At 39.2% G+C, this 72089-nt stretch overlaps 1 protein-coding gene and 1 pseudogene across 1 annotated transcript; one reads left to right on the top strand and one right to left on the bottom strand.

Moving 5' to 3' along the window:
• Window positions 1-11686: 11686 nt before the first annotated feature.
• LOC107829153 (acetyl-coenzyme A synthetase, chloroplastic/glyoxysomal-like) lies at window positions 11687-38358 on the bottom strand (annotated as a pseudogene).
• A 737-nt stretch (window positions 38359-39095) lies between these two features.
• On the top strand, window positions 39096-41692 carry LOC107813012 (uncharacterized). The gene is made up of 3 exons (XM_016638213.2): window positions 39096-39308; window positions 39481-41061; window positions 41195-41692. The coding sequence occupies exons 2-3, from the start codon at window positions 39535-39537 to the stop codon at window positions 41690-41692; spliced, it is 2025 nt and encodes a 674-aa protein (XP_016493699.2). The 5' UTR covers window positions 39096-39308; window positions 39481-39534.
• Window positions 41693-72089: the final 30397 nt, after the last annotated feature.

Raw genomic sequence — 72089 nt, 5'->3', positions numbered from 1 at the left:
TATTTTTCCCTCAAGGGAAGCTCAGTATTCCCGATGTATCCGGCCATTTCTTCCAAAGTCGGGGTGAGTTCAAAATCAGAGAAATGGAAAACATTGTGCGCCGGGTCCCAATAGGTAATCAAAGCTCTTATGATATCTCCCCGGGGCTGGACTTCCAACAGATCCACAAGACCTTTCAGATATTTCTTAACCTCATTTTGTCCTTCAACACCTAGATCATTCCACCATAGCCGTAACTTGACAGGGATTTTGGTCATTATTGAAAAATGTTCATTTTGCATCGTGCTCATCCTGCACATTTATTAAGGTGATTTTAACAAAACGACTGACTAAAAAAAAAATTTTACAGAGGGGATCAAGTTTTGAACACGGCCTTTAAACACTTCGGGGATGAAGATTTTAAGGTTGTGTGGGTCAACTGGACTAAACCTTAAAAATGACCCAAAGGTGGTTGTTTATGCAAAGTTAGCCTTCCGGCGTCCCTTTCGGGAACATTCGGCTATTTATGACAAAACAGCATCACCTGACTTATTTATGACTCTTTAAAAATTTGAAACATATTTTTTTTGATTTTGGCTATTTTAGCTAAAATGGGGGTTGAACCCGACGAGGGTTGCCTACGTATCTCACACCCGGTGAGAATCAAACCGGCGTAGTTCGGGCTATCGTAAAATAGGAAAAAATCGAATAAACCTAGAAATCAGGAATGCGTATTTTTTACATTTTTTTTGAAAAGAGATAAAGATTAAAGAAACTATTTATTTTTTATTTATTTTTTTTTAGGAAAAATTTGGACTATTAGTCCGAATTCATAAAAGGGGTACTACGAAAGAAACAACACATTTTTTGAATTATGAATTTTCCATTTTTATTATTATTCTTTTTTTTTTAAAGTAAATACCTTTCTCTTTTTTTTTTGATTTCGGACATGAATTTTTTTTTTTTTTAATAATTCAAACTAAAAAGACCAATTTTTGATTCTTTTTTTTTTTAGAAAAAAAAAAAAAATTCCGGCGAGGTTTTGACAATACTTGGACATTGGTTTTATTTTCCAAAAATAAGTAATTATCTCCCCTACGCTGCTATTTTCCCCTTTTTTTTTAGGAACCGGTCGACATGCGGAACCGAAGCAAATAAATGCACAACACAGATAGGAATGCAGCATGATGGTCTTTTCCATTTCAGGTTGTCTGTCCTAGACGGACCCAACCCCTGTGTTGAGTCCCCTAAGTCAAATGCAATATGATGCAAATAAGCGTTCCTACTAGGGATCCGGCATGAAGTTTAGTTATTCTAGGTTCGTAACCTGGGTATTTGTTCTAGACTGTGTACCCGAGCGGACAACTCGAGTCGAGGAAGGAGCTACGTACCGGGGACCCGCGAGATCGTCCGGCTTTGTAACTTGTCCGACCTCTTTCTTATTTAAGGTATTGACACTAACAGAATAGGGAGTCTCGACCAGCGAGCTTCTCCCCGGAGGTAAGAAAAGAAGGGTTTCGGCACAGTTTATATACAGTTCAGATAATATCAAAGCGGTAAAAACAACATTTAGCACGTTATGCACAACACGTAATAAAGATCAGATAATAAAGCCAAGTATAACAATTATTCTAAGCTCGAATTCTTGAACCCTGAACCAGTGGTTCTGGGTTCTCTTTCCCCAGCAGAGTCGCCAGAGCTGTCACACCTCCTTTTTGCGCGCCCGGCCCCGAAGGGTTAAATGCGCCGGTGGAGTTTTTCCAATTTAAGTGACAATATTCGAAATGGGATTATTTATTTAATTCAGAGTCGCCACTTGGGAAAGGTTTGGCTTTTGGTGTCCCAAGTCACCGGTTTATCTTGAATCCCAAATCGAGGAATTTTAGACTTTTCCAAATGAAGTCTGCGAACCAGAAATTCTAAGTAAGGAATTCTGTTGACCCGAGGGAAGGTGTTAGGCACCCTCGAATCCCGTGGTTCTAGCACGGTCGCTTAAATTGTTATAATGGCTAAATATCTGATTCAAGTACATGTTATGACTATATGTGCTTTTATTAAGTTTAAAACCGCTTTTATCATTATCATTTATTTTTATAGAATTGCAACGTCGTGAAAATGCATCTCGAACCACGTCACAATCAATGCACCCGTAGTTGTTAACACATTTCGACTTCGTTGAGATTTGAATTTGGGTCACATCAATGTGCACCCGAATTTAAGAATATAATTTACTTAAACCGTGCCTGAAGAGTCTAGCGCGTTATTATTTAGTGGAGGACCGTGAGATTCGCTAAACGGCCTAGCCTGAATTCTAAAATATTTATTATGGTTATTTATCGAGGGCCCCGCAATTTGCATTTTTTATTTGGCGAGGCTCGTCTCTTTATTTTAGAAAGGTATCCTACAGTGACGACATTTCTACTATGTGTGTCTCTAAAAGAAAGATGATACCGAACTTACTTATTTGAACAAATACAGACTGAATCTTTATTATGTTTGCCGAACCTAAGTTTGTTTGATTACCTGATTGAATATTTATGAGGTGAGAGTCACCTCATGCTTTGTCTTCATCGAGTGAACGCGCTTATTAATTTGCTAAATGAGATTGCAAGCAAACTAACAACATATACTGAGTTATATTTAACGACCTCCAAGTTCTGTTTTTTAACTCTAACCTATTTGAAATTGATAAACGAAATTGGCTGTTTTATTAGGAAAATTACGACTAATTGACCTCAAAACGACTACTAGTTTCCCTCAACAATCATCACATGATTTCGAAACAAGGAATCTATACCGAGACCCGACATCGAACTTATATTGGAGCACATAATCTGACAGGAAAGCTGGCCTTCATAGCCAAACTCTTAATGTGGCTGCATGAGAGTTTGTTTGGGATACATTTATCCCGGACCTAGTACCACAGATTTGTCAATTCAGTGGTCTAGGCAAAATACATACAAGTGCTTACCATGACTCTATGTTATAGAGTCATAACTAAACCAAACAAGTGTTATACTGAACTGAATGTATACTAAATCAAACATGCTGTCTATGTCATACTGTCATTACTGTTGAGCCATGCTATCTAACAGTTCATCTTAAACAGAATGTATGCTAGTTTATACAGAATATTTGCAGTTTGCAGTAAATATACAGGCCCAACTAACATTCGAACTATCTTTTTACACCAATGCTATAACATAAACTGATGTTCATTTCTTTATTTCTGCTTCAACTTCAAACTTTCAACAATACATGGTTCAAAGGTTGTGTACCTGGGAATATTTGCAATTGAAGAAGAGGGCAATCAGTAGAGTAACAATGAACAAATGCAGCAGCAGTAACAGCACTAACAGTAGCAGCAGGGCAGTATAGCAACAGCAACAAGAAACAGAAGAGTAGCAACCACAACTCACAAAACAATTGGAGTGAGATCAACCCCAACTAAACCAAACTTTCAAGTAGAACAAACAACAAACAAGCAGACTCAGTTGTGAGAAATCAGTGTTGCACAGAACAGGTCCGGATTTAGTGAAGTCAGAAACAAAAGGAAAGGAAGCAACTTCTGGTTTTGTCTGTCTGAGTTATCAGACGAAAATTCTTTTCCAGTTTTCTGTTTCCAAAAAATTTGAACTCTCAGATGTTCCCTCTTAGTATCTCTCCCTATCTCTGTGTGCTCTGTCTGTGTGTCTCTATCAGTGTGTATTCCAGCTCTCTCTTTCAAAGAATTCCTCACAGTCTATCTATTTTTCTTTTTCCCCTCTAATCCTCTCTATATCCTCTGATTCTATCTCCCCTATATCTCTCAATGTGCCCCTCTTATAAGCCTTCATATTACCCCTTTTACAGCCTGATAGATTATCACCAATACCCCTCCCATGTGCCTCCCATTTTCCATCCCAACTTTAGCTAATTAGGTATTAAAACCCCATCCTTCCCTGGCAGATTTAACTTTTCCATTTTATTAACTAAAAGCAAGTATGGGCAGTAGAATATGTCTGACAGCATATGCTGTCAAACCATTTTAAAATTAAAAGCCCTTTTATGCAGGAAAACAGGCTGTGCACAAAACACATGAGGTGCACCAATACACATGCTGCGCACAAGTGCACATGCCCTCTGATTCAGAATTTAAGCACTACTGATCCAATTCAACAGCTATAAGTAAACAAAACTGGTTCTTAATTGATTCAACAAATGTTCAACAGAAGCAAATCGATTTACTTTGCTCAGACAGTTGAAACTAATTGACGACACATGTCGACTCGACTATATTAGCATTAACATACACAATCGTAGCCAAAAATCAGACATTCAAAAGTATAGGACACATGACTCGACTTATACTGATTAAACAGAATTATACTTCGAGGAATCAGTTAGTCAGTACAAATTTGGAATACAACCAATACACAGGCCTTATCAGAATAGGAGGGGGGATTCAGACAAACACAGAGGTTCAAGCAAAGTGGACAAACAAAAGTCGATAAAATTTAAAACAAATATGAACAGACTCTTAAAACAAATCACACGGACTGAAACAAATAAAGGAAAGAAAGCAGACTCACCTTAAACTTGAAAAGTTAAAAGTTTGAACCCGGATTTGGACAGACCTCTCTTAAGGCTGAATGGACTTTAATTGAAGTGTTTCTCAGATGAGAAACACTTCGATTAAGGTCCATTAGACCTTAATCTCTTAGGCTCGGGCGGACATGGGCCAGTGATGAAGAGCTACAAAGTTCCAAAACTCAGATCCGGGATTCATGTTTCCCTCGTTAGATTCGGACCAAACCAAGTATGGTTTGGTCACGAGGGGGTCTGGGAAGTGTCTGGTGTGAAGCTGGGGTTAAACTGTGTAGATCGAGTTTTGACTCGAATCTTCAAATGAAGATTCGAGAAGGTGGGGAGGGATTCGAACTACAGGGTTAACAGATTCATGTTCAGGAAGGCAAGGGGATTCTAGGGTGTTAAGGGGAAGGTCACCGGCGTTCATGCCGCCGGTTTTCATGGTGGGGGATACAGGGGCGGCTCTAGGGTTTGAAGGGGATGAGGTTGAAGACGAAGGCTGGGGTTCGGATAGGGGGGGCAGGGTAGGATTATGGGCTTATATAGTTAGTGGGTGGACGGATCTCGACCGTTAGATCAATTTAGATCTACGGTCTGGATCTGATGGTTAAGTGGAACGGTGTCGTTTCAAGTGTTGAGGGTTTGGGTTCAGTCCGGGTGTAAACGGGTCGGGTTCCTCAGTGGGTTGTGGGGAAGTGATCTTGGCCGTTGATCAATCTGAGATCAACGGCCCAGATCACACTGGACCAAAACGTCGTCGTTTGGACGTCCTGGGTATCAGGTGGTGTTGGACCTGGGCAGGCTTGGGTTTTGGGCTGTTTGTTTGGGCCAATTTTGTTAAAATTGGCCCAAGTCCGGAAGAAGAAAGGGACCTTTTATTTTCTTCTTTTCTTTCTTTTTTTTATTTCTTTTCCTTATTTATTTTAAAAACAAAACTAAACAAAAAATCAAAATTAAATACACACTCAATACAATTATTCGCACACACACTAAAATATTTCAAAACAAGTAAAATCAAACAAAACAAAATCACGGACAAAGATGCCTGTTTATGCCTTTCTATTTAAACCATGTTACGGTTCAGATTATGCATGACACGTACACATTTTTTTTTAATTTTGTTTTAATAAAGTAAATAAATAAAAATGGGCCAAAGTCACAAATAAATCAACAAAGTGCCGCACAAAAAAATCCAAAAATTGTACAGCAGGACCAATTTTTTATTCTTTTGGAGCGATTGTCGCGCAAAAACAAAAATCACGTGCTCACAGGTACCATCAGTTAAGAATCATAGAAGAAGATATATCTAAAACAGCCTTTAGAACTCGCTAAGGGCACTATGAATTTCTAGTGATGTCCTTCGGGTTGACAAATGCTTCAGTTGCATTCATGGACCTCATGAATAGAGTTTTTAAGCCATTCCTGGATACCTTTATTATTGTTTTATAGACGATATTTTGGTGTACTCTAAGAGCAAGGAAGATCATGCAGAACACCTCAGAATAGCCTTGCAGACCATGAAGGAGAATGAGCTTTATGCCAAATTTTCAAAATGCGAGTTCTGGTTGCAGTCAGTGGCATTCTTAGGCCACATGGTATCTAGTGAAGGCATAAAAGTAGACCCTCAGAAGACAGAAGCAGTCAAAAACTGGCCAAGGCCGACAACTCCAACCAAAATCAGAAGTTTCTTGGGGTTAGCTGGCTACCATAGAAGGTTTGTAGAGGGGTTTTCTTCACTTGTAGCTCCATTAACTAAGTTGACCCAGAAATCAGTTAAGTTCTGGTGGTCACACGCTTGTGAGCAGAATGTTCAAAAGTTAAAGAAGAGGTTGACCACTGCACCTGTATTAACCTTGCTGACAGGTTCGGGTGGGTTCACAGTGTATTATGATGCTTTCAGAGTTGGTCTCGGTTGTGTTCTTATGCAAAATGGAAAAGTTATTGCTTATGCTTCCAAGAAGTTGAAGAATCATGAAAAGAACTATCCCACACACGACTTGGAACTTGCAGCATTGGTGTTTGCATTAAAAATATGGTGACACTACCTTTATGGCGAGCATTCTGAAGTGTTTACAGATCACAAAAGCCTCTAGTATATTTTCAAGCAAAAAGAATTAAATTTGAAATAGAGAAGGTGGCTCGAGCTACTGAAAGATTATGGCATCAATATCCTTTATCACTAGGGCAAAGCTAATGTGGTAGCAGATGCACTTAGTAGGAAGTCAATGGGTGTCTTGGCCCATCTTGCAGTACAAAGGCGATATTTGGGTCGAGAAATTCAAAAACTAGCAAATGATGGAATAGATTGGATGAGACCGAAGAAGGAGGTATAACTACTTATGCCTTAGCGCAACCCTCCCTTGTTGCGCATGTTAGGGCTAAGCAGGACGAAGATCTACACTTAGTGAAATTAAAAGAAGGAGTCAGAAACAAAGAAATCACTGCTTTCACTCTAGGAAGTGACAGAGTTTTGAAGTTGAATGATCGGTTATGTGTGCCTGATGTAAATGGTCTTAGGAAGGCCATAATGGAGGAAGCTCACAGTTCGAGATACTCTATCCACCTAGGTGCTATCAAAATGTATCTAGATTTGAAAGAGTTGTATTGGTGGAAAGACATGAAGAAACAAGTAGCAGATTATGTGCCTAAATGTTTGAATTGCCAGCAAGTCAAAGCCGAGCATCAGAGGCCTGGTGGCCTAGCTCAAGATATAGAGATACCACAATGGAAGTAGGATATGATTAATATGGATTTCGTAGTAGGTCTACCTCGTACATACCGTAAGCATGATTTAATTTGGGTTATTATAGACCGACTAACAAAGTCCGCGCATTTCCTACCAATAAAGACGACAGATTCCGCAGAGCAGTATGCGCAGTCGTACATCAAAGAAATAATCCGATTGCATGGTACTCCAATTTCAATCATATATGACAGAGGCCTTCAGTTCACGATGCATTTTTGGCAGGCATTTCAGAAAAGATTAGGTACCAAGGTAAATTTGAGCACCGCTTTCCATCCTCAGATCGATAGCCAGGCAGAAAGGACCATTCAGACTCTCGAAGATATGCTGCGAGCATGTGTTATAGATTTTGGAGGTAATTGGGATGATCACTTGCCACTTATAGAATTTGCTCACAATAACAACTATCAGGCTAGCAGCTGTATGTCTCCTTATGAAGCATTGTATGGACGAAGATATAGCTCTCCAGTGGGTTGGTTTGAACCAGTGGAGGTGTCGTTGATTGGTCCAGAGTTTGTTTGTGAGGCCTTAGAAAAAGTCCAGCTAATTGGAGAAAGATTGAAAGCGGCTCAGAGTCGTCAAAAGTCCTATTCTAACAAGAGACATCGTGACTTAGAGTTCATGGTTGGTGACAAGGTATTTTTGAAAGCTTCACCAATGAAATGAGTTATGAGGTTTGGTAAGAAGGGAAAACTTAGTCCTAGATTTATTGGACCTTATGAGATTATAGAAAAGAAGGGAAGTGGTTTACGAGTTAGCGTTGCCCGTTGAATTGTCCTCTGTGCATCCTGTCTTTCATGTGTCTATGCTTAGAAAGTACATTCATGATGAGTCGCATATAATAATTGCCGATACCATAGAAATTAAAGAAGGCTTGACTTATGAAGAGGTACCTATAGAAATTCTCGATAGGCAAGTAAGAAAGTTGAGAACAAAGGATATAGCATCAGTAAAAGTTTTGTGGAGTAATCATGATTCAAAAGAAGCTAAGTGGGAGGTCGAGGAAGATATGAGAAAGAAATATCCATATTTATTTGAGGAAAAAGGTATGTTAACCTAAGCTGATTTGACATTTATACTTCATTTATTAAATACAAGTTAGCAAGTGTTTATGTCCTTTCTAGATTATACTTAGTTGTTGTAGTAATTTAGTTTACTCCGTAGTATATTTAATTCATTAAAGTGATTTACGTATGCTAAAGTTGTTGTGCTTTAGATTCTTGTTAGTTATTGTGGTACCTCCTTGCCGGAGTGTGAGTAATTAATTTATGAGCTATGTATGGTGCCTATGAATGGCCTGTTATGGTATATTTGGTTGTTGTTGGTGTAGTTGTGGTATTTGTGACAGAGATATTTTTTTGAATAGTCTAATTTACAAGGGAAACTCTGCTGAAATTTTTGAAAATTTAGGAAGTTAGTCAAAATTTTGAGTCCCTTGGAAGAGTTAGTAGTGCTAAGAAAATTTAAGAGGTTCAAGGACCTAAGGAATGATTGTTAGCTTAAGAATAAGGCCCTAGCAACATTCGAGGATGACTGTTTTTAAGGAGAGAAGATTGTAACACTCCTCAAATCTATAAAAGTTTAAGACCGACTAAATATGGAATTTAATTTTTTATAATCTTAAATTATACTCCTATTACGGATTAAAACTCTTGTGATTGATTTTGAGTTACTTCTCTATTTATAAATAATTGGATATACAATTAGGAGAATATTAATAATTTTAATCTTTTATATTATTAATAGTGGATATAGTTAACTACTAGTTAAGTCAAAAAAAAAAACAAAAAAAACAAAGACACCTAAAATTGGGCCTAAGGCCCATAGAGTAGTCTGGACGTGAGGGAAGTAAAAGCTTAAGCCTTGGACTAAAGGAAAATAAAAGGCTCAAAAAGCCTTAGACAAGTCAGGCACAAAACAGAAGGCTTAAACTTCTGCCATTCACGTAACAATAAGAAATAGAGGCAGCAAGTTTGTTTACGCAGACAAGGAAATTATAAGGTTCTTTGCAAATCACTAATTCTTGAACTCAAGTATATAAAATTTTCTATTTTCAATTATCCTAAAATAGTAGTAGGTAAGAATTGAATAGTCAATTCCCTTCTTTCTCTATATCAACAGTAAAGTTCCGTGTTTACGTGTGAAATTTTAAAATTAATTAAAATGCACTGGTTGTTGTAGAATCAATTATTTGACTAGTGTCAATTGGACTGGGGCCTACGTATTGACTTGAAAAGTTTTGAGGTGAGTTGATAGAACTCTTTAAAGTGGTTTAACTCACAAAAGCACGCATACAAGGTGTTTGATGAATTGCTTAAAAGAGTTTATATTTACTTAATTGGAGCGAGTGAGTACCTATTAACTTAGAATTGTTCTAGCAAAAGTTTAGATGATTTATTATGATATATATGCATAAATTTTCAGATTTTTTGTGTTATTCTTATATGTTATTTTCATGTTGAAATTTATGAAGTAGCAAGAATCTTTAGAAATACTTTTACATGTTTATTTCATTCTTATGTCATGCTTTACATTTAAGGATACCAGCATGAGCATGTACATGATGTTCTATAAAGAAAAGATTTAGACTTGAAAAGTCACAAGAAGATTTTTGGGAGTATCCTTTATTCTGAGAAGGGGTCATCGTCCAGGCCGAGGGTTCTGACCAAGGCGTTGACTTCCTGAAACTATTTGTGCCAAAGTAGGGAGCACACGAGCCGAGGGTCTCGTTGTTGAGAATTTACTTAGCCATGCTAAGGTATGATTCATGAGCGCTGATAACCATGAAGCGATTGGTACCTCGTGGATTGGGCCTATTCGATCAGGTTGGGATCGAACCCGTGCCGATCACACGGTGACGGAGATAGAATTAAGTCAGGATAGTTGGAACTCCCAAAGTATAAAGTAAAGTATTTTTTTATAAGAAAGAAAAAGAAAAGAATTTCTTTTAGAATATTCATAAACTGCGATTATGCAATTATTTTAGAATTATTCTTATAAGCTTTATGTTTTACATGCATTAGAACCTTTGCCCGTAACGTATATGTTATTAAAGTTCCGCCCCCTGTTGTTGAGACTCACTGAGTACAATGGATGGTACTGACATTCTCTTTTGAGAACCTACGTTGGTCTGCGGTACAATGTAGGAACCGGTTTTGTAGGTGAACAGACTACGAGTTAGGACTTTCTTCTCTTCCAGTGCTATTGGTAAGCTCCGCTTTTGTTCATGGAGTATTCCTTAGAGTCATCTTTATTTAGTTATTTCTTTGTTTACTTAGAGAACTGGCCAGAAAATCCCATGTCCCGAGCAGTGCATCAGTTTATCAGTAGAGACTTCATATATATAGTCGTTGGGTTAAGATTAAGATGTTTTTGATAATAACTTAGCAGTAATTCAGTAGTTACTACGAATAAAGTTTTGTAGTTGATTTCATTAAATATTTAAACTAATCAAAAGTATTTGGTTAGAGTATTGCCTTGTTGCATATAAAGTTTGGAGTTATAATAGAATTGATAAGCAGAGATGGTTCACTCGGTCATGTTTAGTGATCGAGTGCCGGTCCTGGCTTGTTCAGAAAATGGGTCGTGACAGGGCATGGAGTTTAAGAAAAAAGAGAAGACTTTTGAACTTGTGGTGTAAAATGAGGCATAAATAGTTTGTGTGACTATAAATTATTACATAAAGGTAAATTGTTTTCAAACAAGGAAAGGGGTCATTCTTTTTTATACGGACTAAAAAGGAAATAGGTTCACATAAATTGACACGGAGGGAGTATTATTTTATTTATATATCCTACATTCATATTAAAATTTGTTATTATTGGAATAATCCAAATATGGTAACATTAATATAAATACTATATTATAGGAGTTGTGTGGTGTAAGAACCTCAATTTATTTAACAATTTCAACTCACGTTCAAAGTGGCTTTCCGGCCATTATTTTTCTATAAAATATATGTATGAACTTGAGAGACTTTTGGGATAAAAAAATAAAAGATAAATAGTAGTTTCGCTAAGTTGGAATTAACTCATTGCCTACTTGTATCATTGTTGAATTATCTTTGCTTGATTTTTACGTCATTGGATTGTTTTCAATATTCTACAACACCAACCCTTTGAATCGAGCTTGTCCTCGAGGCTGGGATGGAACATAGGAAATGAAAAGTTGATGAAGTGTCAATTTGTATATTAATTCTCTTTCTTGATTCTCTTATGTCAATAGAAGAAGACTACGTGAGTTCTCACAATTATATAGCAACATTGATGTTGCAAGGATGACTTTGATTTAGAAAGATACTCAAGTTAAAATACATAGATGTTAATGTTCCATAGGAAGAAAAAATAACCATTCGCTGCTTTTAGTAGAAAAAATTAAATAGGCAATTTCTAACATTCAGCAATCAACAAGTGCAATAAGCTGATCAACCACACTAGGATCTGCTAATTTACTTGTATCCCCAAGCTCATCTAAGCTCTTGGAAGCAATTTTCCTCAATATTCTTCTCATTATTTTCCTACTTCTTGTCTTTGGAAGTCCCGGCGCCCAATGGATCTTGCAGCAAAAGCTCCAATCTGACATGTGAAATTTAAGCTATATTAATAGTGCTCAGTTCGGCGATTGAATTTTGGATCTGCCTCTGAGCTCGTATCTGTATCTAACATGTTTAACAAGAGCACTATACAAAATCATACCTTATCTCTCACAACCTTTACAAAGGCTTTTTCTTAGTTCCTACTATATGGAACACATTCGGCCAAAGTAACAAATGCGTATATCCCTTGTCCTTTAACCTGACATAACATTTTCAACAACAGTATTAGACTTCTGGAAAAATTGTGATACTCAGTCCTTATGTAGCACATAAAGAATGAGGGTACCTCGTGTTCCACACCAACTATAGCAGCTTCAACACACTGAGGATGTGAAACTAGAGCTGATTCTACTTCAACTGTGCCAATTCTGTGTCCACTGTTGCAATGCATTTGAATATACTTCAATTATTGGGCAAACTGAAAAAATGCCTAGTCACAAGGTTCTTGAATGAATTAAGTAATTTTTTTATTACCCCTTTTCTCGTACAAAAAGATTGTTTTTTTTTGTGCTTCGTTCCAAACTTCCCTAAATTGGATCTAATTCTCTATAGTATAATGTTATCTTCAGTACTCTTAGTTCTCCTACTAGGTAACATTGAAACAAATACATTGGATAAGGAATTAGAAGACGAGAAATAAAATATGAAAAGTACATACATAGATATAAAGTGAAGGGGAATGTATACATGACGTTAATAACATCTTCTACCCTGCCAGTGAGCCAGTAGTAACCATCTTTGTCCCTAAATCAAGAGTTTATACATGAATATGATCACTGATTCCAAGTTATACAGCAAACATGGAATTAATTTTACTGTAAAGTTCCAAAATGTTCAAAATATTGACACGACCAGGACTCTAGCAGACATAAATTACCCGGTAAAATAATATCCAGGAAAGCACTAAAGTATGTGGTCTGATATCTTTTATGATCCCTATAGAGTGTTCTGAATACCGAAGGCCATGAGCTTTTCACACATAAATATCCACTGCACTCACCTTCTAGCTCAACACCCTTCTCGTCCACTATTACCGGCTGCAATCATAATTTTACAAGATGGGGGAAAAGGCAATGACCATTGATTTAAAAGTGGTCTTTTCATTTTTAGAAAATTCAGGGGGAAAAAAGACAATCATTTCGGAATAAGAAAATGTAACAACCCGACCGGTCGTTCAACGGTTTGAGGTCCTGAGTAGCTTCACTTCAGGTATTATAACTTGCATGCGTGGTTGGAATTGGATTTCGGGAAATTCGAAGTTGATTTGGAAAGAAAATTCTCATTTCTGATGCCTTAACTTGGAAGAATTGACTAAAGTGTGATTGTTGAGTAAACGATCTCGGAATTGGGATTTGAAGGTTCCAACAGGTTCGTATGATGATTTTGGACTTGGGCGTATGTCCGGATCAGATTTTGGATGACTCGGAGTGTTTCGGCGCCTATTGTGGAAGTTGGCATTTTGGAAGAATTTCATAAATTTGGGTTGAGGTGTATTTCAATGTCCATTTGGGATTATGAGTCTGGAAATAGCTCCTTATGGTGATTCTGGTATTGAAGAGCGCGTTCAGAAGTGGATTTGGAGGTCTGTAGGTCATTTCGGGGTCATTTGGAGAAAGTTATATATTTGAAGGTTTTTTAGAAGTTTGACCGGGAGTGGACTTTTTGAAATCTGGGTCAGATTCTGATTCTGGAAGTTGGAGTAGGTCCGTAATGTCGAATGTGACTTGTGTGCAAAATTTGATGTCAATCGGACGTGATTTGATAGGTTTCGGCATCGAATGTAGAAATTGAAATTTCTTAGCTTCATTAAACTCGAATTGGGGTGTGATTCGTGTTTTTAGCGTTGTTTGATATGTTTTGAGGCCTTGACTAAGTCCGTGATATGTTTTGAGACTTGTTGGTATGTTCGGATGGGGTCCCGAGGGGCTCGAGTGAGTTTCGGGGTGGTTTCGGATCATTTCTTTCACGACCCCAAAACCAACCCGGTCGTGATGGTGCCAATCATGAAACTAGGCTATCCGACACAAACTCAAAACCAATCAATATCTTTATTCTTAGGATAAAATCAAAGCTATTTAACAATAAGCCTTTAAAAGCGCTTAGAACAAATCAACAGTGCGGAAAAAAAACCCGACATCAGGGTGTCACTAGTCATGAGCATCTACTACAACTGTCTCACAACACCAAGACTAACACAACCAGGAAAATCACTGAATACACTAAGGAAGAATAAGGAGGGAGAAAAGCAGGGCTGCAATCGCCAGATAGCTACCTTGCTAACTCCGATGAACCTGCCACTGAGTAATCAACACCCGTCATCGGGTTCAGAAATACCTGAATCTGCACACAATATGCAGGGAGTAATGTGAATATGCCAACTCAGTGAGTAATAAGAGTAAATAAAGACTGAACAGTAAGAAAATACATAATCCACGTCATAACACCACAACAAGTACAGTGTGCTTCCAACGTAGTATATAAATCAAACCCTTTCGTCAAAAAATCAGTTTTTTTTTGGTGGAAATCATTTGAAGATGTGTAAAAATCCATTTAAGATATCTTTCAGCAGTTTTCAAAACAAGTGATGAAATAGTGAGTAAAAATGGTAAAAAAAACATAGTTGGCCCTTCGGGCAAAACTCACTCGTATACAGCCTCTAGGCAATATAAATCATAAATAGTCCCTCGGGCAACATAAGTCATAAAAAGCCCCTCGGGAAATTATCACTATCTCTCATATACATCTCATAACATAAAAATCTCAGTGAAAATAACAAAGCCAAATCCGTAATTAAATTCCGAATATCACATAAAAATTCCAGTTTCAATGAAAGTTGTTCAAAATATTTGTTCAATATTTTCAATAGAGGCTCAGTATAGAGAGGAGTGAAAATAGTAATTTCATAAAAACAAGCCCCTCGGGCAACGTATCACTCATATGTATATATCTAGCCCCTCGGGCAAGCCTCTCAGTCATTCGTGACTCAACTCCCATCAATCAGCGCTCACACTCAGCACTCACGCTCAATAAGTACCTTGTAATAATCGCTGCAGCGTGCAGCCCGATCCATAAATATATAGTCGACTGCGCTCACTGGGGGTGTGCAGACTCCGGAGGGGCTCCTACAACCCAAGCGCTATATCGCTGCAGCGTGCAGCCCGATCCAACATATCGCTGCGGCGTGCAACTCGATCCATATAAGTATCGTTGCATGCAGCTCGATATATATATATATATATATATATATATATATATATATATATATATATATATATATATATATATATATATATATATATGTATGTATGTATGTATGTATATATATATATGTATGTATATATATGTGTATATATATATATATATATGTATGTATGTATGTATGTGTATATATGTATGTATGTATGTATGTATGTATGTGTATATATGTATGTATATATATATGTATGTATATATATGTATGTATGTATGTATATATGTATGTATGTATATATATATGTATGTATGTATATATATATGTGTATGTATGTATATATATATGTATGTATGTATATATATATATATATATATATATATATATATATATATATATATATATGTATGTGTATATATGTATGTATATATATATGTATGTATATATATATGTATATATATGTATGTATATATATATATATATGTATGTATGTATATATATGTATGTATGTATGTATGTATGTATGTATATATATATATATATATATATATATATATATATATATATATATATATATATATATCTGCGGCGTGCAGCCCGATCCATAAATATATAATCCTCGCGTGCAGCCCGATCCATAAATATATAATCCTCACAATCATGCCCTCGACCTCTCTCAGTCATCAACCTCACAATCATGCCCTCGGCCTCTCTCAGTCATCAACCTCACAAGCCACTCGGGCTATCAGTAATACAGGGTGCTCAACCCAAAATATTATTTTATGCATCAAGGAATAATAAATACTGAGTTATGAAATCAATAAAAATATAACATGACTGAGTACAGATATTAAGTCAAAATAGTGAGGAAATAATAAGGAAAAGCCCCTCAGGGTCCAACAACTTGGCACGAGGCCCAAATATGGCATTCGGCCCAAAACATAGTAATATTTTCCAAAACACAAGAATATCAAATAGTTTTCAGTCAGATACGCAACTTAAGAGTCGCTACGGGACATACCAAGTCACAATCCCCAAAGGTGCATGCCCCCACGCTCGTCATCTAGCGTGTGCGTCACCTCAATATAGTGAAACAAAGTGAAATCCGGGGTTTCATACCCTTAGGACAAGATTTACAATCATTACTTACCTCAATCCGAGCAAAATCCTACTCCAAAATGCCTTTGTCCCTCGAATCGGCCTCCAACCGACCCAAATCTAGCCACAGTTAATTCAATTCAGTCAATCCTAATTATAGGAATTAATTCCATATGAAATTCTACATTTTCCATTGAAAATCCAAAATTGCACTAAAAATTCTCTCGTGGGGCCCACGTCTCGGAACCTGACAAAAATTACGGAATATGAACCCCCATCCAACTACGAGTCCAACTATAAAAATTTTACTCAAATCCGACTCCGGATCGATGTTCAAATCTCGAAAATTCATCTTTATGGAATTTTAGTAAATTTCTCCATTTCCCTTCAAAAATCAATAATCTAACGCCAAATATGAAGATTTATTCATGGAATATAATCACAAGGGAATCAAAAACACTTATCCCAAGTTTTGTGGTGAACTTTGCCTCTGAAAATCGTCCAAACCGAGCTTGGAAGTCCAAAAATGGAGAAAACTCGGACTGCTCATTATGCACTGTACAAAATTTTTTTGCGGTACTGTTCGTGAGTGTTACTGTTCACGCTACTGTACATGGCTACTATTCACTACTACTGTACACATCTACTGTTGATGAATACTGTTCATGCTGCTGTGAAAAAAATGCAGCAGCTTTTCTTCAAGTCTAAATCGATCTGTTAACCTTCCGAAATTCACCCGAGGCCCTTGGGACCTCAACAAAATACATCAACCAGTCCTAAAACATCATACGAACTTAGTCAAAACCTCAAATTACATCAAATAATGCCAAAACCATAAATCACAACCCAATTCAAGCCTACTGAAACTAGGAATGTCTAACTTCTATATTCGATGCAAAAATCTATCAAATCAAGTCCAATTGACTTCAAATGTTGCACACAAGTCATAAATGACATAACGAAGATATGAAAATTTTCAAAACTAGATTCTAACCCCGATATCAAAAAGTCAACCCTTGGTCAAACTTTCCAAAAATCTTCTATTTTCCAACTTTTGCCAAAATGCGCTAAATTATCCTACAGACTTCCAAATCCAAATCCGAACATGCGCCTATGTCCAAAATTACCATATGAAGCTATTGGAATCATCAAAATTCCAATCCGGGATCGTTTGCTCAAAAGTCAAATTTTCGGTCAAACTTAAGAAATCTTTAGCCTTAGATTTCTAGATTCCGTTAAATAGCGATAATTTGAGCTAGGGACCTCCGAATTTGATTTCGGGCATATAACCAAGTCCCAAATCACGATACGGAACTACCAGAATAGTCAAAGCTCAGATCCGGGTCCGTTTGCTCAAAATGTTGATCGAAGTCAACTCAGTTGAGTTTTAAAGCTCTAATTCACAATTTTCACATAAAAACCTTCCGAAAAATTATACGGACTACACACACAAGTCGAGTAATTATTGATAGCGCTTTCAAGGTCTTAAAACACTGAGATGATTATTTAATTTAAAGATGACATTTTGGGTCATCACAATTTCTAGGCCATTTTTAGCTGCTAGTTTTTGGCTACAATAGTGTGCAACACGATCGCAGGGAAATGGTCGCGATCGCAATGAGTAAAATGGGAGAAATTGGCCAGTGATTCGTGATTGCGGAAAGCCTTTTGCGATTGCGTAGAGGAAAGTTTTTGCTGCACTGACCCGACTTTAGAAGCTTGTATCCTGCAATCTATAAGGAATTTGGAGAAGATCCAAAACAACAATTGTAGCTCTTTGTGTCTAGTTTTCAGAAAATCAAACCATTTGGCATTTGGAGTTATGTATAAAAAGTTATGAGTGTTACACTACAGCCTATCCGGGAAGAGTTTAGAAATCGCGAAGAAGAAATTTGTGTTGCACATGGCTGACTTTGGAAGCTTATATCTCGTAATCTATAAATAACTGAGAGATGAGAAAAGCACAAAAGTGGTATTCCTTAGAGTCAAGTTTTCAAAAAGTTAAACCATTTGTAATTTAGAGCTTTGTACAAAAAGTTATGACCATTATACTAGAGGCTATCTGGAAGAGTTGGGCATTTGTTCTACGCGACTGCGAAGGGAAAATTTTGGGCTGACGCGATCTCAAAGAGTAAATACCTAGGCAGAAGCTATATTTCAAGGTTTCGGCTATTTTTAACATATTTGGAGCTATGAAGCTCGGATTGAAGCGATTTTTAAGGCAATTTTCACCATATAGATTGGGGTAAGTGTTCTATATCTGAAAGTAATTATACTTCATGATTCTATGATTATATTCATCATTTATTTTGGATTTAAATGGAAGAAGTCAAGATTTTTGCAAAACTTTTTAAGAACAAAAATTTAAGATTCGGAGGTCAAGTTGTTATCGGAATTTGATAAAATTGGTATGGTTAAACTCGTATCGGAATGGGTTGTCGGATTTTGTGAGTTTTATCGGGTTTTGAGATGTGGGCCTAACTGCCAAATTTTCGAACGGAGTTGGAAATTATTATAAATTAAATTATTATGAGTATTTGGGTATATATTTATGGGTTTGCATAATAATTGGCTAGTTTTGGAGCGTTGGCATCGGTTTGAGTTGTCGGAAGGGCTTGGGAGCCGATTATGGAATTTCGGAGCGAGGTAAGTCTCCTTTCTAACCTTGTAAGAGGAAATTAATCTCATAGGTGAACTAAATTAATACATGCTTTTATTTGTGGGGGTTGCATACGCACGAAGTGACGAGAGTCCATGCATTGCTACTATTATACTTAAGTCCGGGTAGTCTAGGACCCAAAAACATACTATACTTGCGATATTTGTAACCTTTTTGTCAATTTAAATTGCTTTAATCATATCGAACTTTCTTGACCTTTAAAAGAAGATTGCCATTTCCTTGGATAATTGATCCTTGATGAATTCTTGATTGATTGTGTTTTCCTTTATGGAACGGGCCGAACGCCTTGGCAGATTTAAATAGATGCATCTATGGTTCACGTCGTTCGACCCTCTAGCGGTGCATAGTTTAAATATTATATTGGATCGGGTCGTATGACCTCGACATGATTTGCACATGACTTAATAGACTATTTTGAAATTATTGATAATTGATGTAGCTTCATTGGCCAGAGATATAAATGTTAAAAGATGAAAATAAATTTGGAAATCTCCTATTAACAAAAGAATTATTTACCTGCTTCATGTTATTGAGTTTACGATTGTCTTATAAAAATTCATGATTAATCATATTATCGGTATATCATTGTTGGTCATAGTAAGTATCAGAGTCGACCTCTCGTCACTACTTCTTCAAGATTAGACTGGATACTTACTGGGCACGCGTTATTTTTGTACTCATACTACACTTGCTGTACATTATGTTGTAGAGGCACATATATGGCTAGTGGCCTAGTGGGCGTGGTGGCATGGTTGACACAGGGACTTAGGTGGGCTGCATTCCACATTACGACCCGCAACCAGCAGAGTCTCCTTCAGAGTATTTACATTTTCTCTCCTGTCCAAATTTGTACTCCGGACAGTTGTTGTATTTTATTTTATTTCCTAGTAGATGCTCATGGACTTGTGACAACGGGTTCTAAGATGATTATGGGTTATTCAATATTGAGATCATGAAAAATATTATTATTTACTCTGATTTTTTCCACCTTCTACTATTTAATTGAGGTAATACTATGGTTTCAACAATATTAAAAAGAGACCTAAATTAAGTATTTAATTATTAGCTTGCCTGACAGCGGTGTCCAGCGCCATCACGACCTTTAATGGATTTTGGATCGTGACATTGAACAATTATCATTTTCATCCTTTTATGTCTTACCCTTGACATTTTCAACTCTTTAATTAACGTTAACGTGAAGTGTAAATAGATAAATTTTGACAATTTAGTATGAACTACCTCTATTTTACCCCATTATATTTTTATTACTTGCATTGTATAATTTATAAAAATTTCACTCTATTTTACTCTCAACTTTGTAAATAGATTGAGTTTTGATTGCTATTAATAAAATTACTGATACAAGTAAATTATTTATTGTAATTTTTTATTTTTCTCATTTATGTCACTATTGAACATCATTAACTTATATGTTTGACTATTACTTCTCACTTTTTTTTGCTTCCAAAAAGTTTTTTCTTAAATTTGTCCACAGGTAATTCAAAAACATAATTTAAAATAAAAAGTATCATTATATTAAAGAAATAAAAATTGTAGAGGGTAAAATAGGCATTTTAAGAAGTCACATATCATTTGAGGAGTAGAATGATTGTCACGACCCGGATTTTCCACCATCGGGAGTCGTGATGGCGCCTACTAATGTGAGCTAGGCAAGCCAATCCTTAACAACTTACTTCATTAACAAATCACATCTTTTAACGATTATCAGTGATAGCAAGAAAACAACGGAATTTAATAAATGTACGGAAGACTTAAATTAAAGAAACTGAACAATAATACGGAAATCAACATATGCCCCTACCCAAGATCTGGTGTCACATTACTCACGAACTTCTAAGAGAAATAAGGCAACTATCACTTTCAGTTTCATCTTGTTGCAGGTGTGCAACCCGATCCCATTTCTCATATCTTGTGGTAGGCGTACCACCCGCTCCCATTTCAGCATATCTTATCGTAGGCATACCACCCGCTCCCATTTCATTATATCTTGTGGTAGGCGTATCACCCGCTCCCATTTTATTATATCTTGTGGTAGGAGTACCACCCGCTCCCATTTAATTATATCTCGCAGTAGGCGTACCACCCGCTCCCATTTTATTATATCTTATGGTAGGCGTACCACCCGCTCCCATTTTATTATATCTTGTGGTAGGCATACCACCCGCTCCCATTTCATTATATCTTGTGGTAGGCGTACCACCCGCTCCCATATCATTATATCTTGTGGTAGGCGTACCACCCGCTCCCTTTTACATTTCATCACACAATCACAAGAAATCCCGGCAAGGGAACATAAATAATATAATAACTTCCCGGCAAGGGAACACAACAATATTATAATTTTCCCGGCAAGGGAAATCAACTATAACCAACCTCAACTCAACTTGTACTCAGTTCAATTATTGAAAATGCTCAATCATAGAAGATCATTAAGTAAAGCACCCAAGTGTCATTTAAGAACACAACAACTTTCAATTTAAGACTCACGGTCATGCTTGACACCAACGTATAGATACTCGTCACCATGCCTATACGTCGTACTAAACAAGAAGCAAGTAGCAAGTATGACTCAACTCCTAATCCCTCAAGCTAGGGTTAGACCAAACACTTACCTCGATGCCTTAATCACCATCAAGTCTCAACTATAGCTTTACCCCTTGATTCCACAACCAATATGCTCGAATCTAGTCACAAGTTACTTAATTACATCAATAAGTGCTAAATGAATCAACCCCAATGCATGAAAATGAGTTTTCTAAAGTTTTACCCAAAAGTCAGAAATTACCCCTCGGGCTCACGTGGTCGAAACCCGAGGTTTGGACCATAACCCAATTACCCATTCCCCCAAGAATCCAAATATATAATTTATTTTGAAATCGGACCTCAAATTGAGGTCCAAATCCCCGATTTTACAAAACCTAGGTTCTACCCAAAACACCCAATTTCCCCTATGAAAATCTTTGATTTGAAGTTGAAATCATGTTAAAAGATGTTAAGGAGTGAAGAAATGAGTTAGAAATCACTTACCAACGTTTTGGAGAAGAAAGGTTGTTCGAAAAATCGCCTCTTATGTTTTGGGGTTTTGAAAAAGTAAAAAATAACTGAAATTTCCGTTTATTTATACCCCTCTCAGACCCCTAGTGCAGACCGCATCAAATGGACCGCGGTCGCACAGCCTGCACCGCGGACCGCACAAGGGCGACCGCGGCCGCACTGGCCCCTCCCTGAAGACCTGCAGTTCAGCACCCTAGGTGGACCGCACAAAGGCGACTGCGGCTGCACAGCCTCCACCGCGGACCGCACAAAGGCGACCGCGACTGCGCTGGCCCCTCCACGGTCGCACATGAGTTCTCACGGACCGCACTAGAGGGTTCAGAGACTGCAACTTCCTGAACTTGCAACATCTGACTTTCTAAGCCTAAGGCATTCCGGAGCCCACTCGAAACTCACCCGGGCCCTCGAAACTCCAACCCAGGTATACACACAACCTCAAAAACATCTTACGGACATATTCGCGTACTCAAATGACCAAAATAACATCACGAGCAACGAATTAAACCTCGAGATCAATAAAATTTCTCAAAACTCTTTTAAACATCCAATTTTCTCAATTAAGGTCCGGATCATGTCAAACGACATCCGTTTTTCACCAAATTTCATAGGAATGACTCAAGTCATATATAAGACCTGTACCGGGCACCGAAACCAAAATACGGGCCCGATACCATTGCTTTCTAATCAGTTTTCACTTCAAATTTCCTTAAATATTTTCTAAAAACAATTTCACTTAAAAGTTCATTTCTCGGGCTAGGGACCTCAGATTCCGATTCCGGGATACGCCCAAGTCCCATATTTTCCTACGGACCCTCCGGGACCGTCAAATCACGGGTCCGGGTCCGTTTACCCAAAATGTTGACCGAAGTCAAATTTATTCATTTTAAAGTCAAGACTTAGCCTTTTTCACAGAATTTCATATTTAAGTTTTCCGACTATGCGCCCGGACTGCGCACGCAAATCGAAGCGACTCTAAATGAGGTTTTCAAGGTCTCAAAAGCACATAATGGGTAAGAAAATAGGTGATGACCCTTTGGGTCGTCACATTCTCCACATCTAAAACAACCGTTCGTCCTTGAACGGATAGAAGAAGGAAGTATCTGAGTCGGGGAATAAATGAGGATAACGGCTCCGCATATCAAACTCGGACTCCCAAGTCGATGCCTTAGGAGGCTAACCTTTCCACTGAACACGAACCGAAGGAAAACTCTTCGATCTCAACTGACGGACTTGCCGGTCTAGAATAGCCACCGGCTCCTCCTCATAAGACAAGTCCTTGTCCAACTGGACAGTACTGAAATCTAACACGTGGGATGGATCGTCGTGATACTTCCGAAGCATGGACACATGAAATACGGGATGCACGGCTGATAAGCTAGGCGGCAATGCAAGTCTATAAGCCACCTCTCCTACTCGATCAAGAATCTCAAATGGACCAATGAACCTAGGGATAAGCTTGACCTTCTTCCCAAATCTCATCACGCCCTTCATAGGCGACACTCGGAGCAATACCCGCTCACCAACCATAAAATCTACATCTTGAACTTTGCGGTCTACATAACTCTTTTGCCTGGACTGAGCCGTACGAAGCCTCTTTTGAATGATCCTGACCTTGTCCAAGGCCTCCTGAACCAGATCCATACCCAACAACCGAGCCTCCCCCGGCTCAAACCATCCAACCGGAGATCGATATCGCCTACCATACAAAGCCTCATAAGGAGCCATTTAGATACTCGACTGGTGGTTGTTGTTGTAGGCAAACTCTGCTAAAGGCAAAAACTGATCCTACGAACCTCCAAAATCAATGACACAAGCTCGGAGCATATCCTCCAGAATCTGAATAGTCTGCTCGGACTGACCGTCCAACTGGGGATGAAAGGCTGTACTCAACTCCACCTGAGTGCCCACCTCTCGCTGAACTGCTCTCCAGAAATGCGAGGTAAACTACGTACCTCGGTCCGAAATGATAGACACAGGCACACCATGAAGGCGAACAATCTTCTGGATATAGATCTCAGCTAACCTCTCGGATGAATAGGAGACTGCCACAGGAATGAAATGCGCTGACTTGGTCATCCTATCAACAATGACCCAAACTGCGTCGAACTTCTTCCGAGTTAGCGGAAGTCCAGTAACGAAGTCCATAGTGATCCGCTCCCACTTCCACTCGGGAAGCTCAATCCTCTGAAATAATCCACCAGGCCTCTAATGCTCATACTTAACCTGCTGACAATTCAAACATCGAGCCACATATGCAACAATATCCTTTTCATTCTACACCACCAATAATGCTACCACAAATCCTGATACATCTTCGCGGTGCCTGGATGAATAGAGTACCGGGAACTATGGGCCTCCTCTAAAATCAACTCTCGAAGCCCATCCACGTTAGGCACACAAACTCGCCCCTACAATCTCAAAACTCCATCATCACCTAATGTAACCTGCTTGGCACCTCCACGCTGCACCGTGTCTCTAAGGACACACAAATGAGGATCATCAAACTGTTGATCACGGATACGCTCCAATAATGAAAATCGAGTGACCGTGCAAGCTAATACTTAGCTAGTCTCAGAGATATCCAATCTCACAAATCAATTGGCCAAAGCCTGAACATCCAACGCAAGCGGCCTTTCACCGACCGGAATATAAGCAAGACTGCCCATGCTGGCTGACTTCCTACTCAGAGCATCAGCCACCACGTTGGCCTTTCCCGGGTGATATAAGATAGTGATATCATAATCCTTCAACAACTCCAACCATCTCCTCTGCCTCAAATTCAACTCCTTTTGCTTGAACAAATACTGAAAACTCTTGTGATCAGTGAACACCTACTAATAATGCCTCAAAATCTTCAATGCGTGAACAATGGCTGCCAACTCTAAATCGTGGACCGGATAGTTCTTCTCATGAATCTTCAACTGCATCAAAGCATAGGCAATAGCCTTGCCATCCTGCATCAACACTGCACCAAGACCAATATGGGAAGCATCGCAATAAACTATGTAAGGCCCTAAACCCATGGGCAATACTAACACTGGTGCCGTAGTCAGAGCTATCTTGAGCCTCTGAAAGCTTGCCTCACACTCGTCCGACCATCTGAACTGGGCACCCTTCTGGGTCAACCTGGTCATCGGGGCTGCGATAGATGAGAACCCCTCCACGAACCGATGATAGTAGCCTGCCAATCCCAAGAAACTCCGAATCTCTGTAGCTGATGTTGGTCTAGGCCAGTTCTTGACTGCTTCAATCTTCTTTGGGTCAACCTGAATACCCTCTGCTGACACAATATGACCCAGGAATGCAACTGAACTCAACCAGAACTCACACTTCAAGAATTTAGCATATAACTGACTATCCCTCAAGGTCCGAAGAATCACTCTAAGATGTTGCTCGTGCTCCTCCTGGCTGCGGGAATATATCAGAATATCATCAATGAAGACTATCACGAATGAGTCCAAATAAGGCTTGAACACTCGGTTCATCAAATCCATAAAAGCTGCTGGGGCATTTGTCAACCCGAATAACATAACCAAGAACTCATAATGCCCGTACCAAGTGTGGAAAGCTGTCTTAGGGACATCAGATGCCCTAATCCTCAACTGATGGTAGCCAGATCTCAAGTCAATCTTTGAAAATACCTTGGCACCCTGAAGCTGATCGAACAAATCATCAATCCTCGGCAGTGGATACTTATTCTTGATGGTGACCTTGTTCAACTGCCGGTAATCAATGCACATTCTTATCAAACCATCCTTTTTCTTGACAAACAACACAGGCAGACCCCAAGGAGAAACACTAGGTCTAATGAAACCCTTCTCAAGAAAGTCTTGCAACTGCTGCTTCAACTCTTTCAACTCTGGCGGGGCCATGCGATACGGTGAAATAGAAATGGGCTGAGTGCCCGGAGCCAAATCAATACAAAAGTTAATATCCCTGTCGCGCAGCATACTCGGCAGGTCTGAAGGGAATACCTCAGGAAATGCATGAACCACAGGCATAAAATCAATAGAGGAAACCTCCGCACTAGAATCACGAACATAAGCTAAATAGGCCAAGCACCCCTTCTCGATCATACGCCGAGCCTTCATATAAGAAATGACGCTACGGGTAGAATGACCAAGTGTCCCTCTCCACTATAAACGAGGAATACCCGGTAAATCTAAGGTCATAGTCTTGGCATGACAGTCCAAGATAGCGTGGTAAGGTGATAGACAGTCCATCCCCAATATGACATCGAAATCGACCATGTCTAGAAGCAAAAAATCCACACGAGTCTCAAGACCCCCAATCACAACTACACAAGAGCGATAGACTCGATCTACCACAATAGAATCATCCACCGGCGTAGACACATAAATAGGAATACTCAACGAATCACTAGGCATGACCAAATACGGTGCAAAATAAGATGACATATACGAGTATGTAGACCCTGGATCAAATAACACTGAAGTATCTCTATCACAAACTAGAACTGTACCTGTAATAACTGCATCTGAAGCCTCAGCCTCGGGCCTGGCTGGGAGAGCATAACATTGAGGCTGAGCCCCACCACCCTGAACTACCTCTCTAGGATGGCCTGCTGCTAGCTGGCCTCCACTTCTGACGGCCAGAGCTCCACCTCTAGGACCTCTACCTCCACCTCTAGCACCTCTACCCCCACCTCTAACTGGCTGGGCGGGCTGTGGAACATTTGGTGCCTGAACCATAGCATGGGAACCCTGATGGGGAGAGCTGCTCGAAGCCCGAGGGCAATACCTAGCAATGTGCCTCGTGTCTCCACAAGTAAAACAAGCCCTCGGTTGTTGGGACTAACGACCCTGAAAACTCTGAAGCGGCGGTGCACTGATAGGTGTTGGTGGTGTACTGAAGGACTGCTGATCAGAATACTGAATCGAGGACCACGGCCACCTGAAGCACCATGAAAAGCCTAAAGGGCTGACTGAAAGGGCCTAGGAGGATGGCCTCTACCATATAAATCTCTACCTCCAGACGAGGTACCATAGAATCTGCCTGAATGATGGGGCCTCTTATCTGACACCTGACCACCTCCTTGTGACAGAACCATCTCAACTCTGTGGGCCACATTGGCCGCCTCCTAAAAGTGATCTCACTCCCGACTTCCTTGGCTATCTGAAGACGAATCAGCAGAATAAGACCATCAATAAACCTCCTCACCCTCTCTCTCTCTCTCTCTCTATAGGAAGTATGACAAGAGCATGGCAAGCTAAGTCGATGAACCTGGTCTCAAACTGGGTGACCGTCATGGAACCTTGCTGGAGGGGTCGAACTGCCTCCGATAGGCCTCTCTCTGAGTAACGGGGAGAAACTTCTCCAGAAATAATATTGTAAACTGCTCCCAAGTCAAAGATGGCGACCCGGCTGGCCTAGCTAAGAAATAATCCCTCCATCAAGTCTTGGCGGATCCAGACAAGCAGAATGTAGCAAAATCAACCCCATTGGTCTCAACTATACCCATGTTCCTAAGAACCTCGTGAAAGCTATATAGAAAATCTCGTGGATCCTCTGAAGAAGCACCGCTGAAAGTAGTAGTGAAGAGCTTGGTGAACCTATCCAGCCTCCACAAAGCATCGGCAGACATAGCCGCTCCATTACCGGTTTGAGCTACTACATCCGGCTGAACAGCTCCAACTGGCTAAATCGCTGGAGTCTGAATCTGAGGAGCTACCTGCTCTAGAATGCGTGTAGTAGGAGTTTGAGCCCCTCCTCCAGCCTGAGAAGTGGTTGGGGCTACAAGAAGCAAACCTGCTTGGGTGACACTCTCCATGAGGCCCACCAATAGGATCAAAGCGTCCTGAAGAACTGGGGTAGCAATAAACCCCTCTGAGACCTGAGCTGGGCCCACCGGAACTGCTGGGGCCGGAACCTCCTCCTCAAAATCAACATGAGGCTCCACCACTGGTGTTGCTGCTCGTGGCTGAACTCTGCCCCTACCTCGACCTCTAGCATGACCTCGGCCTCTGCCCCTAGTGGGAGCTGCTACTAGGGGCTCGTGCTGCTAAGCGATAGATGAGGAAGCGCGTGTTCTCGCCATCTGCGAAAGAACAGAGTAGAAATCCAATTAGCATTTGAGGAACAAATCCGCACGACAAGAAAGAACAAATGTGAGATTTTCCTAACTCTATAGCCTCTGGGGGATAAATACAGACGTCTCCTACCGATCCCTCAGACTCTACTGAGCTTGTCCGTGAGTTGTGAGACCTATGTAACCTAGAGTTCTGATACCAACTTGTCACGACCTGGATTTCCCACCCTCGAGAGTCGTGATGGAGCCTACTAATGTGATCTAGGCAAGCCAATCCTTAACAGCTTACTTCATTAACAAATCACTTCTTTTAACGATTATCAGTGATAGCAAGAAAACAACGAAATTTAATAAATGTATGGAAGACTTAAATTAAAGAAACTGAACAATAATATGGAAATCAACATATGTCTCTACCCAAGATCTGGTGTCACATTACTCACGAACTTCTAAGAGTACTAAATACAACCGTTTGAAAGAAAAATATAAACTGTTTGTCTCGAATACATGAGATAACAGACTGAAATAAAGATAGAGGAGATGCCGGGCCTGCGGACGCTTGTAAGGCTACCTCAGTGTCTCACTGGACTGAAAGTTGGCTCATGCGCTACTACTGTTGTCCAAGACCTGGATCTGTGCAAAAGAGCACAGAGTGTAGTATCAGCACAACCGACCCCATATGCTGGTAAGTGTTTGGCCTAACCCCGACGAGGTAGTGACGAGGCTAGGACCAGACTCTAGATAAACCTGTGCAGTTATATACTATATGGCGGAAAAGTAAACAGGTAATAAGCAATCAAAGCTAGGAAATGGGAAACATGCTCCGGGGATATCAGATAAAACAGAATACCAATGAATAGTAAGGAAACTACAATTTAACTTCTAACACGGATAAAGAGAAATAAGGCAACTTTCACTTTCAGTTTCATCTTGTTGCAGGTGTGCAATCTGATCCCATTTCTCGTATCTTGTGGTAGACGTACCACCCGCTCCCATTTCAGCATATCTTGTCGTAGGCATACCACCCGCTCCCATTTCATTATATCTTGTGGTAGGCGTACTACCCGCTCCCATTTCATTATATCTTGTGGTAGGCGTACCACCCACTCCCATTTCATTATATCTTGTGGTAGGCGTACCACCCACTCCCATTTTATTATATCTTGTGGTAGGCATACCACCCGCTCCCATTTTATTATATCTTATAGTAGGCATACCACCCGCTCCCATTTCATTATATCTTGTGGTAGGCGTACCACCCGCTCCCTTTTACATTTCATCACACAATCACAAGAAATCCCGGCAAGGGAACATAAATAATATAATAACTTTCCAGCAAGGGAACAACAATATTGAATTAGTCATCCCGACAAGGGAGAATCAGCTATAACCAACTTCAACTCAACTTGTACTCAGTTCAATTATTGAAAGTGCTCAATCATAGAAGATCATTAAGTAAAGCACCCAAATGTCATTTAAGAACACAAAAACTTTCAATTTAAGACTCACGGTCATGCTTGACACCAACGTATAGATACTCGTCACCATGCCTATACGTCATACTCAACACAAAACAAGTAGCAAGTATGACTCAACTCCTAATACCTCAAGCTAGGGTTAGACAAAACACTTATCTCGATGCCTTGATCACCACTCAAGTCTCAACTATAGCTTTACCCCTTGATTCCACTACCAATCCGCTCGAATCTAGTTACAAGTTACTTAATTACATCAATAAGTGCTAAATGAATCAACCCCAATGCATGAAATGAGTTTTCTAAAGTTTTACCCAAAAGTCAGAAATCACCCCCATGCCTACGTGGTCGAAACTCGAGGTTCGGACCAAAACTTGATTATCCATTCCCCCACGAATCCAAATATATAATTTGTTTTGAAATCGGACCTCAAATTGAGGTCCAAATCCCCGATTTTAGAAAACCTAGGTTATACCCAAAACACTCAATTTCCCCCATGAAAATCTTTGATTTGAAGTTGAAATTATGTTAAAAGATGTTAAGGAGTGAAGAAAATGAGTTAGAAATTACTTACCAATGTTTTGGAGAAGAAAGGTTGTTTGAAAAATCGCCTCTTATGTTTTGGGGTTTTGAAAAAGTAAAAAATAACTGAAATTCCCACTTATTTATACCCCTCTCAGACCCTAGTGCGGACCGCATCAAATGGACCGTGCCCGCACAGCCTCCACCGCGGACCGCATAAAGGCGACCGCGGCCGCGCTGGCCCCTCCCTGAAGACCTACAGTTCAGCACTTTGGGTGGACCGCACAAAGGCGACTGCGGCCGCACAGCCTCCACCGTGGACCACACAAAGGCAACCGCGGCCGCGCTGGCCCCTCTGCGGTCGCATGCGATTTCTCGCGGACTGCACTAGAGGGTTCAAAGACTGCTACTTCCTTAACCTGCAACATCTGACTTTCTAAGCCTAAGGCATTCCAGATCCCATTCGAAACTCACCCGAGCCCTCGAAACTCCAACCCAATTATACACACAACCTCAAAAACATCCTACGGACATATTCGTGTACTCAAATGACCAAAATAACATCATGAGCATCGGACTAAACCTCGAGATCAATAAAATTTCTCAAAACTCTTTTAAACATCCAATTTTCTCAATTAAGGTCCGGATCACGTCAAATGACGTCCGTTTTAAACCAAATTTCACAAGAATGACTCAAGTCATATATAAGACCTGTACCGGGCGCCGGAACCAAAATACGGGCCCGATACCATTGCTTTCTAATCAATTTTCACTTCAAATTTCCTTAAATAATTTCTGAAAACAATTTCACTTAAAAATTCATTTCTTGGGCTATGGACCTCAGATTCCGATTCCGGGCATACACCCAAGTCCCATATTTATCTACGAATGTCGACCTGTGAAACGACCTCAGATTTAAATTTTTATGGTACCGTTAGCTCCGTTAGGTGATTTTGGACTTAAGAGTGCATTCAGAATGTGATTTGGAGGTCCGTAGTAGAATTTGGCTTGAATTGGCGAAAAGTTGAAATTTTGGCGAATTTAGCCAGCGGACGAAATTTTGATACGAGTTCGGATTGGATTTCCGGAGGTTGTATTAGGTTCGTAGTGTCATTTCTGACTTGTGTATAAAATTTGAGGTCATTCAGACGAGATTTGATATGTTTCAAGTCGCTTGTAAAATTTAGAAATTTCAAAGTTCATTAGGCTTGAATCAGTGTGTAATTCGTGTTTTTGATGTTGTTTGAAGGCTCTACTTAGTTCTTATGGTGTTTTAGGATTTTGTTGGTATGTTTGGTTAAGGTCCAGACGGGCCGCGGGTGAGTTTCAGGTGCTTAACAGGTGAAAATTTGGACATAGAAGAATTTCTGATGTTGCTGGTTTCTGGTGTTTCGCACCTTCGGTGCGGGAACCGCAATTGCGGTGCCATATATGCGGATGATCAAGCACAGAAGCGAATTTGGAAGGAGTGGTCTGGGGTCGCAGGTGCGAGGTGAGTCCACATCTGCGATGCCCGCAGATGCACGTGAGGGATCGCAGGAGCAGTCTGGGACCGCAGAAGTGGACATAGGTCCGTAGGTGCGCACACGCAGGTGCGAACTTTTGATCGCAGAAGCGAACGATGAGTTTTAAGTGAAAATCCAGACATGCGATGGTAATCCCACAGGTGTGGGATCGCAAATGCGGTTTTGGGTTCGTGTAAGCAAAATCGCAGGGCAGAAAAGGGGAAATATTGAGGGTTTGGTCTCATTTTCATTTTGGGAGTTGGAGAGCTCGGATTTACGCAAAAGTTTGAAGGATTTTCAGAGGAATTTATTGGATAAAGATTCCTAACTCGATTTTGATTATATCTCATTAATCTATTGTTGTATTCTTCATCTAATTAATGAATTTGAGTGAGGAAGTTGGAAAAATGGAGGAAAAGTTCCCCAACCGAATTTCTGAATTTTGAGCAGGATTTAGGCGTTGTATTTGGATAATTTTTGTACGAGTGAACTCATGAGTGAATGGGTGTTCGTATTTTCTAACTTTGACCTGAGTCCGAGACGTGGGCCCGGGAAGGCTTTTTGAGCAATTTTCCAATTTCTTGCATTAACTTTGATTCCATTTACTAGATTAGTTTCTTGTAGTTATATTTATGTTATGTAATTAGTTTTGGCTAGATTTGGCCCATTCGGAGTCGGATATTCATGAAAGAGCATTATTTGAGATTGATTTGAGCTTGGTTTGAGGTAAGTGGCTTGCCTAATCTTGTGTGTGGGAACTCCCCTTAGGATTGGTAATATTGTTGTTATATGAGCGTCGTTGTCACACCCCAAAACCAAGGAGCGCGACCGGCTCTCAACCGAGTAAACCCGACTGAGCAAGCCTGTTAGATTTCATTCTACCCCAAACTAATTCATGAATAAAGAGGAGATGAACTCTATCTATCATAGTTTGTAAATATTTCACTAACAACTTCGATTTTGTTGCCGTTAGCATTTTCAACCATAATATCCAAAATATTACAATTTTTATAGAAATGAAGAAAAACATATTTGTCAAATACCAATATTTTTAATTTAATCTCCAATACCAAACACCCACAACCTGTCTACGGAGCCTCTAAATACAACTGAAGAGTAATATGGAAATACCGGCAACAAGGCTCCGGCTACATCTCGAAATACAAAGTACATGATAAACAATGATACAGGACCCCGAAGTGAAGTAGGGCTCACCAAGTCGGCTGAAAAGAGGATGCGCCACTAGCTGCGACCAACATTGTATGCTATGGAACTACCTATATCCATTTAAAGATGTAGCCCCTCCGGAAAAAAAGGGCGCTAGTACTGTCGAATAGTACTAGTATGTAAGGCAAACACAAATCTTAATAGAATGAATAGTGAAAACAAATAAAAGGCAGTTAAAATAATCAATAAGTACTTTACAGGATTACAAGGAAACCCTATATAAGGGCCACATCGTTTCGATTTAATCTTTTCATCTCTTTAGGTTAAATAATCTTTAGTGCCAAGTGCCACAACCCATAATGCTACCGTGTTTTTACACGGAGTCCGGTCTCGGCCCGACCGGCTGAGCCATCCTAAGTGAGACATATCCAAATTCACAATAATAATAAAAAATCCAACATAAATGCCACCATGTGTACAGCATGGCATCCGATCTCGGCCCGATCGTCTAAGCCGTCTCAAATGAGACGTAACCATATTCACGATTTCATCCACAATGCCACCGTGTTTTTGCACGGAGTTCGGTCTCGGCCCGACCGGCTAAGCCATCTCACTTGGGACATAACCTCTTTCAATTATCTATTTAATTCATATTTCTTTCCATCTTTTATTACATGGCACAAACATCCCCATTTATTAAGTAGTTTTTGGCACTTGGGCACATTTTATAATTCTAGTCTTTCCCTTTTTATTTGTTTGAACAACAGTATCATTCATATCAATAAGTTCTATCACATAAGACATTGCACACATAAGGAAAAGAGCTTGAAAATTATAACCACGTTCTCAAATAGCATGATTACATGGTAAACATTTAGAACAATTACGGAACATAAATCTTTCAACCCAACACATTAAGGCAATCAATTCTAGCATGATCAAGTCAAAACTTACATCAATTATTCGGACACCAAGAGTTCAATTATAAGAAGAAGAGGGTTAGCCATACATACCTCAATAGAGCTTTTAAGTAAATTCTACTCTTTGAAGTCATCTTAAAACGGTTGAGTCGAGGCTCATTTCATAATCTATTCACATTTTCTCATGTCATAGGCATCCCCAGGCACAATTATAACTCAAATTCTCGGCACGTTAACCACACTATATTTCCTGAATTCATTTAATTCATTTCAAACATCTTTGCAGATTACCAACAACTAGACATAATCAATCAAATAAATTTAGTACATATGAGAGCATTTAGGAGTATCAACCATATCGAGTTTTCTCACACAATTTGGCATACTACCCTTTATTTGAAACACGACTCAAAGCCGTAACGTTTTAATACACGACTCAAAGCCGTAATATTTTAATATGCAACTCATACTTAGAATATATATATCTTTATTCATAAGGCTCATTTTGGAATAGTCATGTTTATGGGTAATAACCCGGAATATAAGATTTATGAACTTTGAGCCAACCATGCTTGAACTTATGAAAACATTTATGGAAATTTGATTCCAAGAGATAAAGTTTAGCCAACATACCTTGTTTAAGCTTTTCTTAAGTTACTACAACGTTCAGAAAATTCTAGTAATCCCAATCTAATTAGAGACATAACAAAATCGAACACAAATTAGAAAAATATTCATAGTTTCATCTCATTTGAGCATTTTATCAAACACTAGTTATGCATCTTGATTTCAAAGCTCTTCTACAAGTTTTCCTTCATTCCCAACCCAATCTTTACTTATTTGTGTTCAACAATCTTCTCACAAACCTAATTTGTACATGCATGTATACATAATACTATTACACCCAAGAATCATGCCTCAATAACCCATCTTATACCCCAAACTCGAAATTAAAGTCTAGTGTATAGAACCTTCCCTCTTAGATGAAGATCTTGTGATTGGTTTCCTTAATTCTTGAAGAGTGATGAGAGATTGAATGGTTATAATGCTAGGCTTCCTCCTTCTCTCTCTAAAATGCTCTCACCTCTCTCTAGATTTAGTATAAAATAGCCCCAAATGAACCCCCAAAGCTTATTTATCAAAGTGGGTTCGGATATGAAAATTTCCAAAAATGACCCCCGAAGTCAAATATGTGGTGCAATTATGCTATAACATAATCGATATGTGGACATCAGACTTGCAGCATAATCATTATGCGATAGCATAATTGACAACATAATCAACATGCGACAACATAATTTTTGCCTGACTCTGCTTCACTATGCGAAGCGTATGCGGTCCGTAGAGTCGTTTTGCGATCGCGAAATTGATCGCAAATCTTGCCTTTGGTAATTTGTTCATAACTTTGTGTAGGAATGTCCAAATGACAAACGGTTTGAAGCATTACAAACTAGACTCGAAGACCTTTCATTTAGTAGGTTTTCATTACATAAAACTTCATATGTATTTAGATATACTCGTCCAAAGTGTGGACTTGTGCGAACTCATTAGGAGTTTTAGCCTATTAGGAAATTTTCCAATTTGACTTAGACTTAGGCCTTTCCTTGGACTCCAAATTACTTATTATATGACTTATACACTTATTTACCAAATCCAACTGATGTCCATCATTTTAATAGCACATAAAATATTATAATTAGCCTACCTGGTACCACGAAATCCTAAATTGCTTAACAAAAAATTTTCCGGGGCATTATATTCTCCCCCGCTTAGGATCATTCGTCCTCGAATGAGAAGTAGAGTCCACCCCAAATACTTAACATAATATATCTCTTTTCTAAACTACCTCAGGTCCCTAAATTTTGACTAACTCCCAAATTTTTTAGAAATTTCAGCAACATCTCTTTTGTAACTAGGCCTATCCACCTGCCAGAGAACCACCAAAACCATTCTAACAACACATCCACAACTCGACAAAGCACCACAACATATATATCCATAACACTAATCTCAGCATTACAAGCGCTACATTATCATAATGATACCTAAACATGGACTGCACATTTTTAAATCATAACACCTATAAGGTACCTTTCAAATCAAAACCAATTGTTATACAATCAAGCAAAAATATTTTCTTTCCACGACACTTTCGGCCTTCAAAGGTGGCCTCCTCGACTTACAGGCTTTTCCATAACACATTCACGGAAATGACCCCAACCTCCAAACTTATCTAACAAGGATGACAGCTAGATACCTCGCATAATCTAACTATCTATTAACTTCACCTTCAATAATTTCCACCGGAATGATACACAAAGGATCTCCAACTACCTGCTTAGACATAGACATGTGAAAACACAAAATATATGGGGAACAACTATGGGAAAACTTCATACTCCTAGTGCGGCCTAATGTGAAATACACTTATGCAACCTTCATTATCAACTCACATAACATCTTCAGGGAAAAATATTGAGAATAAACCGTTCACCCTCCTAAATTCTAAATATCTACGCGAACACCCACACTAAACCTTTGATGACCTTCAACGATTACACTAAGATGTGCTATCATGAATTGACCATAAAATTACCTATCGAATATATGTGACCACATGGTGATGCTTCCCATTTGACATGTTTGGACCTTCAATACCTAATAGATTTAATGCAATGGGGAACAACAGGGTTCAATATTAGGCTAGAATTATCCAGGAATTCATTAATGTGTTGAGCAAAGTATTTCATAAGATTATATGCTAAGAGACACGAAGATTACTACTAACAATATTGACTTGATTAATCATTATGACGATATCAATTATTAGACAAATGAGGCATAGGGGTAACTAGGACATTGGCAATAGGAATCATTAAGGAGGAATATTCAAGTACGTGACCTAGTCGTCTCCTGGAATGTAGGGAAAATCAGTTTATCAAGAATGAGAATACTCTGGCACCTTGAATGTGACATGGGTTTCAAATATTACATGAAGTTGAATTACACTCCTAAGGTTAACTGACACAGGGAATCTATGCCACAAGCCCTTGAGGATGAAAAGAAATTGAGCACTTATGAGATTATCATATTTCAGATAGCTTAATCCTTCCTGATAATTGATCCTATATGATAGAACTAAAGATACGACAACTTGTCTTCCAAATCAATATGCTCATAATATGTGCAAAACTCTGAAGCCATCTAATCTAAACCTTTCACGAGTGAAACCACATAGCTAGAATATTTTAATATTGGGATGAAATCATTTATTAGTTAGAGGGTTATAATGGTTAACATGATGCTCCGGGGAGAAGGACAAATAACACTCCAATCCACCCAGGGAGGTGAAATACCAAGGGTAGCAAAACTCCCTGCACATGACAATGACATAGTCAATGATTCTAGAAGTTGAGCGTGTAAAGACAACCGAACCCAATGAGACAGTATAAAATAATCATGGAAGGTCTGCAGATGTTCATGATGAGTTCTCCATGGATTTTGAGTTGAGAAGCACCCAGATGCTAATGAAAGACAGGAAAACATGAGAATTAGGCGTTGTGCTATGATAGCCCCCAAATGTGCATTTGGTCTTGACGGAGAGCCTATTGAGGGTCCTTATGAGAAAGGAAGTGTTATAGTGACACATAGAAGTACAGATTCTCTCATAGATTTCAAACAAGTGTTGGGAAACTAGCACAATGAATTTGCTAACTAAGGAACACAATTAACACATATTGTGGAGGTATAAAAAGAAAATAAACATTTGTAATGAGCTGGACATGCTTATGCTATATTAACTCCCAAATTACAATACAAGACCACGTCACGGACAACCACAATACTAGGAACAAAGTGAGCTACTTACTGCGGGGTGTCCCAAGTGGACACAAAAATTATACTAAGATGGCAACACAAGATCTTCCTATGACGGAGATGTGAGAAACTCAATTTTCAGAGAGACTTTATGCAAAAAGTGACCATTTCGATTGACATGCACTCATATGATAGGTGCTAAGGAATGCTCTTATGTTACTAGACAGTGAAAAGGTTTCATGATACTCGCAAGAGAGTAGAGTCACTGTTCAAACCATAGAAGCCATATACACCAGTGAGAAAAAGAGCGACTCTAGAAGAATCACAACACTAGGATGCTTTACATTGAACTTGACACCACATAGGTAAACTTTACGATGGTGAATGCATAGACACAAGTGAGCAGATGTTGTCCATTTAAACAAAAAGATTCTGTAAGAAATTCATCGGGTATAGTCGTTTGTTGAGAATTTAGGAAAGCAAGTGGAAAGTATTAATCCTAGAGTTATAACTCAATTAAAGGACATAACTATAGAACTCAATTCCACAAGAGGATGTAAATAGGAGAATTTGTAATAGAGGGGATTCATGAATAATGCATCTCGTTCAAAGAGTAGGTGCATGCAATGTTTTGTGATTCAACATCTTGCTAAGACCATGTTTATGAGAACTCTTCAATATGGATGTACATATACAACAAGTAAAAATTTTGTGTTGTTCATATTGATGTACTAAGGAGTGACTTACCTGGTGACTTTAGGTTGATAGGGCAATAGCGTAATTGATACCCCTCGACTCCACATCCCTAATGTATGTTGGTAACATACTGATATACTACATGATCTGGTGGTGCAGAGACATTAATAGGAACAAGGGTACTCCCCTTAGCAGCAAGTTCTACCAATCCCTCCATGGCTTGATACATTCTTCTAACAAACTCTTGGGCAATCTCCCTCAGATTCAATAGTGGGGTCATTCCCTCCTTACTGCTTCAAACTCGTGGATTAAGGTATCAAGATTACTCATTTGGAGAATAAGACATAGCGAGGAAATTAGCTCCCTATCTTGGGTTCTACCGCACGATCTGGAGTATCAAAGAAGGGTGAAATTCCTAAATATCCGAGTAGCCTCCAATTTATTGATGTGGTCGACAATACACCTATAAGAAGGACTCTACTAGACACGACTCTGAGACATCCTAGGACATTTTAAAACCTTAGGCTCTGATACCAAGTTTGTCACGCCCCAAAATCGAGGAGCCCGACCGGCGTTCAACCGAATAAACCTGACTGAGCAAGCCTGTTAGATTTCATTCTACCCCAAACTAATTCATGAATAAAGAGGAGATGAACTCCATCTATCATACTTTGTAAATATTTCACTAACAACTTTCATTTTGTTTCCGTTAGCACTTTTAACCATACAACAACAACAACCACCCAGTATAATCCCATTTAGTGGGGTCTGGGGAGGGTAGTGTGTAAGCAGACCTTACCCCTACCCTTGGGTAGAGAGGCTGTTTCCAAATAAACCCTCGACATCCTTCCCTCCAAGAACTTCCCACCTTGCTCTTGGGGAAACTCGAACTCATAACCTCTTGGTTGGAAGTGGAGGTTGCTTACCATCAGAGCAACCCCTCTTGTCTCTTGTTAGGAGTAAGATAACTTCAAATATCGTATATAGAAGTCTACATGCATTTCCTATTGTTTTATTGTTTCCTATGGAAGTCACTTCATCAAAGAAAAATATCTGATACATTATTCAAAGAGAAAATAGGTCATGTTGGATATTGATTGGTTAATAAAGGGAGTAGCAGTAGCAACTACTTCTATGGGAATTCTCAAACATGGCAAAGAAAGTTCAGCGAGCAGGTCATACGTTGGGACTTAAAGGCTAGAGCAATAGGGATTTGACCACTAGGCCAGGGTTAGTAACTCCGTTTCAATTATAAACAGGAATCCAGCTAATATATGCAGTTTAATATGCTATGGTTATCCTGACAAAGTTCATGTTTGAGTGCTGCCCTGTCAATATTAGATAAACACATTTCTTTTTTAATTTGGCTACAATAAAGCAAAACCATTTTTACTTCATGCAGAAAAAAGAAGAGAATTTGCTAGGCGAAGCATATGTAGTATCAGACAAACTGATCATGGAGGCAGACAACAAAGTCCATCCAATACCTGAGGTTGAAAGAACTTCAGAGGTTGAAAATGTTAAGGATCCCATTCAAGGTAACAACGGAAAAGCTGAGGGTGAAAATATTTTTGAATCACCCTCAGTTGCCAAGGCTGTTGAAGGAATTAGCAGTTCAATGGAAGTCCATGTGTCAGTCGATACACCAAACAAGTCAGGCGAAGAGATGTCAGGGATTTCATTCCACTTTGGGGAGAAAACAGAAGACCAAAAAGTAGAAATCAGCTCAAATGAAAATATTTCTTCAGACGGATACACACAAAATGTAAAAGAATCAGCAACTAGCTCGGACAAGGATGAGGGATGCATGACACAAGAAAAACCCAATGGACATTTGACAAAGACAATCTCAAGTCAGATTGTACACATGCTAGACTATGAAGAGAGTACCACAGAACATTTACTAGAGGATACAACAGAAAAAGAAAAAGTTTGTCATGAAGATGACAGCACAAAGCATGTACCTGATACCGACAAAGGAAGAGACTCATGTGAAACAATCATTGAAGGAAAAGAAGAAAAAGAGACAATGTCATCCATTTTAGAAAGAACAGAAGGGACAAACGCTGAAGCAATAAAATCACCTGGTCACACGAAGGATGAGAAAGCACTCAAAGATGAGAAAGACTACGATGATGATAGAAGTATTTTCATCTCCCCCCAAACAGAGTGCCAAACAGGAGAGGATGAGAAAAAAGTGACAGGAGATGGAGAGGGTGCAAGGAATCTGCTTGTTAACCCATTTGTTAATGTTGTAGAAGAAACCAGGTTAGATGATGCTGAATCAGATACGAGCAGGAAACATGGGGACAACTCAATTGAGAATGGAAACCAAGAAGCACATCAGTTTAACGAAATAATAATAAATACAACATCCAAGGACATTGATGATATTCAGAGCTCAGACATATTGGTATCTTCGTTTACAGAAGAAAGAGAGGACATAGCCCCCAAAGAAGATACCAATTCTGCACCATTAAGAGATGTCATCAGAACTGTCTCAGAGAATGATGCCAACACGAGCCGGCATGAAGAAGAAAACCAAACCAAGATGTTTGAGAATGCCACTATAATTGATCGCAGAGCAAGTAAAGCAAATGAGTCTGGAAAAAACCATGTCCAAATTGTTGATGATTCACAGGTAGCGTGCGAGGAAAATGTGCAAAGGAAAACTGACCAGCTGGACATGCCAGAAGGCTCAAAAAGAGAAAGTAGAGATGACGAAGCATCAGAAATTGCAGCAGAAGGGCAGGAAATTGCTGAAATTCCAAAAGATAACAAGTCAAATGACATCCTTTTGGAAAATGAAGTGGAAAAGAATCTCACTGAACTCTTGCATGTCACTGGTGACGAGATTGGAAACTCATCTTTCGGGGAACTTATAGAGACAACATCCGACCATAAGCTTGATACAGCCACCAGTTCAGAAGATATCCATGGTGGTTTGAAGGGAAAATGCAACATGGATGACAATAAGGAAGAGGTAACTCTACTGGAAAAGATGAGGATCAAGCATTGTTACATAATTTATCCGTCCTATTAGTTCTATATGTGCAAGGAATTCACATCTGCTTATCTATTGAAAAACTAAGTGAAACTTTAAATTCTTCTTGCAGAATATGCCAGTTGTAGACTCGAACGACAAGACCAAGAATGAAATTTCATGCAATACCAATCATGACGCTGTTGACTATCCAGCAGTTGAGGAAAAACTTGAAGAACCAGCAGTTGAAGAAAAACATGAAGAACCAACGGTTGAAGAGAAACCTAGAGAACCAGCAGTTACGGAGAAACATGAAGAACCAGCGATTGAGGAAAAACCAGCCGTGGAAGAAAAACTTGAAGAACCAGAGGTTGAGGAGAAACATGAAAAACTAGCAGCTGAAGAGAAACCTAGAGAACTAATAGTTGAAGAAAAAGCTGAAGAACCAACACCGGAAGAACTAGAATTTGAAGAGAAACCTGAAGAACCATCTGTTGAAGAAATACCTGAACAATTAGTAGTTGAAGAGAAATCTGAAAAACCAGCGGTTAAAGAGGAGAAGTCTGAAAAGGTAACTCTCTTGGAAAAGGTGAGGATCAAGCACTATCACAAAGTTTATCCATCCTATTAGTTCTGTATGTGCAAAGATTCGAATCTACTTATCAATTGAAAGATTAAGTGAAACTTTAAATTCTTCTTGCAGAATATGTCAGTTGTAGATTTCAATGAGAAGACTGACAGTGAAATTCAATGCAATACCAACAATGATGTTGCCGACTATTTATCAGTTGAGGCAAACCTTGAAGAACCGGAGTTGAAGAAAAACCTGAAGAACCAACGGTTGAGAAGAAACCTGAAGAACCATCAATTGAGGAGAAACGTGAAACACCAGCATTTGAGAAGAAACCTGAAGAACCAATAATTGAGGAGAAACCTGAAGAACAAACAATTGAAGAGGAGAAACATGAAAGGATAACTCTCCTGGAAAAGGTGAGGATCAAGCATTGTCACAAAGTTTATCCATCTTGTTAGTCGTGTATACGATACAATTTACATATGCTTACCTACTGAAAGACTAAGTAAGACTTTAAAGTTCTTCTTGCAGAGTATTCCAGTTGTAGTCTCGAACGACAAAACTGAAAGTAAAACTCCAAGCATTACAAACAATAATGCTGCTCACTTTTATAGAAATGAAGAAAAACATATTTGTCAAATACCAATATTTTTAATTTAATCTCCAATACCAAACACCACCCATAACCTGTCTACGGAGCCTCTAAATATAACTGAAGAGTAATATGGAAATGCTGGCAACAAGGCTCTGGCTATACCTCAAAATACAAAGTACATGATAAACAATGATACAGGACCCCGAAGTGAAGTAGGGCTCACCAAGCCAGCTGAAAAGAGGATGCGCCACTAGCTGCGACCAATACTGTATGCTATGGGACCACCTACATCCATTTAAAGATGTAGCGCCTCCGGCAAAAGGAACGTTAGTACTGTCGAATAGTACTAGTACGTAAAGCAAACACAAATCTTAATAAAATGAATAGTGAGAACAAATAGAAGGCAGTTAAAATAATCAATAAGTACTTCACAGGATTACAAGGAAACACTAAATAAGGACCACATCGTTCTGATTCAATTTTTTCATCTCTTTAGGTTAAATAATCTTTAGTGCCAAGTGCCACAACCCATAATGCCGCCGTGTTTTTACACGGAGTCCGGTCTCGGCCCGACCGGCTAAGCCATCCTAAGTGAGACATATCCAAATCCACAATGATAATCAGAAATCCAACGTAAATGCCCCCATGTGTACAACATGGCATCCGATCTCGGCCCGATCGGCTAAGCCATCTCAAGTGAGACGTAACCTTATTCACAGTTTCATCCACAATGCCACCTTGTTCTTACACGGAGTCCGGTCTCGGCCCGACCGGCTAAGCCATCTCACTTGGGACATAACCTCTTTCAATTATTCATTTAATTCACATTTCTTTCCATCTTCTATTACATGACACAAACATCCCCATTTATTAAGTAGTTCTTGGCACTTGGACATATTTTAAAATTCTAGTCTTTCCCTTTTTATTTGTTTGAACAACAGTATCATTCATGTCAATAAGTTCTATCAGATAAAACATTGCACACATAATGAAAAGAGCTTGGAAATCATAACCACGTTCTCAAATAGCATTATTACATGGTAAACATTTAGAACAATTATGGAACATAAATCTTTCAACCCAACACATTAAGACAACCAATTCTATCATGATCAAGTCAAAACTTACACCAATTATTCGGACACCAAGAGTTCAATTATAAGAAGAAGAGGGTTAGCCATACATACCTCAATAGAGCTTTTAAGCAAATTCTACTCTTTGAAGTCATCTTAAAATGGTTGAGTCGAGGCTCATTTCATAATATAATCACATTTTCTCATGTCATAGGCATCACCAGGCACAATTATAACTCAAGTTGTCGGCACGTTGACCACACTCTATTTCCCGAATTCATTTCAAACATCTTTACAGATTACCAACAACTAGACACAATCAATCAAATACATTTTGTACATATGAGAGCATTTAAGAGTATCAACCATATCAAGTTTTCTCACACAATTTGGCTTACTCACACAATTTGGCATACTACCCTTTATTTGAAACACGACTCAAAGCCGTAATATTTTAATATGCAACTCATACTTAGAATATATATATCTTTATTCATAAGGCTCATTTTGGAATAGTCATGTTTATGGGTAATAACCCGGAATATAAGATTTATGAACTTTGAGCCAACCATGCTTGAACTTATGAAACATTTATGGAATTTGATTCCAAGAGAGAAAGTTTAGCCAACATACCTTGTTTAAGCTTTTCTTAAGTTACTACAAAGTTCCGAAAATTCTAGCAATCCCAATCTACTTAGAGACATAATAAAATCGAACACAAATTAGGAAGATATTCATGGTTTCATCTCATTTGAGCATTTTATCAAATACTAGTTATGCATCTTGATTTCAAAGCTCTTCTACAAGATTTCCTTCATTCCCCAACCCAATCTTTACTTATTTGTGTTCAACAATCTTTCCACAAACCTAATTTGTACATGCATGTATACATAATACTATTACACCCAAGAATCATACCTTAATAACTCATCTTATACCCCAAATTCGAATTAAAGTCTAGTGTATAGAACCTTACTTCTTAGATGAAGATCTTGTGATTGGTTTCCTTGATTCTTGAAGATTGATGAGAGATTGAATGGTTATAATGCTAGGCTTCCTCCTTCTCTCTCTAAAATGCTCTCACCTCTCTCTAGATTTAGCATAAAATAGCCCCAAATGAACCCCCAAGGCTTATTTATCAAAGTGAGTTCGGATATAAAAATTTCCAAAACTGACCCCCAAAGTCAAATATGTGGTGTAATTATACTATAGCGTAATCGATATGTAGGTAGGAGACTTGCAGCATAATCATTATGCGATAGCATAATTGACAGCATAATAAATTATGCGATAGAATAATCAACATGCGACAACATAATTTTTGCCCGACTCTGCTTTTCTATGCGACGTGTATGAGGTCCGCAGAGTCATTTTGCGATCACGAAATTGATCGCAAATCCTGCCTTTGGTAATTTGTTCATAACTTTGTGTAGGAATGTCCAAATGACGAAAGGTTTGAAGCGTTATAAACTAGACTCGAAGACCTTTCATTTGATAGGTTTTTCATCACATAAAACCTCATATATATATTTAGATATGCTCGTCCAAAGTGTGGACTTGTGCGAACTCATTTGGAATTTTAGCCTATTATGAAATTTTCCAATTTGACTTAGACTTAGGCCTTTCCTTGGACCCTAAATTACTTATTATATGACTTATACACTTATTTGACAAATCCAATTGATGTCCATCATGTTAATAGCATGAAAAATATTATAATTAGCCTACCTGGTACCACGAAATCCTAAATTAATTAACAAAATTTTTTTCCGGGGCATTACAGCCGCGTACGTGAGGTAACGAGTACGTACACGCGCTATTTGTCGTAAACTCGATTTTCACTAAATAGTAACATGTCTTTCCTCTTATTTGAACTTATTAGCATGTGTAGTATCGTGTCAGACTAAAAAAACATGCCTACTCGCCTTAACGATTTACTTGAACTACGTGCAACATGTTTAGTGGTTTTACCTATTTTCTCGTAACTTGTACTTAGGTTAAATTGTAAGATTTAGTGTAGTAACTATTGAATTCTATTATTTGGCTGCATATTTACTTTGGGACTACGGAACGTGATTCCGGGAGATCCCCATGTCTTGCATATTTACTTTGGTACTACAGAATTGTATTCCGGGAGATCCCCCTGCACATTTACGTTTGAAACTACGAGACGGTATCTCGGGAGATCCTTTGTTGTATTACTGAGTACTGAGCTATTGTTTTTTTCATGATTTCCTCCTTGTTACATTTTTGCCTTATTACTGCGAAGTTTCATTTTTGCTTTTTATGTATGTATGTATGTATGTATATATATATATATATATATATATATATATATATATATATATATATATATATATTTCAGTAGGGCCTGACCTGACCACGTCACTACTCGACCGAGGTTAGGCTTGGAACTTACTGAGTACCATTTTGGTGTACTCACGCCCTTTCTTGCACATGTTTTTCGTGTGCAGATCCAGGTACATCTTACTTGCCTCATCGTTAGCGCAACCACTGCAGCTTATTGGAGATTCAACGTACATCTACCCGCGTCCGCAGATCCTCAGAGTCCCGCTCTATCCATTATTTGTTTTCCTCCTTTATCCCTTTTAGATACAAATGTATAGAAGAGAGTTAGATAAATTTCTTAGAGCTTGTGATTCGTGATTACCGGGTTTTGGGAATACTGTTTATATTCGAGTGGTATCTTACTTGTATATGTCGAACAATATTTTATTAGTATATAGTATCTATTGAAGTTTAGTTGTTAATTACTGCTTTATTTCCGTTATTTCGAAATTGTTAGGCTTACCTAGTGATAGCAACTAGGTGCCGTCACGACATCTTACGGAGGGAGAACTGGGTGGTGACAAGTTGGTATCAGAGCTCTGGGTTCATAGGTGTCGTGAGTCACAAGCCAGTTTATTAGAGTATCGCTGATCGGTATGGAGATGTTTGTACTTATCTTCAGGAGGTTATAGAACTATTAAGAACAATCATACTTCTTTTATTCTCCTTGTCGTGCAAGTTACTGACATCAAATTCTAAAATTCTCTATTCTATTATTTCTCACAGATGGTGAGGACCCGTACTAGGAGATCTGACGATCAAGCACCCGAGCCCCTGCCAGAGCCGCCAGAGGTCGGGGCCGGGGTAGAGGACGACCACGCGGTGCAGCCAGAGCTCCTGCGTGAGCTACAACAGAGAAGCCCCCATAGCTCTAGCTAGAGGACAAACACAGTAGGTTTCTGCTGCACTAGCCCTCCGAGAGACTCTAGCCCAGTTCATGAGTATGTTAATGAGCCTCAGGGATGCTTAGTGCAAGGAGTTTGAGCAGCTGTACTAGAGTTCTATGACTGTGTTGGAGTATACAATCCATTTTAGTGAGTTGGCTCGACATGCACCAGTCTTGGTTGCCACAGTTCGGGAGAGGGTTCGTTGCTTCATTGAGGGACTCCACCCCAACATCAGGACCAGTATGGCCAAGGAGTTGGAGATGTATATCTCTTATCAGCAAGTCGTGAGTATTGCTAGGAGAGTGCAGGGCATGCTTGCCCAGGAAAAAGAGGAGAGAGATTCCAAGAGGTCTCGAGAGGCTAGTTATTATTCTAGGGTTTGTGCCCCAATAGCTCGCCATAGTAGGGGGTTATGTGAGTCGCCTTGTTCATTCAGCTCTTCCAGCTGCCAGTGGTGTTCCAGCTCCTTTCAGGCATTATGAGCCTTATTATGCACCACCAGTATCCAGTGTACCGCCTGCTCGGGTGCTATTAGCGGCTAGTCCAGTAGGCCAGGCCCGAGCAAGTCACAACAGCCACGTCTTCCGAGGGGTTGTTTTGAGTGTGGCAACACTCGCCATATGGTAAATGATTGCCCCAGACTTAGGAGGGGTGTACCTTCACAGACTTCTCAGCCACCATGTGCTCCATGGGGTCCTCCAACAATGCTTCCAGCCTAGCTACCACCCCACCCACTCAGCCAGCTCAAGATTGAAGTTAGGGAGGTTGAGGTTGCCCTAGAAGGGGAGGCCATGCCAGCTATTATGCCCTTCCAGCTCTTTCAGAGGCAGTTGCTTCTGATTCTGTCATCATATGTATTGTTCCAGTCTGTCATAGAGATGCATCACTATTATTTGACCCTAGCTCTACGTATTCATATGTGTCCTCTTCTTTGCTCCACATTTTGGGGTATCTCAGAATGCGTTGAGTTCTCCTATTTTGTTACTACTCATGTGGGAGATTATCTTGTTGTGTACCACGTATATCGGTCATGTTTGATTGCTCTTAGTTGTTTTGAGACCAGAGCCAATTTGTTATTACTCAGTATGGTAGATTTTGATGTTATCTTGGGCATAGACTGGTTGTTGCCTCATTAAGCTATTCTTGATTGTCACGCTAAGATCGTGACGCTGGCTATGCCAGGCTTGCCGAGATTAGAGTGGAGAGGTACCTTAGAGTATACTCCCCGCAGAGTCATTTCATTTCTTAAGGCTCAGCGAATGGTTGAGAAGGGGTGTGATGCGTATTTGGCCTATGTGAGAGATGTCATTATTGATACCCCTATAGTTGAGTCAGTTCCAGTAGTGAGGGACTTTCTAGATATGTTTCCAGCTGATCTTCCAGGCATGCCGCCCGACAAAGATATATTAATTTTAGCATTGATTTTTTGCCGGGCACTCAGCCCATCCCTATTCCTCCTTATTGTATGGCTCCTCCTAAGTTGAAGGAGTTGAAGGAGCAGTTGTAAGAGTTGCTTGATAAGGACTTCATTCGGCCCAGTGTGTCATTTTGGGGTGCACCGGTCTTGTTTGTGAAGAAAAAGAATGGTTCTATGCGTTTGTGTATTGATTATCGCCAGCTGAACAAGGTTACAATGAAGAACATGCATCCATTACCTCGCATTGATGACTTATTTGATTTGCTATAGGTTTCCAGCATGTTTTCCAAGATTGACTTGCGTTCAGGCTATCATCAGTTGAAGATTCGGGAGCCGGATATCCTGAAGAATGCCTTCAGGACCAGATATGGTCATTATAAGTTTCTTGTCATGTCTTTTAGGCTGACCAATGCCCCAGCAGCCTTTATGCATTTGATGCACAATGTGTTCCGGCCTTATCTTGACTCCTTCGTTATTGTGTTTATTAACAACATCCTAGTGTATTCCCGGACTCGTGAAGATCATGAGCATCACCTAAGGACTGTGCTTTAGACTTTGAGGGAGAAGAGGTTGTATGCAAAATTTTCTAAATGTGAGTTTTGGCTTGACTTAGTGGCATTCTTGGGTCATATAGTATCGAGTGATGGGATCAAGGTAGATCAGAAGAAGGTGGAGGCATTGCATAGTTGGCGTAGACCGTCATCAACTATGGAGATTCATAGTTTTCTGGGTTTAGCGGGGTATTACCGTCGTTTCATAAAGGGATTCTTATCTATTGCAGAACTTATGACCAGGCTGACCCAGAAGGGTGCTCTGTTCAGGTGGATAGAGGAGTGTGAGGAGAGCTTTCAGAAGCTCAAGACAACTTTGACTACAACCCCAGTATTTGTATTGCCTACACGTTCGGGGTCTTACACCGTCTATTGTAATGCTTCGCATATTGGTCTTGGCATGGTGTTGATGCTGGATGGTAGGGTGATTGCCTATGCGTCCAGACAGTTGAAGGTGCATGAGAAGAACTATCATGTCCACGATCTTGAGTTAACAACTATTGTTCACGCCCTGAAGATCTGGCGCCACTACATGTACGGTGTTCCTTGTAAGATCTACACCAATCACCAGAGTTTGCAGCACCTGTTCAAGCAAAAGGTTCTTAATTTGCGTCATCGGAGGTGGTTAGATCTATTTAAGGATTATGACATCACTAATTTATACCACTCGGGGAAGGCTAATGTGGTGGCCGATGCTTTGAGTCGCTAGGCAGAGAGTTTGGCATAACTTCCAGCAGTAGAGAGACCCTTAGCAGTGGATGTTCAGGCCTTAGCCAGCCTGTTTCTGAGATTGGATATTTCGGAACAGAGCCAAGTATTGGCTTGCGTGGCCTCTTGGTCTTCTATTTATGACCGTATCAGGGAACATCAGTATGATGACCCTCATCTGCTCATCCTTCAGAATAGGGTTTGGCAAGGTGATGCTAGAGATGTGACTATTTGTGATGATGGCGTGTTGAGGATGCAGGGCCGGATATGCATGCCCAATGTGTATAGGCTTCGGGAGTTGATTCTTGAGGAGGCCCACAACTTGTGGTATTCCATCCATTCGGGTGCCGCGAAGATGTACCAGGATTTGCGATAGCATTATTGGTGGATGAGGATGAAAAAGGATATATTTGGGTTTGTGGCTCGGTGTCTCAACTATCAGCAGGTTAAGTATAAGCATCAAAGACCGGGTGGCTTTCTTCAGAGGTTAGAGATCCCTGAGTGGAAGTGGGAGCGAATCACCATAGATTTCGTAGTTGGGCTCCCACGGACTTCGAGTAAGTTCGACGCTATTTGGATGATTATGGATCGGCTTACCATGTCAGCTCATTTCATTCTAGTGATGACTACTTACTCTTTAGAGAGGTTGGCTGAGATTTACATCCGAGAGATTGTTTGCCCACATTGTGTCCCAGTTTCCATCATTTCAGATAGAGGCACACAATTTACATCACTGTTCTGGAGAGCTATATAGTAGGAGTTGGGCACTAGAGTGGAGCTGGGCACAACATTTCACCCTCAGACGGATGGGCAGTCCGAGCACAAGACTTAGATTCTAGAGGATATGCTCTGTGTGTGTGATAGAGTTTGGAGGGTCATGGGACCAGTTCTTGCCACTTGCGGAGTTTGCCTACAATAATAGTTATCAGTCCAGCATTCAGATGACACCGTATGAGGCTCTATATGGTAGGGGATGTCGGTCCCCAGTGGGTTGGTTCGAGAAGGGAGATGCCCGATTATTGGGTACAGACTTTGTCCAGGATGCCTTGGATAAGGTGCAGGTGATTCATGGTATAGTTTGCATGGTCCAGTCCAGACATAAGAGTTATGCGGACCGGAAGGTTCGCGACTTAGCATTCATGGTTGGAGAGCAGGTCTTGCTTTGGGAATCACTTGGGCGTCATGAGGTTTGGAAAAAAGGGCAAGCTGAGCCCGAGGTACATTGGTCCTTTTGAGGTATTGCGGCGTGTTAGGGAGATTGCCTATGAGATTTCTCTACCTCCCAGCCTAGCAGGAGTTCATCTAGTATTCCATGTTTCTATGTTCCAGAAGTATCACGATGATCTGGCTCATGTATTGGATTTCAGCTCAGTCCAGTTGGACAAGGATCTATCTTATGTTGAGGAGCCAGTGGCTATTTTGGATAGGCAGGTCAAAAAGCTAAGGTCAAAGAACATTGCTTCAGTAAAGGTTCAGTAGAGGGGTCAGCCGGTCAAGGAGGCGACTTGGGAGACCGAGCAAGATATGCACAGCCGTTACCCTCATCTTTTCATAGATTCAAGTATGTCTCTATGCTTGTTCGAGGACGAATGATTGTTTTAAGAGGGGGAGGATGTAACGACCCGGCCAGTCGTTTTGAGAGTTAAAGCCCCAATCCCCTATTAACTACTTCCGCCGTATCTAATTCTGCTATTGTGTCTTGCCGGGAGGGTTAGTTTTGGTTTTCAGAGTGAATTAAAACACTTAGTCTCTTAATTGGAAGCTTAAATTGAAAAAGTCGACCGGATGTCGACTTGTATGTAACGACCTCAGATTTGAATTTTGACGGTTCCGTTTAGAGGTGTTCAAAACCGAACCGAAATCGAAGCTTAATGGCTTATTGGTATCGGGTTAACAATTTAATGGATGGGGAATGAATTAAATTTTTTTTATTAACAGCTTATCAGTTTGGGGGCGGATTATTCAATTTTCTTAACGGATTATCCGTTAACCCGTTAAGAATATATATATATATATATATATTAATTACTAAGAAAAGAAAAGATGTCATATCGTTATTTCGTTGTTGCTGATGTCAGTATTCAAATGCTTATTCACTTGTACAATGTCTTAACTTCTTTCTCGAAGAATATTAGTGATGAAAGTAAAAATAAAAAGGCGTATATATTATATGTGATTGTGAGTTTTAATCAAGATGATGAGTAACTGAATTATCCTGAGTTGAGAGTTTGGAGAATTCATATTGACGACTATTTTAATACTAAAAATTGGAAAGCTGCTACTCTAATTTCTCCTTTTTCTTTCTCAATTTTCTATTTTGAGTCACCGGTTAGCAAACAATTAATGCACGCAATATAGATTGAATTAGGCCGATAAACTATCGGATAACCTCCCGATAAGAACTAAACCGATACCAATCCGTCCGATATTTTATCGGGTGGCTATCAAATTAATACATTTAAAAGCTGATAACCGATAAGCCAAACCGTTAAGTGTAAATAACCTCTCAATCCGTCTGATAAGCAGCCCTAGTTCCGTTAGCTTCATTAGGTGATTTTGGACTTAGGAGTGCGTTTGGAATGTGATTTGGAGGTCCATAGTGGAGTTTGGCTTGAATTGGCAAACAGTTAGAATTTTGGCGATTTTGGCCATCGGTGGAAAATTTGATATCGGGTTCGGTTGGATTTTCAGAGGTTGGAATAGGTTTGTAGTGTCATTTCTGACTTGTGTGTAAAATTTGATATCATTCAGACGAGATTTGATATGTTTCGACGTCGTTTGTAGAATTTAGAAAGTTTCAAAGTTTATTAGGCTTGAATCCGTGTGTAATTCGTGTTTTTAATGTTGTTTGAAGGCTCGACTAAGTTCGTATGGTGTTTTAGAATTTGTCGGTATGTTTGGTTGAGGTCCCGGGGGGCCTCAGGTGAGTTTCGGGAGCTTAACGGGCGAAAATTTGGACTTAGAATAATTTCTGATATTGCTGGTTTCTGGTCTTTTTGCACCTGCGGTGGGGAACCGCAGGTGCAGGGCCGCATATGCTGATGATCAAGCGCAGAAGTGGATTTGGAAGGAGTGGTCCGGGGTCGCAGCTTCGAGGTGAGTTCCGCATCTGCAATGCCCGCAATGCGACCTTTTGATTGTAGAAGCGGACGATGAGTTTTAAGTGAAAATCCACACCTGCAATGGCAATCCCGCAGGCGCGGGACTGCATATGCGGTTCTAGGTTTGCAGAAGCAAAATCGCTGGGCAGAAAAGGGGTAATATCGAAGGTTTGGTCTCATTTTTATTTTGGGACTTGGAGAGCTCGGATTTAGGCGAAATTTTGAATAATTTTTAGAGGAAGTTATTGGGTAACGATTCCTAACTCGATTTTGATTATATTTCATTAATATATTGTTGTATTCTTTATCTAATTAAGGAATTTGAGTGAGGAAGTTGGGAAAATGGGGGAAAGTTCCCCAACCGAATTTCGGAGTTTTGAGGGGGATTTAGGCGTCGGATTTGGATAATTTTTGTACGAGTGAACTCTGAGTGAATGGGTGTTCATATTTGGTAGCTCTTACCCAATTCCGAGACGTGGGCTCGGGGAGGCTTTTTGAGCGATTTTCCAATTTTTTGCTTTAACTTTGATTCCATTTTCTAGATTAGTTTCTTGTAGTTATATTTATGTTATGTAATTGGTTTTGGCTAGATTAGGGCCATTAGGAGTCGAATGTTTGTGGAAAGTGCATTATTTTGGATTGATTTGAGCTTGGTTCGAGGTAAGTGACTTGCCTAACCTTGTGTGGGGTAACTCTCCTTAGGATTGTTACTATTGTTGTTATATGAGCGCCGTGTACGTGAGGTGACGAGTAAGTAAATGGGCTATTTGTTGTAAAACCCGATTTTCACTAAATAGTAACATGTCTTTCCTCTTATTCGAACTTATTAGTATGTGTAGTATCCTGTCAGACTCAGAAAACATGCCTACTTGCCATAACTATTTACTTGAACTACGTGCAGCATGTTTAGTGGTTTTACCTGTTTTCCATTAACTTGTACTTAGGTTAAATTGTAAGATTTCGTGCTGTAACTATTGATTATATTGTTTGGCTGCATATTTACTTTGGGACTATGGAACGGTATTCCGAGAGATCCCCATGTACTGCATTTTTACTTTGGGACTACGGAACGGTATTCCGAGAGATCCCCTGTCATGCACTATTACTTTGGGACTACAGAACTATATTCCGGGAGATCCCCCTGCACATTTATATTTGGGACTACGAGATGGTATCTCGGGAGATCCCGTGTTGTATTGCTTAGTTATGACCTATTTTTTTCGTAATTTCCCGCTTGTTACATTTTAGCCTTATTACTGCGAAATTTCATTTTTGCTATATATATATATATATATATTTCGGTAGGGCCCTGACCTTACCTCTTCACTACTCGACCGAGGTTAGGCTTGGCACGTACTGGGTACTATTGTGGTGTACTCACGCCCTTTCCTGCACATATTTTTCGTGCGCAGATCCAGGTACATCTTACCCGCCTTATCGTTAGTGCAGTTGCTGCAGCTTACTGGAGACTTCAAGGTATATCTTCCCGCGTCCGCATATCCTCGGAGTCCCCCTCTATCCCTTATGTTATTTTCCTCCTTTATCCCTTTTAGATACAAATGTATAGAAGAGAGTTAGACAAATTTCTTAGAGCTTGTGACTCGTGATTATCGGGTTTTGGGAATGATATTTATATTCGAGTGTTGGCTTACTTGTACATGCTGAACAATATTTTATCAATTTATAATATCTATTGAAGTTTAGATGTTAATTACTGCTTTATTTCCGTTATTTTGAAATTATTAGGCTTACCTTGTCGTAGTGATTAGGTGCCATCACGATGTCTTACGGAGGGAGAAATGGGTCGAGATAAATTCTTTCATGACCCAAATCTCCCTCTATATGATATCGTGACGGCACCTAGTCTCTACGACTAGGTAAGCGTAACAACTTGCGAAATGACAAAAATAAAAATAGAATTTAACAGCTAGATTGCAACAGATAACTATAAAATGATAAAATGCTGCTCGGCTTGTACAAACGTCCCAACACTAGAGTATACATAGAGTTTCCAAAACCCGGAAAATCATAAGTCACAAGCTACAGAAGAAAAACTAGTATCTCTATACACCAGAGTCCAAGAAGATACGGAAAGGTAAACGACATAGGAGGGAATAGAGGGGGACTCCGAGGTCTGCGAACGCGGGCAGAATACTGATGAGTGGTGATTTTACCACTCATTCCAGTCTCTTTTCTTTAGATTTTATGTCCTTTAATTATAATAGGAGGTCGTTTATGGTATGTATTGTTAGATTTTCAGGTAAATGATGCCATGAAGAGAGTTGAATTCAATTGAAGTGGAATTGAGCAAAAAAGGGTTGAAACAATGCAAAACTCTTCAGTGATTCCGCATATGCGGAACACTGGTCACTTCTGCGAGGAAATGGCCGCATTCGCGGAAGAAGACCTGGAAGGCAGGAATCACATCTGCGGAACCGCACCTGTGCTTGAAGTTCGGATCTGTGGTGGTGCATCTACGAGTGTAAGTCCGCTTTTGCGGAACCAGTGCTTCATTGAAACCTCCCAAATATGAATATTGATATTATACAATGTCTACCGAGCTTATTATTGAATTATCGATTGAATTATATTACATGAAAACATGACGAGATTGAAAATTATTTATTATTTCTGAAAAGGCATCTTTATGATATTTTATGTTTAATACTAGCATATTTTCTGACTTATCCCCAATAAAAATGGTTTTGGTTAAATGTTATTACTCACTTAGCTAGCGACTCATTCCCCGATAATTTTTTTTAGAGAGACAACAGTTGACGCAGGCGAGAATTTCGTTAATTATAGCACATAGGTTGATAGTTCTTGGTTAGCCTCGCACTTGTTCGCGTGGGCGGAGATTTTATTTATTGTTATGGTCTTTTTTTTGAACTCTTAGAGTCGTTACATAGTCCTCCTTTTAGTGTCGTGAGTATTCATTTGTTAATATGGACTAGTTACTAGGATTGTACTTTCTTTCCGTATTTTTAGAGTTGGTTTTGGTTTTATTATGTTGAGGAGGTTGGTAATATTGGTAGAAACGCGTTTGTGGTTAGTTGATGAAGATTATAACTGATTTAGGTGAATATTGGTTGGTTGTTACTTGTTTATGAGATAGGAAGTTTTTTGGGATAGTCCAAAAATAGGGGAAAATCTGTCCGATTTTCTGGAAAATACTGACGAGGCTTACTTGGGGGCACTTGCTCCTAAGTGTCGGTCATAATCCTAAATTGGGTCGTGACACCCAAGTCCGAAATTATCATACGTACCTATTGGAACTTTCAAATCCCGATTCCGAGGTCTTTCGATCAAAAGTCAAACCTTAGTCAACTCTTCCAACTTAAAGCTTCGGAAATGAGAATTTTCTTTCGAAATCAACTCCGAACTTCCTGAAATTTAATTTTGACCATGTGTACAAGTCATAATACCTGACGTGAAGCTACCCAAGGCCTCAAATTGCCGAACGACACTCTAGAGCTCAAAACGACCGGTCGGGTCGTTACATTTTCCTGGTAAGGTTTTTAATGAGGCAGTAAGCAATGCATATTATTAATAACTATGTACAACCTCACGGGTTTTTCCTAATGAATTCTTAATGAGGTATATTTTTGTTTTGACATGGACATCCAAGGGGGAGTATTGTAAATAGTGTATGGATCAATATATGTCATCCTTATACTGTGGATACTTGTCTCTGTATCTACTCAATAACTATCAAAACATATATCAACTATGCCTATAAATAGGCTTTGTAAATGTTTGTTTAATTGAGATAACAGAAGAAGAGATAAGCCTCTTCTTTCTATCTCTTTCAGATTTTGATATATTGCTTTTATTTCATAACAATATATAATTCAAGATGAAGTGAAAACAGAGAAAAAACAAAAAAAGAGAAGATAATCCAACCTCTTGGAAGGTGCAGAGGAAGATTTTACGGCGACCGATAGGGACAACGTGATTGGCTGAAGAGGAATTGTGATGGATGAACTCTGAAGCGTAGAACGCTAGAAGCCGAAATCCAAATAAGGGAGAGAACCCAAAGAGTTTGTAGTTTGAGAACTTTTTGTAACTTTAGGATTTCTTTAATAAATGACTTTAATTAAAAATTACTTTTAAGATTTGTTGTTAATTATAGATAAATGTAATTGAGTTAAAAACCATTTATAATAACTAGCTCTATTAAATAATTTTCCTAATGTGTTTGCCATGTGATCACGCCCAACTCTAGTCCTAAAAAGGATAAGCGGTCCGGAGTCGAATCCCACAGAGAACTAAGGCGTAGTTATATCTGTTTAATATCACTAAAAAGATAAGTTTGAATAATTTTATAAATTATAAAGATTGAGATTTATATTTCTAACTAATTAACTAGCAAATACTAGAAAACGATAAAATTATCAACTAACAAGACAAAGGGTTGGAGACTAAATTAGGAGGTCTAGAGTTATGAGTTCCCCAATTGTCGGAATCTTTCTACCTATGTTCCCTACAATTTTTGCCAATGTATTCTCTACTAATCGTGATCACTTTAGGTGCCGTAATTCTCTCTCGAGAAACTATAATAATTTACTAGACATATTCTTTCGAACTACACTAGTTGGCTTTATCTAACCGCTTAATATGACCATGTCAAGGCTTTGTTATTTTTAAACCTGCCTTTAAACCCACTGTATTGATTTTTCACATACGTTAGGAGTGCCGTTATTCAATAACTACCTAAATATGTACTCTCTCTCGAGCACTACACACTAAATAGGCACATTCAATTGATGACCATTCAATCAACAACAACAAACACGTAGTTGAACAAGTACAAAAATCCAACGGCTCAATTATATAAAAACATAACTAGAATTTATCCTACAAAAGATTCATCAAAACTCTAGATAACAAATTAGATATTCATAATAGTATGTAAAACTACAATACTAAAATTCATAACTAACAATGAAAATAGGAAGAGGAAGGAAAAACTCGTAGAAGAATTCCCCGCCTTGCTCCTATTGTGTCTCTGCCTCCTTAGGTCGAATCTGTGTCAAAAGTATGTCCAACCCCTTAAAATACCCTTTTTCCATGTATATATATACCAAGTAGGGTCGGGCCTAAACAATTATACCTTCTCCTACGCAAAAAGGACAATTTTTCAGGTCTGGACGCTCGCGGTCGCGGCAGTATTTTCCCAGTGCACTGCCTCAGTCCGCGTCCAGGTCCGCTGTTGCGGTTTCGACCGCATTTTTCAACCTGTTCCTTTTGGAATTTGGAAAATCATAAAACATGAAAGTTGTAGTCTTTGAGTTAGCTTTCCAACCATATATTATATAGCCCAAATGGAATTTGGAGCGCAGAGTTATGTTTATTTTGCTAGATAGTGCGCAATATGCCTACTCGAGTCTTTGTTTGTTATTAACTATCAAATTTGACCACCGAACACGATTCCAGCTTAATTCTTTGGGCTTTTACTCAGACTTCAAAGCTCCAAATCACTGTAATTCATTCCATAATATCTATATAGCTCGGAATCACTCCTACAAGACATAAAACACACTATTAGTGCAAAACACTAGCGATTAAAGCTCAAACTCAATTAAAGTGCAGTAAATTAGAGTGTAATAAGCGACTAAAATACAAAATTATAGCCTATCATCAATACTCCACACTTAAACCATTGTTCATCCTCGAGTAATCAAACTACACTTTATATAGACACGACCTTTTTAAACAATTCTCTTGACTCATCACACCAAGAGTATTTAAAATAGACTAAGCACAAAAGCATAACATCTTCACCTCAAGATTTGACTCATAAGTACCATTCATTATTCACAACTCACCCACTTACTCTACCATAGAGGTCACTGATATCACCTTTCCTTCATGAATCAAGCGCCCTCACATAAAAAAAGAGAGTAGTTCCACACAATAAAATTTAAGAACACTTAGGAACTCAAGATAGAAAGAATTCACTGTCTCTCAAAAATAATAATCATATGCCACAAAAAATGCACCATAGGCTTGCCCGTAGTGTACTACTCTACTACTTGAGCTCATTCAGTCTAGGATCAAGTAGGACTTTATTTGGTTGTAATGTAGGCTGCGGAACGGGCAGGATACATTTAGATATAAGAGTGACTACACCTCCCTAAGCACTTTAATGCATATACTTTAACATTCAACCCCCACACTTATGTCAAACCAAAACTCTACCTTCACATCAATGCATATTACCCCATTATTCTTTAAGCATATTTATATTAAAAGCCACCACTTATCAAGGAATAATTTTTTTTGCAGCAATACAACTATTTTTTATTTCTTTTTAAATTCAAGTGGATCTTACTTTTTCAAAATAGTGCACCTTTCTCCTTATTTTATTAGTTCCACTCAAAAACCAAACCAATCATGTCACCACCCTAACCCCGAACCCGGTCGTGATGTCGCCTCTCGTGAAGACAAGGCCAGCCAGTTCAAACAATACTAAATAGCGGAAATATCGTTAACAATGCGGAAAGTCCAACCCGACACAGCCCTAATCGGGGTGTCACAAGTCACGAGCATCTACTAGGGTATAAATACAACTGAAAGTATGAGTGTACAAATAGAGACTAATGAATGAAGAGAGAGAGAAGCAGTGTTGCGAACGCCGACAGCTACCTTGCTAAACTCCGATGACTCTGCCTCCGATCAGCCAAAATCCGCTACCGGGTGTATAAATACCTGAATCTGCACACAAGGTGCATGGAGTAAAGTGAGTACTCCAACTCAGTGAGTAATAATCATAACTAAAGTCTGAATGGTAAGAAATCACGTAAAGCATACCAAGATGTTGTATAGAAGCAGTTCAAAAAACTAGTAAGAAAGCAGTGAAACTATAAAATCTCTTTAAACATCTTAGCTCAGTTTAAACTTCTTTGAAAATGGCTTTTTCAATAGTACACAAATAAATGCAAAACAGTTAGTGTAGATAAGAACAGAAATCTGCCCCTCGAGCATAAATAACATAGTTTAACAGGTAAATGACAGGTAAATATGAAAGATAAACACATAAAGGTTCGCCCCTCGGACTCAATGTCAACAACTCTGTCCCTCGGGCAATATCTCAGAACAATACCAGCCCCTCGGACAATCACATAGAACGGTACCAGCCCCTCGGGCAATCACATTGAACAATACCAGCCCCTCGGGCTATCACATAGAACAATATCAGCCCCTCGAGATATATCTCACATCACAATAGGTACCCGCGCTCACTAGGGGTGTACAGACTCCGAGAGGGGCCCCTTACGGCCCAAGCGCAATATCAAGTCATCTCGTGACATCAAATCTAGGCTCTCAGCCTCATATCAGTCAAGCCACCTAGTGGCGTATATATCTCAGGCCCTCGGCCTCATAAACAATATCAACAAGCCACCTCGTGACGTACACATCTCAGGTTCTTGGCCTAAAATCAGTATCAGTATTTCCTCACAATTAGGCCTCGGCCTTACTCAGTCAAAAATATTCACAAGCCCCTCGAGCATTAGTAAAACAGTATTTCTCAGCCCAAAACATCATTTAAAATATCATTTAAGTCTCAAAACGAAGTAAAAATGGCTGAGTAGTAAAACAGTAGAAAATAACATGACTGAGTTCAATTAATAAGTCAAAACAGTAAGGAAATAGTAATAAAAATCCCCGAAGGGTTCAAATAGTTGGCACAAAGCCCAAATATGGCAATCAGCCCAAATCATGCTGATAACATATAAGTTTCAGTCAAATACGCGGTAAAATCATCAGTCGGGGCGGACCAAGTCAAAATCCCCAATAATACACGACCCCACGCTCGTCATCAAGCGTGTGCCTCACCTCAATATAGTACTACGATGTGCAATCCGGGGTTTCAAACCCTCAGAGCATCATTTACAATTATTACTCACCTCGAACAGGCTAAATCTCTAGCTCGCGACGCCTTTGCCCCTCGAATTGGCCTCCACACGTGTCAAATCTATCCAAAATCAGAATGAATACGTCACAATATGCTAAGGGAACAAAGCCAAAGCGAAAACAATCAACAAAGGGTGCGATTCCCGAAATTACCAAAACCCGAGCCCACGTCTCAGAATTTGACAAAATTCGCAAAACTAAAATATTTATACTCTCACAAGTCTAACCATACGAAAATTATCCAATTCCGATACCATTTGGTCCTTCAAATCATCATTTTATATTTTTGAAAAATTTCACAATTTTCTTACCAAATTCAATCCCAAATCACGAATTAAATAATGAATTCAATGATAGATTTATGTACTCTAGCCAAATATGAGTTAGAATCACTTACCCCGATGAATTTCTTGAAAAACCTTCGACAAATCGCCAAAATCCGAGCTCTCTAGGTCAAAATATCAAATAAAACCCAAAACCTCGTATTTATAGAGTACCCCACAGATTTACACCTCTACGGACCGCACAAAATCGACCGCGGTCTGCACAAAACCCGTGTGGTCCGCACAAAAACGACCGCGGCCGCACGGCTTTCTCTGCAGTGATAGGCTTTAGTATTTTGGCCATACCTTTCCCTACATATGTTCAAATTGCAATATCTTTACCTTTCTGGAAACTAGACACAAAGAGCTACAACCTTTCTTTTTGAATCATCTCAAAATTCTTTGTAGATAAAAAGATATGAGCTTCCGAAGTAGGACCAGTGAAAAGTTCCCCACTACGGTCGCACAGCATTTTGTGCATCCGCACAGTACCTACCGCAGCCGCACTTCTTTTTTTGTGGTCCGCACATCACATACCGTGGCCACACTTCTTTTTGTGTGGACCGTGCGGGTGGGTTCTGAGGCCTGCAACCCTTCTGGACCCTGCTACAACTATGATTTTCGGCCTAACACATCCCGGAACCTATCCGGAACCTACTCGGAACTCCCGGAACTTCAAACCAATTGTACCAACACATCCCATGACATCGTTCAAACTTTTTCAAAACTTCGGAACGCTCACAACAACATCAAATCACCAATTTAACATAGGATTCAAGCCTAAGAACTTCAAGAACTCTTAAATTATGTTTTCGATCAAAAGTCTATCAAATCTCATCCAAATGACCTGAAATTTTGCACACACATCCCAAATGACACAACGAAACTACTGCAACTCTCGAAATTCCATTCCGACCCCTATATCAAAATCTCACCTATCAACCGGAAAGCATCGAAATCTTAATTTCGCCAATCCAAGCCTAAACCTTCCACGGACTTCCAAAATGCATTCCAATCACGCTCCTAAGTCTCAAATCACCTAACGGAGCTAACCAAATCATAAAAATTCCAATCCAAGATCATATACAAACAAGTCAAATATCGGTCAAACCTTTCAAATTTTAAGCTTTCAACTAAGACTGTTCTTCCAAATTAAATTCTGATTAACCTGAAACCCAACACCAACGATTTACATAAGTCTATTGCATTACACGGGTCAAGTCATGCCCGAGAACTGGCGAGCGAAATGCAAAAGCTCAAAATGACCGGCCGGATCGTTACAAATCACCCCACACTTTAACTTTTACACAATTCATAATAATTCAAGTGTTCATGAGAGGTTAAAAGGTTCAAATAGATGATTAATTCAAACAAATGTGTACGACTTATAATGTGGTTGCCAAAGAAACAGGATTACAGGCTCAAAGGGGTTAACTACGTTACATAACAATTAGGCGGGTAAAATATATATATGGTTTAACAAAAAAATGCCTATATCACTTCCAAGACTGAACAAAACCTCTATCGCTTTGCAAACACATGGGGCAAGTTCTAGAGATCAAATGCAATGCACAGAATAACACACAAAACTCACAACACATGGCACTTAACTCACTCAGGATTGGATTCATCAAGACACTCTAGTAAAAGCAGTTAAACAAAGTTAAGATCATGCCATTTAAGGTATTTATACAAGAGTCAAAAACTAAGTCTAAGCGTCACAACGAGTACTTACTATTCTCAAGGCATAACAAAGTTAAGAGATATCGCTGCAATTAAATTCATCTCACACTAGCTCCTACTCCTAAAAAAATAAAACTAACTACACCCGGTTCAAAAAAACCCTTGGAAAAGAATCGCGGCACAAAGAAAAACAAAGGAGGAATTGCTACACTACCTAACAAAAGAATTTTTTTATTCTTTAGACTTAAATCCCTCAAGAAAATTGTCTAATAGATCCATCATCGGGAAAAGTCCAATCTTTTCTATTTTAAAAAAAAATTATTCAACTAAACTAACACAACTAAAATAGCATAGAAAGTCATCAAGACAATATCCTCACCCCACACTTAAAATTATGCATTGTCCCTAATGCACACCATGACTAATAAAAGGGTAAAAGAGACTCCCTAGTAGGCCAAAGGCCGAAGCACTAATAACTCATGGGGTACTCAGACTTCTCCCAAGCTTGGTCCTTCGTGCGGGTACCTCACACTTAGTTCCAACCATTTGGTTTGCTGTTGCATCCTTCCAATAGTTTTGATTTTCATGTTCCTAGAAGATCAAAAATTGACACTATAAAAATAATACAATTAAAAAAAAGTTGGGTTTCCTCCCAACAAGCGCTTTATTTAACGTCGCGGCACGACATGAATCACTTTTTGTCTTCACCTCAAGCTTATGAATTGAACCCCAAGTTTTGCTTCAAGTTTATGATTATGCTTTTGGGGAGGTGGAACGAATCTAACTGGCCCAAGGAAATAATGTTGTATTCTGCACTTTTTGGCCTTTGTATGAGGTATGTAATCCTGACTTTCTGGCAAGAAGAATTTCAAATATATGCACCTTGTTCCTCATTCCTTGACTCTTCAATTGGTTCGGATGACACTATTTCCATATTATCATCCAAACACAATGTGGAAAAATGCTTGGAGTATGGACCAATGTGCTCACACACATGAACTTCAGGACTTTCAGCATCCTCAATATCAATGATACTAGAGTCAACAAAATTTATATCCTCAATGTCCTTGCTGACTCTAGTCTCACTTCTTCAACATCGCCATCCTCAAATTCTAGTTGGTTAGATTGTTGGTTTTCTACTCTGACCTCCTCCATTTGCACCTCAATTTCGGTATCTAATTCATGCTCTTCTTGGCTACTATCCACAATATTGGCTTGTTAAGCATTAACTACCTCAACTAGTTGACTCACTTGTGCCTCCAGGTTGAGAGTAGCAACATCTTGACTTTATATGTGCAGTTGTTTCTCATTATTTTGTTTCACAAGGCACCTTAGCATATCCTTGATCTCTTTTAGGTCATCATCCCTGGGTTCTTTATTCCTATTAACTTCACAAGAAAAAGAAGAACCATCAAAGTAAGGGATTGGAGGAAGATAAGAAATATAAGCACAACCATAAAAGTGACCATCTTGACCACCATATATATTACATAAATTCCATACATAAGATCGAGTTGGTGCACATAACTCGCTCTCGAAAATATTTTGATAATTTTGCCACAGATGGTTTTCTTCACAATATGCATAAGGAGGATTAAAAGTAGAATTACCAACATCCAAACTCCCATAACTCCAGGATGCCATGTTTCTCAAATTAACAAGTAAAACAAAAATATAAAAAAATCAAATACAACAAAACAAAACTTGCAACCTAGCAATATGTATACCTACAGCTACACCGTTAGTTCCCCGACAACGGCACCAAAATTTGATCACACCCAAAACTAGTCCTAAAAAGGGTAAGTGGTCGCTGCAAATATAATCCGATCTAAAAGTCCGGAGTCGAATCTCACAGAGAACTAAGGCTTAGCTATATCTGTCTAATATCACTAAAAAGACAAGTTTGAACAATTTTCTATATTATAAAGATTGAGATTTATATTTTTAACTAATTAACTAGCAAATACTAGAAAGCAGTAAAATTATGAACTAACGAGACAAATGGTTGGAAACTAAATTAGGAGGTCTAGAGTTATGAGTTCTCCAATTGTCGGAATCCTTCTAGCTATGTTCCCTACAATTTTTGCCAATGTATTCTCTACTGATCATGAGCCCTTTAGGTGTCGCAATTATCTATCAAGCAACTAAAATAATTTACTAGACATATTCTCTCGAACTACGCTAGTTGGCTTTATCTAACTGCTTATTATGACCACGTCAAGGCTTTGTTATTTTTAAACCTGCCTTTAAACCCACTGTATTGATTTTTCACATACGTTAGGAGTGACGTTATTCAATAACTATCTAAATATGTACTCTCTCTCGAGCACTACAGGCCATTCAATCAACAACAACAAACACGTAGTTGAACAAGTACAAAAATCCAACGGCTCAATTATATAAAAACATAACTAGAATTTATCCTACAAAAGGTTCTATCAAAACCCTAGATAACAAATTAGCTATTCATAATAGTATGAAAAACTATAATACTAAAAGTCATAACCAACAATGAAAAATAGGAAGAGGAAGAAAAAACTCGTAAAAGAATTTTGCGCCTTGCTCCTATTGTGTCTCTGCCTCCTTAGGTCGAATCTGTGTCAAAAGTATGTCCAACCCCTTAAAATACCGTTTTTCCATGTATATATACCAAGTAGGGTTGGAATCAAAAATTTATACCTTTTCCTATGCAAAAAAGGATAATTTTGCAGGTCTGGACGCTCGCGATCGCGGTCCGGGTGCGGTATTTTCCCAGTGCACTGCCTCAGTTCGCGTCCAGGTTCGTGGTTACAGTTTCAACCGCATTTTTCACCCTGTTCTGTTTGGAATGTGAAAAAAACATAAAACGTGAAAATTGTAGCCCTTTGAGTTAGCTTTCCAACCATATATTATATACCCAAATGGAGTTCAGAGAAAAAAGTTATGTTTATTTTACTAGACAGTACGTAATATGCCTACTCGAGTCTTCGTTTGTTTTTAACTATCAAATTTGACCCCCGAACACGATCCTGGCTTAAATCCTTGGGCTTTTACTCAGACTTAAAAGCTCCAAATCACTAGAATTCATTCCATAACATTTATATAGCTCGTAATCACTCCTACAAGGCATAAAACACGCCGTTAGTGCAAAACACTAGCGATTAAAGCTCAAACTCAATTAAAGTGCAGTAAATTAGAGTGTAATAAGCGATTAAAATACGCAATTATAGCCTATCATCACCGTTTCAAAATGTTAAACATATAAAAAGGACTAGAGGGTGTACTCGAAAAGCATTGCGCCTTTACAAAACAGAAAAAGCGCATTGGAAAGAAAAAAGGAGATTATGTTTTTTTCACATTAATTACTAAGAGAAAGTTGTGATTCAAATCAGGTCAAAATCATTTATATCCCCTAAGTTTACTCTTAAAATTAAACTCATTCTCTAACTTTGAACAATTGTCATTTTCATCCTTTAATTTCTTACCCTTGACATTTTTAACTCTCCATATATGTAATACCTTTTTATATTGTTTAGATATTCTTAATGCAGGTATTTAATTCATAGGTTAAAAATATTACATATTATTATATAATTTAATCTAAGTTCACTAACATTATAAATAAAATAATTATATTATGAATTTAATACAAAATGTATTGCTACTTTTTATTTATTATTATTATTATTATTATTATTATTATATTATGTATATTAAAATGCATATAATGTATGTCGGTATGGGTGTATGATGTTCCACTATCTCTCTCTCTCTCTCTCTCTCTCTCTATATATATATATATATATATATATATATATATATATATATACATACATATAAATTCTTTAGTTTTAATTGATATTACTGGATTTTTTCTATATTTTAATTAAAGTTAATGTAAAGCATAAATAGATAAATTTTGCAAATTTATTTTGAAATTTACCTCTATTTTACCCCCATTATATTTTTATTACTTGTATTGTATAATTTATAAAAAATTTACTCAATTTTACTCTCTATGTTGTAAATAGATTGAGTTTTGATTGCTATCAATAAAATTACTGATACAAGTAAATAATTTATTGTAATTTTTTATTTTTTTTATTATGCCACTATTGAACATCATTAACTTATATGCTTGACTATTACTTCTCATTTTTTTTTCGAAAAGTGTTTTTTTAATCTGTCCATAAGTAAGTCAAAAACATAATTTAAAATAAAAAAGTATCATTATATTAAAGAAATAAAAATTGCAGAGGGTAAAATACGCATTTTAAGAAGTCACATTTGATATGAGGAGTAGAAAGATAATTGTTCAAAGTTGGAGGATGAGTTTGATTTTTTAAGCAAACTTGAGGGATGTAAATGATTTTGAGTTCGGAACCAAAAGGTCGCGTTTTTAGACTCAAGAGATGAAATAGGTGCAAAGAAGTTTTGAATACAATTCTATAACGACCCGACCAATCGTTTTAAGAGTTAGAGCCCCGATCCCATATTAACTACTTCCCCCGTATCTAATTCTGCTATTGTATCTTGTCGGGAGGGTTCGTTTTGGTTTCCAGAGTGAATTGAGACACTTAATCTCTTAATTGGAAGCTTAAGTTGGAAAAGTCGACCAGATTTGATTTCCGGAGGTTGGAGTAGATCCGTAGTGTCATTTCTGACTTGTGTGTAAAATTTGAGGTCATTCGGACAAGATTTGATATGTTTCGACGTCGTTTGTAGAATTTAGAAATTTCAAAGTTTATTAGGCTTGAATCCGTGTGTAATTCGTGTTTTTGATGTTGTTTGATGTAGTTTGAAGGCTCGACTAAGTCGTATGGTATTTTAGGATTAGTTGGTATATTTGGTTGAGGTCCCGGGGGGCCTCAGGTAAGTTACGAGTGCTTAACTGGTGGAAATTTGGACTTAGAAGAATTACTGATGTTGCTGGTTTATGGTGTTTTCGCACCTGCGGTGGGGGAACGCATGTGCAGGGCCGCATGCGTGGATGATCAAGTGCAGAAGCAAATTCGGAAGGAGTGGTCTGGGGTCGCAGGTGCGAGGTGATTTCCGCATCTACGAAGCCTGCAGATGCGCGTGAGGGATCGCATGAGCAGTCTGGGACTGCAGAAGCATACATAGGTCTGCCGGTGTGACCTTTTAATCGCACAAGCGGACGGTGAGTATTAAGTGAAAATCCGCACCTACGATAGTAATCCTGCAGGTGCGGGACCGCAAATGCAGTTTTGGGTTCGCAGAAGCGAAATCGCTGGGCAGAAAAGGGAAAATATCGAGGGTTTGATCTCATTTTCATTTTGGGACTTGGATAGCTCGGATTTAGGCGAAATTTTAAAGGATTTTCAGAGGGAGTTATTGGGTAATGATTCCTAACCTATTTTTGGTGGCTTCTTATTAATCCATTGTTGATTTCATCATTTAATCAGGGATTTGGGGTGGAAATTTGTGGAAAATTTAAAGAAAAAGTTCTAGGACGGATTTTGAGGTTTTGAGTTGGATTTTAGTATCAGATTTGAACAAATTTGGTATGGTTAGACTCGTGAGTGAATAGGTGTTCATATTTGGTAACTTTTACCCGATTCTGAGACGTGGGCCCGAGGAGGCTTTTTGAGCGATTTTCCAATTTCTTGCTTTAACTTTGATTCTGTTCGCTAGATTATTTTCTTGTAGTTAATTATATTATGTAATTGGTTTTGGCTAGATTTTGGCCATTTGGAGTCGGATATTCGTGGAAAGAGCATTATTTGGATTGATTTGAGCTTGGTTTGAGGTAAGTGGCTTGCCTAACCTTGTCTGGTGGAACTCTTCCCTTAGGGTTTGTACTGTTGTTGATATATAAGCGCCGTGTACGTGAGGTGGCGAGTACGTACACGGGCTAATTGTTGAAAAACCCGATTTTCATTAAATAATAACATGTCTTTCCTCTTCTTTGAACTTTATTTGCATGTGTAGTATCCTGTTAGGTTAAGGAAGCATGTCTACTCGCCTTAACTGTTTACCTGAACCACGTGCAGCATGTTTAGTGATTTTACCTATTTTCCCTGAAATTTGTACTTAGGCTAAATTGTAAGATTCCGTGCCATGACTGTTGAATTCTGTTGTTTGGTTGCATATTTACTTTGGGACTACGGAACGGTATTCCGGGGCATTCCCATGTACTACATATCTACTTTGGGACTATGAAACAGTATTTCGGGAGATCTACCTGTCTTACATATTTATTTTGGGACTATGGAATGGAATTCCGGGAGATCCCCTTGCACATTTACGTTTGCGACTACGAGACGGTATCTAGAGAGATCTCCTGTTGATTTGCTGAGTACTGAGTTGTTGCTTTTCCATGATTTCTTCCTTGTTACATTTCAGTCTTTATTGCTGTGATATTTCATTTTTTCTTTGCCTTATTATATATATATATGTTCCGGTAGGGGCCTATATATATATATATATGTTCCGGTATGGCCCTGACTTGACCTCATCACTACTCGACCAAGGTTATGCTTGGCACTTAATGAGTACCATTGTGGTGTACTCACGCCCTTTCCTACACATGTTTTTTGTGTGCAAATCCAGGTACCACTTACTCGCCTCATCGTTAGTGCAGTCGTTACAACTTACTGGAGATTTCAAGGAACATCTGCCCGGGCCCGCAGATCCTCGGAGTCATGTTCTATCCCTTATGTTGTTTTCCTCCCTTATCCCTTTTAGATACAAATGTATAGAAGAGAGTTAGACAAATTTCTTAGAGCTTGTGACTCGTGATTATCGGGTTTTGGGAATGATATTTATATTCGAGTGTTGGCTTACTTGTACATGCCGAATAGTATTTTTATCAGTATACAATATCTGCTGAAGTTTAGTTGTTAAATTACTGCTTTAATTCCGTTATTTTGAAATTATTAATCTTACCTCGTCATAGCGACTAGGTGTCGTCACGACGTCTTACGAAGGGAGAAATGAGTCATGACAAGCTAGCATCAGAGCTCTAGGTTCATAGATATCGTGAGTTACAAGCCGATTTATTAGAGTCTCGTGGATCGGTACATCGATGTCCGTACTTATCTTTGGGAGGCTATGGAACTATTAAGAACAATCATACTTCTTTGGTTTCCTTGTCGTGCGAGTTATTGACATCAAATTCTAAAATTTCTCTATTTTACTCTTTCTCACAGATGGTAAGGACTCGTATCGGGAGATCTGACGATCAGGCACCCGAGCCCCCTTCTAGAGCCTCCAAAGGCTGGGTCCAGGGTAGAGGATGACCACGCGGTGCAGCCAGAGCACCTGCGCAAGATGTGCCAGAGGAGCCCCCAGCAGCTCTAGCTGGAGGGCTAGAACCGGAGGTTCCTATTATTGCACCAGCCTCTATGAGACTCTCGCTCAGCTCATGGGCATGTTCAGCACTTTAGCTCATGCTGGACTAATTCTTCTAGCTCCCGCCACATCTCAGGCTGGGGGAGGGGCCCAGACTCTCTCAGCTGCACCCCTGAGCAGAGGGTCCAGGTTGATCAGGCCCTAGAGTATATTCCTGTGCCCCCAGTGGCTCCGGTTCAGCATGAGATCAAGGTAGTTGCTTCTGAGGCAGAGCAGCTTAGACTTGAGAGGTATAAGAAGTACCACCCACCTACTTTCAGCGAACTAGCTTTAGATGATGCTCTGGGTTTTTCTAGAGGAGTGTCATCGTATTCTTCGTACTATGGGCATAGTGGAGATGAGTGAGGCTTCTTTTACCTTATTCCAACTGAGAGGAGCAGCCTATCAGTGGTGGCGTGCCTATGAGCTGAGTAGTCCGGACGAGGCAGCCTCACTCACTTGGATTCAGTTCTGAGAAATGTTTTTGTGTGAGCATTTCCCTCAGAGTCTTAGGGATGCTTGGTGCATGGAGTTTGAGCAGCTGCGCTAAAGTTCTATGACTATGTCGGAGTATGCAGTCCATTTTAGTGAGTTGGCCCAACATGCACCGGGCTTGGTTGCCACAGTTCGGGAGAGGGTTCGTCGCTTCATTGAGGGACTCCACTCAAGTATCAGTACCAGTATGGCCAGGGAGTTGGAGATGGATATCTTTTTTCAACAGGTCGTGAGTATTGCCAAGAGGGTGGAGGGCATGCTTGCCTAGGAGAGAGAGGAGAGTGAGGACAAGAGGTCTCGAGAGACCGGTTATTATTCTGGACCTCATACCCCAGCAGCTCGCTATAATTGGGGTTATGTGAGTCTCCCTGTTCATTTAGCTTTTCCAGCCGCCAGTGCTGTTCCAGCTCCTTTCAGGCCTCAGGAGCCTTATTATGCACCACTGGTATCTAGTGTGCCTCCTGCTCGGGGTGCGATTAGAGGCCAGTCCAACAGACTTGGCATGAGCCAGTCATAGTCGCTGCGTCCTCTGAGGGGTTGTTTTGAGTGTAGTGATACTCTCTATATGGTGAGGTATTGCCCCAGTCTTAGGAGGGGTGCACCTCCACAGACTTCTCAGCTGCCACGTGCTCCACCGGGTCCTCCGGCCATGCTTCCATTCCCAAGTGTCTCCCTACCCACTCAGCCAACTCGAGGTGGAGGTCAGGGAGGCCGTGGTCGCCCTAGAGGGGGAGGCCATGTCAGATATTATGCTCTTCCAGCTCGATCAGAGGTGGTTGCTTCTGATTCTGTCATCACAAGTATTGTTCCAGTCTGTCATAGGGATGCATTGGTATTATTTGACCCAGGCTCTACGTATTTATATGTGTCCTCTTATTTTGCTTCACATTTGGGTGTATCTCAGGATTCTTTGAGTTCCCCTGTTTATGTATCTACTTGTGTGGGAGATTTTCTTATTGTGGACTGCGTATATCGGTCGTGTTTGATTGCTCTTAGTGGTTTTGAGACCAGAGCCAATTTATTATTGCTCAGCATGGTAGATTTTGATGTTATATTGGGCATGGGCTGGTTGTCACCCCATTATGCTATTTTTGATTGCCACGCTAAGACCGTGATGCTGGCTATGCCAGGCTTACCGCGATTAGAGTGGAGGGGTACCTTAGAGTATACTCCCCGCAGGGTTATTTCATTTCTTAAGGCTCAACGAATGGTTGAGAAGGGGTGTAATACATATTTGTCCTACATGAGAGATGGCAGTATTGATACCCCTACAGTTGAGTCAGTTCCAGTAGTGAGGGACTTCCCAGATATGTTTCCAACTGATTTTCCGGGCATGCCGCCCGACAGAGAAATTGTTTTTGACATTGATTTGATGTCGGGCACTCAGCACTCAGCCCCCCGGGACTGATACAAGTAAATTATTTATTGTAATTTTTTATTTTTCTCATTATGCCACTATTGAACATCATTAACTTATATTCTTGACTATTACTTCTCACTTTTTTTGAAAGGTTTTTTTTAATCTGTCCATAGGTAAGTCAAAAACATAATTTAAAATAAAAAAGTATCATTATATTAAAGAAATAAAAATTGCAGAGGGTAAAATACGCATTTTAAGAAGTCACATTTGATATGAGGAGTAGAAAGATAATTGTTCAAAGTTAGAGGATGAGTTCGATTTTTAAAGCAAACTTGAGGGATGTAAATGATTTTGAGTTCGGAACCAAATGGTCGCGTTTTTTGACTTAAAAGATAGAAATAGGTGGAAAGATGTTTTGAATGCAATTCTATACTGCCCCGGCCGATCGTTTTAAGGGTTAGAGCCCCGATCCCCTATTAACTGCTTCCCCCGTATCTAATTATGCTATTGTATCTTGCCGGGAGGGTTCGTTTTGGTTTCCAGAGTGAATTGAGACACTTAGTCTCTTAATTGAAAGCTTAAGTTGGAAAAGTCGACCAGATTTGATTTCCGGAGGTTGGAGTAGGTCCGTAGTGTTATTTCTGAATTGTGCGTAAAATTTGA

This window comes from Nicotiana tabacum, chromosome 3 (genome assembly GCF_000715075.1).
Source record: "Nicotiana tabacum cultivar K326 chromosome 3, ASM71507v2, whole genome shotgun sequence".
NCBI lineage: Eukaryota > Viridiplantae > Streptophyta > Magnoliopsida > Solanales > Solanaceae > Nicotiana > Nicotiana tabacum.
Note: the sequence above shows the minus strand (reverse complement) of the source record. Positions and strands in the feature narration are given on the sequence as shown.

Coding starts and splice junctions, on each gene's coding strand:
- LOC107813012 (XM_016638213.2), top strand. CDS start 39,535: ATGGAGGCAGACAACAAAGTCCATCCAATACCTGAGGTTGAAAGAACT. Junction 41,062..41,194: donor TGGATGACAATAAGGAAGAG/GTAACTCTACTG, acceptor TTCTTCTTGCAG/AATATGCCAGTTGTAGACTC.